Source organism: Pelophylax lessonae, assembly GCF_965119305.1.
Source record: "Pelophylax lessonae genome assembly, chromosome: 7".
NCBI lineage: Eukaryota > Metazoa > Chordata > Amphibia > Anura > Ranidae > Pelophylax > Pelophylax lessonae.
In genome coordinates, this window is record NC_138774.1 from 58,311,087 (window position 1) to 58,383,175 (window position 72,089).

The window sequence follows — 72,089 nt, forward strand, 5'->3', positions numbered from 1 at the left end:
CAATGATACGCCCACCTCCTGGAGAGTGTCCTTCACTTGTCTGCATGTTGTGAATGGGCTTCTCTTTAACATAGAGAGGATCCTGCGATCATCCACAACTGTTGTCTTCCGTGGACGTCCAGGCCCTTTTATGTTGCTGATCTCACCAGTGCGTTCTTCTTTCCTCAGAATGTACCAAACTGGTGATTTGGCCACTCCTAATGTTGCTGCAATCTCTCTGATGGATTTGTTTCCTTTTTGAAGCCTTACAATGGCCTTGCATGGACAGCTCCTTTGAACACATGATGTAGGTTCACAGCAATAGATTCCACACTTAAGCCCCGTACACACGTACCGATCGTCCGCCGACAGAACGTCCTACAAATGTTCGCGGCTGGCGTGTTTGTTGTTTGTCTGTTGAAAAGTGCTCACAACTTGCCCAGGACATTTGTCTGCCGACAGAAAATGACGTCACTACGTTCCACGCACGTTCGCCGCTACAAAAGAGGAAGTGAGTGTTTGGCCGTGACCCTTCTGGGCATCTCGCGCTGATTTCGGTAGCATTTGTTTGGTTGACGACATTTCGCTATTTTCCGAGACATCGTTCGAGAATTTATTATGGCGACCGTGAATTCGTCCGTTGCTGTCGTTAGTGTTGGAGTTTTGGCTCTGAGACAACGTACGAGCAATAGGAAGAAGAAGCGGACCTCCTGGACGAAAAATTGGTTGCTTAACCGTGATCAATTTTCTCATATGTCCTTGCTGAGGGAGCTCCAGGAAAATAATCCTGATGACTTCAGGAATTATTTGAGGATGACGGATCCCATCTTTCACCGTCTTCTTGCCCTGGTGTCCCCCTATATTCTGAAGCAGGATACTTGTATGCGGCTTGCAATTACTCCTGAGCAAAGGTTAATTGCGACGTTGAGGTATCTTGCAACAGGGAGAAGCCTGCAGGATCTGAAGTTCACCACAGGCATCTCCCCCCAAGCACTTTGAGTCATCATCCCTGAGACCTGCTCTGCCATCATCAAGGTCTTGCAGAAGGACTATATCAAGGTATGTTTGATTTTTTACATTACATGTATTAGTAGTTTCACCCGAATTATGATGTTTTTGGATGTACAGCAATTGACACCGGCCATTATTTGTAAACTACCCTCTGTCCGCATGCACATAGTAGTAAAGATGTAGATTATCTTTAACCATTTGTAAAATTACCCACTAACCACCCCACCATTCTCTCCTATGTGTCCCTAAACGCATTGCCTGTTAACAGTATGTCGAATTTTTCAAATTTTATTGCTTTCCCTCAAACAATTATTCCTTGGCCAATGTTTTAGTACCTAGTTTATGATTTATCTAAAATACATCAGTCCATCCATTCCCACCTATGATTGTGTATATTTATGTAATGATGTTAAAACCTTCACTGACCACAAGCCCTTATTGATGTATAAATGCCCAGTTTTACTTACCCATCCCCCACCCACATGCTAAATCTCAAAGTCAGCATATACCAAAGCTCAAGCTCAGAGGTCTTCAAACTATGGCCCTCCAGTTGTTCACGAACTACAATTTCCATCATGCCTAGTCATGTCTGTGAATGTCAGAGAATTTCAAGGCCTCATGGGATGTGTAGTTCTGCAACAGCTGGAGGGCTTTAGTTTGTAAATCTCAGCTCTAGCTGGTGAGTATAATGGGCCATACACACTAGAATATTGTCAGAACAATTTATCCTTCCGATTTACCAAAACCAAATAATATGAGGTCCAACAAACACTTTCAAATCCTATGCAATCTGGTAGGCCCTTGCACTACATAGAAAAGGTAAATCTGCACGAAAAAGTCTTCAGAGAATCTTATAGTGTGTATGTCCCTTTACAATATAAGAACAATAGGAGGTTGAAAATAAATGTATGTAGATGTTACATCCCCAAATCCAAACCTCTGCCTTCCTGTTGTTTATTTTTTTAACAAGTTGCATAAGCATTTAACAGACAACTGTGTGTGTAATTAATAATGTGATGTGCTCAAGCACTAATTATTTTATTTTTATTTTTCCCCCACAGTTTCCTTCAAACGCAGAGCAATGGCTGGAGATTTCTGATCAATTTCTGGAGAAGTGGAATTTTCCCAATTGTGGGGGTGCTATTGATGGGAAGCACGTCCGCATTGTCACCCCTCCGAATTCCGGCACATTTTATTATAATTATAAAGGTTTTTTTAGTATAGTCATGCTAGCCATAGTTAATGCAAACTATGAGTTTCTTTTTTTGGATATTGGCAAAAATGGCCGCAATTCGGATGGGGGAGTTATTGATCAGACGGAGTTCGCTCGTCGTCTAAAGAACGGCACTCTGAACCTGCCATCCAGGGAGCAAACTGTTGAGGGTATGAGCTTTGTGTTTATCGCAGATGAGGCTTTTGCGCTTGGGGAGCATCTCATGAAGCCCTACCCTCAGAGGAACCTCACCCCAGACCAAAGGATTTACAACTACCGGTTGTCCAGAGCTCGCAGAGTTGTGGAGAATGCCTTCGGGATAATGGCCAACCGGTTCCGGATATTCCTGACGTCCATAAACCTGGCACTGTACAAAGTGGATAATGTGGTCTTGTGTTGCTGCATTTTGCACAACTTCCTACGCAGGAATGTACACAATTATGTTTTGCAGCAACTGGATATTGACCCTGCTATGCCAGGTACAAGTGGAGAGGCCCAACCTTCTAACCAAGTGGAGTCCATGACGTCAATGGAAGTTGCACGGTCAGCATTGGCATCACACAGGGCCCGTCAGATCCGCCAGGAATATCTGGACTATTTCGTGGGGAGAGGAGCTGTGTCCTGGCAGCAATCACTGTCACACACACATTAATCTTGTTAAAGATTTGACACACAAGATAAATGTCAGAGATATCTTATTTTTAAACACATTAAACCAAAATTGCAATGATTCTGTATTGTGGATTCTAATCATTTGGGCACATATGCCAAACATATATTATTTGGGTTAATCATGTGTTATATATGTGTGACTTTGGAAGGGTTAATACATTCATCAGTGTGTTTCTTTACTGTAGTCTCTCACCAGCTGATCCAAAGTGATGATGGCCATGTGTTATTTTTGAGCCAGTGGTGTAAATACAAGGGCCTTCTGCACCCCACAAAATTTACACAAACCCTGTCACATTGAGAACTAGGTCACACCCAAGGTTCATCTAATGTCACCTTACATTGGTGGTTCTTGTCCAGAAGTTGCCCATACTATATATTTAATATAATACATTAGGGTATTAACAACGTACCTACACCTGTTATGTTGTGTTCATTTATGACATTCTTCTCACTGCCCACCAATGTTAGGATATGTCAGTGTTATGTGAAACTTGATCATTGTTCATCTCAAAGTGTTATATATATAAGTAATGGAAAGTGAACTAGAGCAACGAACAAGCAATACACTATAGATTACACTGATCTCCCTACACTGATTTCTACTGCCAATATCAATGCCATATTGAATCCTAGGACTGCTAGTACCTTGAGTGTTGAGTCACACTTATGCGATGCGGGAAGTCTGCGACTTTGCATCCTTCCTGCATTGCATAAGGGTGACCCGCCACTTACTTTTTCCACAGGATTGTATTACACAAGTCTGAAGAACTGTGCCATCCAATCCTGATACATCTGAAATAAAGGGTCATGTGCGACTTGTGTGCGTGTTCAGTATGAATGTAGCCATACAAAGTGTATGTCTCAATTCGCACTGCACTCGCACAAAAGTCGCACATGATGCATTTATTCAGCTGCATCAGGATAGGATTGCACATTCGTTCCCACTTGTATGATCCGATCCTGTATGAAATGTCAGATCGCACTGTGATATGCGTATAAACGGTTGGGATCTTTAACATTTCATTGACACCTCCAGCAACTCGCATATGGCAGTGTCCAAAATGCTTTCATTAACATGTAAATATGGGAATAGGACAGCCATCATACATGTAATGCTTCTTTACACAGCTTTAGATCTCGACCCCCCAACGAAAGTCAAATAAAGAATGGAACACACATTGTTGAATGTAAAAACGTTTTAGTATCAAACACTCACAGGGTTAGGGTTAGGGTTAGGGTGTTGGAAAGTGCTTTTCCCAAACTTGGGTACACTCTTTAACATCTGAGTGTCATAAAACTGGCATAAAATATTCTATAAAAATTGGAACATCCCAATACAAACAGTAAAAACTTTAAAACATTTTTTTTTTTAAATTTGGCAAGCATGTCCACAAAATCACGCATTTTTCCTTGCAATGCCGTTGCAGTCTCTTTTATTTGCTCGAGGTCTGAGCAGCATTGAAGAGCCTCACGGGTCAATTTGGCCAATGTGCAAGTATGTAATACATGATCTGGAAAATAAAATACAACGGAGTCAATGTGAATCACCTACATGAGGTCATAATATAGAAACATTTGGTGTGCAGGTAATCTTTAAATTCCTCTCGAGTTAATACCTACCCTGTTCTTATGCTCTTTTGCCCTAGGCTCTTCATCTTCCTCCTGTCCTCCTCCAATGCTGTTGCTGATGATTCTGCCGGTCTCCTGAGCTTACTATATATTCATTAGGGGTGTGAACGCATGATGACGTCATTGTGAGGGCATGGTTGTAATGTATATATATTAAGATGCAGAGACCAGAGACGGGCAGAATGCACGGCAACAGCATCGGAGGAGGACAGGACAGGAGGAAGAAGAAGAGCCTAGGGCAAAAGAGCAGACAACATAAGAGCAGAAGATTGGACAGCAGAAGAGTGGAGAGGAGAAGATCCAAAGAGCAGAGTGGAGAAGACCGGATGAAGATATTTAAGAACATTTCATAAACGTCTCCTGTCGTTATTCACATACACTTCCATTTATGTGGTTAATGTGTAGGGGTACTATGTACCCCATACCCATTCACATAGTGATTGGGGTCTGGGATCTGGGGACCACCCTTTGTTAAAGGTTGCTTCCAAACTCCTAGGAACCCCCTGGACGCATGACCCCCCAAAACCACCAGACAGGGTTGTGGGGATGAGGCTCTTGTCCTCCTCTACATGGGAGTAAGGTGCTTTTGGGTGTGCGGTGCAGAGGCCCCCTGGCCCAAAGCAATAAAACCCCCCCATGTTGAGGGCATGGGTCCTGCTGTGGTCCAGGGGGTGTTTGTTCCGCTTGCTCGTTCTCTTTCCTGGCCTGACAAGCTGCATGCTTGGATAAGGGTCTGGTAGGGGTTTTGGGGGTAACCCACGCTGTCTTTTTGTTGTGGGCCTACCCTCAAACTCAATACCACACACAAAAGGCCTGGTTGTGAACTTGGGGTGGACACCCACGGTGGGTTATTCAATTTGTCTGTGTAGTTCCCCCTCAAAAATCTTCACAGCGCAGGTGGCCCCGCAAGTCAGAGCATCCTGATCCGACTTACGGTGCCACTTCCATTCAAATAAAGAGGCTCCCATAGGGAACTAGTGTTGACAATTGCAGGCTAAAATAATACTGATATAAATCATTATGAAAAAACCTACGTGGGCACACAATTGGCTCTTGGACACTTGGTCCTGGTTCCTCCACAGTTTCGGAAGTGGCTTCCACGCTGCTTGCCAAGTTGCCAGGAGATCGGGGCTCTGACATGGCTGGGGATGCCACATCCTGGCATGACGCAACATCTGCAATGTAAATTTGTAAGGGAATACAAGAATATAAGGTTAAACAATCATTGCAAATACACATATTTCTATGATCCCATTACACAAAAATCTGTGCCTACAAACCTTTATGTTGCTCTGGTGTCTCATCACTTGTTGGCTCCACCAGAATCACCTCAGGAATAATGTCTTCATCTACATAATACAAAAAAGTTGCCATATCATAAAAGTCACAAGAGGTACATTTGTTAGGACATGGTGCCCTGCTTGATAGCTCTTTTAGTAACAAATATGAAGACATGTACATAGTTATCTACGAAAAATATGGTACATTAATGTTTGACAGTGCATAGGAACCAATTACCTTTAGTGGAATCTGTGCCACCTTCTGGGCCCATGTCCTCATCTTCTTCGGCAACTGCCGATGGAGCTGCCAGACCTCTCCTCCTCCTTTCCCATAGTTTGGCACAGAGTTTTCGTTTTTCTCCTATTTAAAGGTTTGAATAATAATCTGTGATTAATAGGAATGTTTGCAGAGAAGATTCGTGCAGGAAAGAACGTTCGTTGCAACACAATACATATATTTTTAACTATGGCTTCCTGACTTTTAAATTCATATACTAAAACATCAACAATAGATCGATCTAATCACGACATGACAACTAAAATGAGTAATCTAACTTTTTACATAGACATTATAATCTAGACATGTTAATACAACATACACCAAATTATAAAAAACATATTGCATGTTTAAAAAAAAAAATAAAAAAAAAAACTTACTTTTTTTCAGAATCCGATGGATTTGGGAAAGCTGATCCTGCTGACGGTGTTTCAGGTCGGACCACCGTTTCCGAATCTGATCTTTCGATCGCTCAACACCGAATTTTTTCAATAAACAGGCCACCACCTTATCCATGATGCCATCTTTCCTGGCATTGGGCCGCTCGTAATTAGCCAACTTGCCATCATAGTCCATTTTTTCTAAAATGGAGACCATCTCCACCATTTCTGGCTTTGTCATGGGTGTAGCCCTTGATTTTCTGGTGGCCCAATCACTTCGGCCCCCACTTGATGAACTCTGAGATCTTTCAGACATTCTTCTTGATTAAAAGATTGTTCCACTGCTTCAGGTGTGAGTGTCGCATGTAGGCCTGATCTTCAGCACGTACACACCCCTGCACAAGCCCGCCACTGGAGGAGGAGTTGACGCCTGTGCTGTATTTAAAGGACGCCAGATCGTTCGGCCGACGATTCGCTAGCGGACATATCGAGGGTTGGAGCACGATCGAGCGGCGAATCACGACTTTTCCCCACAAACAAAGGTACGACTATTTTAATAGAAAGTGTGTGTTTTGGGCCCTATACAGCTTTTATTAGGAATATCTTTATTATGTGCCTAAATACATGCTATTTTAATATGTTTTGTGTTGTGTTGTGTCTTGCAGGCATATACTGTCCTGCAATATGGTGGACAATTACACCACCCACAACTTTCTCATCAGTTTCATTGATGAGTACAGGCAACTGCCGTGTTTGTGGCAAGTCAAGTCGGCTGAATATAAAAATAAAAAACTAAAAAAACAGGCCATGGACCATTTGGTGGCCTTCTACAAGCCCGTCTGTCCTGGGGCAAATGTGGACTATGTAAGGCGAAAAATTAACAGCATTCGCACTGCCTACAGGCGGGAGGTAAAAAAAATAGAAGATTCCACCCAGTCTGGAGCAGGTGCACAGAAGATACATGTACCACGGCTGTGGTACTATGATAACCTGCGATTCCTGTCCGACACCTTGGAATCCAGGCCATCCATATCAACACTGCCTTCTACTTCGGCAGAGGGCTCAGTGTCGGTTGATCCAAGCCAGGATGAGGATTTCCTGGAGGAGAGTTTTACTCAGGTATGGCATTTCACAATATATTGTCTGCTAAAATGTAATCATGTAACAAAATTATAAGCTAAACCATAATTGACCCTTTATGTAAACGGGCATAGCAAGGGGTTGGCATGACAGGCAACCGCCAGGGGCGCAGGCCAAGGGGGGTGGGTCACAAAAACATTGGCATTGGTTTATTGTTTTTTTGAACAATCCACTCAGCCTGCACACCCCAGAACCCCCAGTTTGCAGGCGGATTCATGCAGGTGTAAAACATTGAGAGCTGCTTCATGCAGGTGTAAAACATTGAGAGCAGCTGAGCCAAAAAACCAGGAGACTGAGACTGCCTCTCACTGCATCCCCAGCACACCTCCGGTCTTACAAACAGTGCTGCATCCCCAGCACACCTCCGGTCCTAACAAACACTGCTGTAGCCTCAGCATTCCTCTGGCTCAACCTTTTTTAATACAAAACTAACAGCTCCTGCAAATGATACATCCATCCTTGCTTCCATGTCTCTGGTCTCTCACTCTGGGTCAGCAAGGCAGGTGGCTCCCTTATTCCTGTTTACCTGCACCGCTTCACCCTCAATGCCCTACATCAAAGCCCTCTGCAAGTTCAGGCCCCTCTCTCTCTCTCCAACCCCCCTCCTCTCTCTCTCTCACACCCCCTCTTTCCCTCCCTCTCTCTAGCTCTCAACCCTCTCTTTCTTGTTTTTCACACCTGAGACATTTTTACATTGATCTTGGGGGGGGGGGGGGGTTTGTTGCCAAATACAGCTCCTCAACAAGGGCACTGGAGACCCTAGATACGCCACTGTATGTAAAGTCTGCTATTTGTTCACAATAATATAACAAACATGCATTTTTATATACACTATAACATTCTAATCAATTGTTCATTTCATCAACAGGGAAGTGTCACTGAGGAGGAGCCAGGTTGCAGCCAGGAGCCTGGGGAGCCTGTGGAGCCTGAGGAGCCTGAGGAGCCTGAGGAGCCTGTGGAACTATTTCCACCACCACCTCCTCCTGCCAAACGGAGGCAAAAGAGGAAACACATCGACGACATCACCGATGAATTTATACAGGAGGCCACCATAGCCCTACGTAGGAAACCGGAGGCCAATGAGTCCTTCGGCAACATGACTGACAAAATTTTAGATAAGGTGGACCTCAGGCAGTGTCAGTATGCCAGAAAAATTATTCTGGATGTGCTGCAAAACGCTGAAAACGGCATCCTTAATGAGCACAGCCATGCATGCCAGGAGCACCCGTGCCCTCCACCTCCACCTCCACCTCCACAACAGCCACCACCTCGCCAAATGCCACATGGCCAGTGGCAATATGGCCAGCAGGATCCAAACCTGCCCTCATGGCAACCTGATTTCAGTTACCAGCAACTAATTTTTGTAACCCCCTATTATTTATTTTACCCCTGTTTGCCAGTTTCTATTTTAATTTTGTCCAAATGGACCTTTTTTATGTTTAGTTTTTTATACGGAGAGTATTGATGTTTTCATGTTTTTTTTTCTGAGATACAAAAAATAAAGAAAATTGAAAATAAAAAATGGCCTATCTGAATTTGTTAACATGTTTAATATTGTGCATAACCTGAAAAATATGTTTTAGACATTAATTCAGACAAGAATAAAGGGTCATATCAATAGTTAGATCTTTGCTGTTAAAAAAATAATAATGGTGAAGAGTTCAAATGATTTAATTATAAAATTTGATAGAACAGATAGAATAGACAAACATTATCTTCATCATAACAGAACACATGCCTTTTTATTAGAAAAGTATGGCATTATGAGCAGCATCTTCCTTCTTCTCACATTTATCAAGATGAGCATGTGCTCCGCATTTCACCTATTTCTTGGACTGCCGCGAGCCGAAAGTTCTTTCTGAATAAAATGTTGAGTTTACTAGAGAAAATTCTTCCGGGAACTCATTTGGTTTGATCATGCGTGTTGGGATTTGTAGCTGTGTGTCGGCAGAATTCTGTACTGACTGGCGAACAATCGTCCGTTCTGGTGTCGGCATACAAAAATTTTCATGTTTGCAAGAAAGACTCTTGTCCGCAGAATGTGCGCAGACAGCTGTCGGAGGCACCATACTAACAAGCGTACAATCGGCAGATCTTTCGTCCGCCGACGTTTGTATGACGACGATAGGTACGTGTGTACGGGGCTTTAGAATCAACTCCAGACCTTTTACCTACTTAATTGATAAAGAAATAACTAAGGAGTAGCCCACACATGGCCATGAAACAGTTTTTGATTCAATTGTCCAATTACTTTTGGTCCCTTGAAAAAATGGGGGGGGGTCTATTCTTAAGAGCTGTATTTCCTAAACCCCTTTCTTCGATTTGGATATACATACCCTCAAATTAAACCTGATAGTGTCCACTTTAGCCCATATCCATTATATAACTAAACCTTAATTTATTTTGGTAAACACCTGAAAAAAACGAAAATTGTGCCTGTGTCCAAATATATGTATGGACCTAATTGAATAAATTTAACTCTATGTGTCCATTTACTATATGTTAAGTTTCACTCCATTCAGCCTCGTCTCCCTACCCTATGGTATCTTCTGTATTGATTATTCTTCCTATCTAAAAGGCTTGACCTTAATTGATACCATATATTCTACACTTATAGATATTGTAGACTCAATTCTGAGTACTCACATTGTGGAATATACCAGGGAGAGGATACAGAGAGTCGCCCACTCCCAGAATATAATATCAGAGGAGATATAAGGTGGGCTTATCATCACATATACTACACATATACTACAAGTACATTAGGGAACCCACAGTGGATATTAATACTTCCTACATGATGCTCTACTTTGCAGCCTCTCCTTTTGCGGTATACGAGGGTCCAAGTTTCTGAACTCAGCATTAATAAAGTGTATATGTACGCCAACATTGAATCTATTTCTTAAATACGGAAGCGGCAATCCTTATTCAGTATCTGTGCCGCCACAGTCCTGTCATCTGATCTGAGTCATTATCAACAAGGGTCAGTAAAAAACCAGAACCATTTGCAACATTGTATGATAATAATATTGATGATTCATTAATAGATGTACAATTAAATAACACTCATTTGGTTATGCTTTATGTTATTTAGAGAAATACCGGTCTGTTATGGTCTCTCAGGCCCTGAGGAAGCCTTGAGCGAAACGCGTTGGCTTGCTGGGGACCTATATTGACCGATTCCACCGTGAGACCCACTCTCCATCCTACACAGGCTTTGATCTTGTTTCCCCTACGGGATGTATTTCTATGTTGCTAATGACCCATTTTGCTTGATTTTATTTATTTGTATGTTAATCTAAATTTACTATGCATGGCGGTCCATGCGTTTTATCTCATGTAAAAATAAAATGTTATTTGGTTTTATAAACTGGTTTTCGGTCTGATCCTTCTACTCCCACTGGCCTGCAAAGCCCCATCTTTTTCTTTCAAATATTTTTTGGTCTAATTGAATAAAGTGGTGGGATCCGGTACTGAGTAGTAATTGCATTTAAGACTGTATGTGTTCAGGGATATATGCCCAGAATGGAGGAATTCTGCCTTATGAGTGTACATTTCTGAACGCATACAGCCCTACACATACAGAAAAGTAGCATTGGATGTTGTACTTGCACCTGAAAATGCCAGGATTTGAAGCACAGGAGCCAAAACACTGGTAACAATGTAATGTAATGTAACAATGAAAGTGTTATCATCCACCTACCTGCCTGTACTATGTGATGGGGTTATGTAAATCTCAGGATTCGATAAATAAAAAAATTAAAAAAAACTTTAGCAGGTCTTTTATGTATTCCATATGTGTATTTACCTGCTAGCCTAGAGATCAGTTTCCAGTATGATTTCCAGATGATTTTCTTGCCGGTTGTGCTGCCACAACAGCCTATTATGATTCGAAGTTTGTGTATTTGGTATATTCCTCTGTTTCCCTCTATTGTTTGCTGTTAGTACAGCCTTTAGCTAGGCACTCCCATTCTCACCACGCTGCTTATTTCGACTTGCTTTCTATCTCTGCTGAGTCTGGCGTTAGCATGACATTGTTTTATTTTGCACTTCAAAAAGACTAAGGCAGCCCATACATTAGTCAGTTTTCTTTTCGTTCAACCAGCGGGTTGAAAAAAAAATCAACCCCGTTCCCTCATTCATACAATCAATATAGATGGGAAATCCTCCCACTGAGCCTTTGCATTCTGACAGTGGGGAGACTTTCCTGCCATCGGAAAACACTGATCAGCATGTTCTGGAAGATAGTGGGCAGGGAGAGTCTAATCAGCAGCTGAATATTTATGCAGCCAATCCCTAGGGAGAGTTGCCCAGATGGTGGCTGGGAGTGTGTATAAATACTCTGCACATGAGAGCAGAAGGGTGTTTTTCTCTGAGAAGATCACAGCCTAGGGGGGGGGGGGGCTTTTTGCCCCCTATGCAATTCTGCCATGTGCCTGAAGTTTATTGAGGCCTCAGTTGGGATGGCTTAAGACCTACTTTGCTAAGAATTTCCCGAAGGTGACTGATTGGCAGTCATATGTAGATCTAGACTGGTATCACTGGGAGAAAGTGTCAGATATTGGAAGAAGGCAACCAATTACAGTATCAGACTGGTGTGAGAGATCCTAGAGACTGTGTGCTGGTGCCATTCCTCTTATGCTAGAGTCAGTGTGTTTAAAGGGCACGTTGGGGTTGATTTACTAAAAGTAAATAGAATTTGCACTTTGCAACGTGCAGTTGCACTCTGTAAGTGCTGTTGCTCCAGAGCTTAGTAAATAAGGTAAAGTTTAAGTTTGTCACATGCAAGGAAAATAATAGAACAGCCTTTTTGCTGACTGGATGATGGAAGTCAGCAGAGCTTCCCCTCATTTTCTAAGCTCTGGAGCACCTGCACTTTGCAAAAGTGCACCGTCTATTTGCCTTTAGTAGATCAACCTCACTGTGTCTGGTGTCCTGAAGAGCTCAGTCTATTTTATTCTTAATGTGCTTTGACTGGTCCACTTTGAGTTGCTACTACAAAGCTCAGTCCATCATTTACTTGTGCAAGGACTTGGCTCACAGTTCTAAAGGAGACAATTTAGTGTCCTTAAATTGTAACTAAAGTTTCCCTGAGTTTCCTAAAATTACCCCCTACCTATCCAAGTTCAAGTTTTCATTAAAGCATTTAAAAAGTATCACCCTAGATTGGCTAATGAATCGGAAGAGTGATTGGAATTGTGTGCCTCGCCACGGGGCAGTTATCAGGAAAAGAGCCCTGGGCTACATTTTGTAACAAGGTTACTTGCTGCTAAACCCCAGGCAGATAAAAAATATACAAATTAATGTAGCTACAGTGCATCAGGAAAGTATTTACTGCGCTTCACTTTTTCTACATTTTGTTATGTTACATCCTTATTCCAAAATGGATTGAATTCATTATTTTCCTCAAAATTCTATAACCAATCCCCCATAATTCAACGTGGAAGAAGTTTGTTTGGAATCTTTGCAAATGTATTAAAAACAAAAAAACAAAACAAATCCCATGTACATAAGTATTCACAGGCTACGCTCAATACTTTGTTGAAGCACCTTTGGCACCAATTTCAGCCTCAAGTCTTTTTGAGTATGATGCTACAAGCTTGGCACATCTGTTTTGGGCAATTTCTCCCATTCTTCTTTGCAGGACCTCTCAAGCTCCATCAGGTTGGATTGAGAGCATCGGCGCACAGCCATTTTCAGATCTCTCCAGAGATGTTCAATCGGGTTCAAGTCTGGGCTCTGGCTGGGCCACTCAAGGACATTCACAGAGTTGTCCCGTAGCCACTCCTTTGTTATCTTGGCTGTGTGCTTAGGGTTGTTATCCTGTTGGAAGATGAACCTTCATCCCAGTCTGAGGTCCAGAGCGCTCTGGAGCAGGTTTTCATCAAGAATGTCTCTGTACGTTGCTGCATTAATCTTTCCCTCGATCCTAACTAGTCTCCCAGTTCCTTCCACTGAAAAACATCCCCACAAAAAATGCTGCCACCGCCATGCTTCACTGCAGTGATAGTATTGGCCAGGTGATGAGTAATGCCTGGTTTCCTCCAAACATGACGCTTGCCATTCAGGCCAAAGAGTTCAATCTTTGTTTTATCAGACCAGAGAATTTTTTTTTCTCATGGTCTGAGAGTCCTTCAGATGCCTTTTGGCAAACTCTAGGAAGACTGTTATGTTCCTTTTACTGAGGAGTGGCTTCCATCTGACCACTCTACCATACAGGCCTGATTGGTGGAGTGCTGCAGAGATAGTTGTTCTTCTGGAAAGATCTCCTCTCTCCACAGAGAAACGCTGGAGCTCTGTCAGTGTAACCATCGGGTTCTTGGTCACCTCCCTGACTAAGGCCCTTCTCTCCTGATCGCTCTTCCTAGCCCTGTCTAGGAAGAGCCCTGGTGGTTCCAAACTTCTTCCATTTACAGATGATGAAGGCGACTGTGCTCATTGGGTCCTTCAATGCTGTAGAAATGTTTCTGTACCCTTACCCAGATCTGTGCCTTGATACAATCCTGTTTTGGAGGTCTAGAGACAATTTCTTAGACTTCATGGCTTGGTTTGTGCTCTGACATGCACTGTTACATGTGGGACATTATATAGACAGGTGTGGTCCTTTCCAAATCATGTGCGATCAACTAAATTTACCACAGGTGGACTCCAATCAAGTTGTAGAAGCATCTCAAGGATGATAAGTGGAAACAGAATGCACCTGAGCTAAAATTTGAGTGTCATGGCAAAGGATGTGAATACTTATGTACATGGGATTTTTTCGTCTTTTATTTTTAATACATTTTCAAAATTTTCCAACAAACTTCTTTCACATTGTCATTACAGGGTATTGTTTGTAGAATTTTGAGGAAATTAATGAATTGAATCCATTTTGGAATAAGGCTGTAACGTAAAAAAATGGGGAAAAAGTGAAGCGCTGTGAATACTTTCTGGATTCACTGTAAGTATTCATTATAACATCACAAATTAATTAGTGAATTAGACCTCATATCAGGCTTTTGCAGTCCCTGTACAGCAAAGCTAAGACTGAAGGAGGGAGAGGCAGCACAAGGAGAGGTGTGCTGCTGTGTCCATCTGCTAACAAAGCATGCAATCAGAGGAGGAGAGAGCAGAGTGACAGAGAGATGACTTCATCAGTTTGCTGCTTCTCTTTTTACAGTCCTCCTATGGACTGGAGGAAGAGGGACACCACCCAAAAGTGTTAGCAAACTGCAGCGGAGAAAAATCAAGTCTCTGTCCTGCCAGGCAGGGACTGTGCTGTGTGCCAGAACTGTATACATTTCAGAACTGGATGGACATACATACAACAATCCTTTGGCAGGTAGAAGAACTCCTTTATATGTATTGCATTTGTGCATTTAGCTGTTTGCTTGGAGTTCAACTTTAAGAGCCTCAAGGCCAAACTGGGTCAATATTTGATCTGAACACATCAAACACCCTTCTACCAAGCTGGTTTGGACCTTTGCTCATTAGTACCCTGATGTTGATATAAATGTGTCCTTTTAATCTTTAAAAGAGAAGCTTCTCTGTGGAATACAGTAAGCTGTCCCTTCGTCACACACACAGACATGGAGACAGTCACCCTTTACATCCTATTGTCCTCCCTATCTGTTGGCTTAGTGCATGGTTCAGACTGCAACACCATCATAAAGGGGGATCCTCTAACTGTAGAACAGGTAAGTGAGGAAAATATAGACAGACAAGTCAAAGCAAAGAAAACGAGCTTAATGCTGGCCATAGCCAACGCTTTAAATGGGCTATGACACATGGAGCAAGTAGGCAGGGCTCTTGATCTTGCCACAATGTGGTTGGCAGTACATGGTTGACATGATTGGGAGCAGTGCCTTTAGGCTCCCGATTGTCAGTGGTTAATCGTGAGCTGTTGGTGACAGCTCGGTCACAGTTCTAAGGGAGCCAATGGAGCACACCCTAGAGGAAGACAGTGATGCGTATACAGTATGCTCTGGCTGAGCGATAAGGATCCCCTGCCATGCCACCACATTTCTGTGAAAAGCTGTCATAAAGTGGTTGAAGAATATAACACCAGGTAGCTAGCAAAACATATAATAAAGTTTTTTTTAGCCGTTTATTTGGACATAAGCTGTAAAACTGAATTAAAAGCTGTGGGCGGGGCTTACTGTTGTGTTGTGTGCTGTGGGGGCCCGGCACAAGCTCTCACTAGTGCCCCCTAGAGGTGAGTACCATTAATATCAATGGCACCCTCAGTGTGTTTTCAGATGCATGAAACCACCCTGCAGCTGTGGTTTTGAAAAGGTACAGGGACCTTTTTCCTGAATTTTCTGCAGGCACAGCAGCCCATTTACATTAATGTGTTGCTTTGCCCGCACAGAAGCGGCACACAGGTGTGAACCAAGCCTTATAGAGCGTTGCATGTTAATAAAACCTACACTACAGGTTTGCTGGGGTGTTGTGGGTCAGTCTAAGGTGGGTTATCACTGGGGGAAGACAAAATGGCCCATATATCCAAGGGCTCCTCTGGGGTATTATGAACATATAATGGGCATGGACATTAGGATCTCTATAAGGAAATAACAGAGATATAGATAAAAATACCCCCGAAGTAGCACCATAAAGTCACCATCTCACTGATTTTTTTTTATGCTGTATATAAGGGGAGAGGGAAGGGAGGGGAGGGGAAAAAATTGGGAATGGGGAAAAGTGGGACTTTAGATGAGACTCTTGCCATCGAGTCTATATCCCTATGTATATGATTAAACAATGGAACACATAGTGTTCAAAAATGAGTGGGACTTTATATGAGGTGTGGCCAGTATGCAAATTATTATTAATGATGTAAACATATGCTGGTAAGCACAAAAATATACAATTAATTAACATATTGCATTTATTAATTAACATATCATGGCAGTTAACATCAGTACATATCAAAGTACAAGAACAGTAAATAAACATACAAAGTATGTAGTAAACAAACACATAAAGTATGTATAATAAAAAGATCTGATAGAACCATACACAATGAAAAAAGACAGTAAAAGAATATTACAGGAAAAAATTGTTTAAAATAAATAGAGAATGGTTGGATGCATGATGTAGCTAGCAAATAGAAATTGCCTCATAGGTTCAACGCGTTTCGTGAAAAAAGTATTCACTTCCTCAGGAGCAGGCATAATTCTGATATCTAGAAGGACACATATAAATAAATGATGTTGCATCCAACAAAAGGGTATAATTGGAATGTTAAATAAAGAATGTGACTTACACAAGGGTATTAGCTGTCGATGAGGATGTGAATCACCCAGAAGTATGTCCAAATTGGGAAGAGAGAGTATAATCCCCCGCACAAAGCCATAGCGCATGGTCCATATAGACAGTAAGGATCTCCATAGTGGGTCTTGAAGGGCTTGGCTTGATAAACAAGTAAGGCTGTATAAAAATATCAGATCGATATATTGTATAAAATACCATAAGGTTATATTATTATAGCAAGCAGGCCCAAGACCAAGATACCAGGTTGTGTTAGTAAAGTAAGCAGACCCAAGACCAAGATACCAGGAGAAAATGGCAAAAAATTGCAAAAATGTGTGAAGCTGTACATCAGCCAGCCTAGGTAGAATGATAAAGAAGGTGTGGGTGAAAGGTGTAGAACAATATAGGACGAAAACCTGAACATAAACCAACCAATGGAGTGCTAAAATAATGACCAATAAGGAAAGTGACTATCACCAGTAGGTGTAGAAAGAGAGCATCCTATGAAAAAGTGCTCGGTGGTGTGACCGTAGATACATGCTTAAGGTAGTAGGCAGAGGGAGGTGAATAAAGAAAGAGGACCTACACGATGCCAAGGTAGGGATGGCTCTCAGCATTGCGATGCAATTCAGGATCATGGGAGTCCACCGGGCAGACAAGTGTTGCCCAGGATGGTCTCCCTCAAATGAATGCCGAGGGAATCATGTGTCGGGACGCCGGCATCATATAATGATGCCACGCTCCGCATGTAATGACGTGACGCCGATTTTTTTATGCTGAAATAGGAAGCACACGGCCAGTTAATTGAAGAAATAACATTTCCATATTCTTTTGGGATAACAAATTATATTATGTGGAATTATATTATGTACCGATTAGGCGGTGGAATATAGACATGTATAATCTGCTCAGATTATACAGTTTTTATGTCGATTTTTTTGCTATTTGCTGATGTACGTACATGGTTGTTGCGTTCTGGTTGAATTTATACAGGCACCGGAAGAAATTACCATTGTGGATCACTGTTTGACATCACAGGTGATAGCCAGTTATAAGGACTTTTTTTTTGTGTGTTCTCCCAGCAGGGATGCCCCCCCCCCTCGCCCCAAAAACCACCCTCAGCCAGAAGAACACAATAGCTCCACAGAAGGGATTCATCCTGCCCAAGACTCTTTAAAGTCTCCAAACTCCAGAACCCAATCTGAGAATTGCAAAACATGGAAAAAGCTGTGAAAAAAACTAAAACCGACCATAGATGGTGCAATTTTCTTTCCTGCAACCACGGAGAGAAAATTGCTTGATTCCCCCATCAACACTGTCAGTGTTGATGGGGGAATCAATCGATTTTCTCCCTGTGGGTGCAGGAAAGAAAATCACATCATCTATGGCCAGCTTTAGTAGCCAAGCTTGAACAATACACTGAATAGGCATTATCACCCTAATTAGAAAAACAATGAAAATAGAAAACAACAACTGTGACAATGTGAGGCCCAGCCACTGTTTAAAAGATAGGTCAAAATGACACAGGGTGCTTATGAATGCAGAGTGTGGAGGGTCCAGAGTGTTTGTGCTGAGCGGGAAATGTTGTTTTCACAGCTTTCTCCATGTTTTGCAATTCTAGGATTGGGTTCTGGCTTTTGGAAGCTTTAAAGAGTCTTTGGCAGGATGAAGCCTCTGATTCTGTGTCTGGGTCTTGCAGGAGAGAAGCAGTATGTGTGTGTGCAGGTGTGCACAGCTCTAATAATTTAGTGCATGGCTGCAGTTCAGGGCCCCACCCAGTAGACAAGGGGTCTTTGTCTAGAAGACAAGGGGCTTCACCCAGGTTCTGGGAAGTTCCCTATCAAGCAGTGTTAATTTTGGCAGCAAATTTCAATTTAGTTTTAGTCTTAGGACTAAAATGGCATTTTAGTTTTAGTCCCATTTTAGTCTTCAGCAAGTGTTTTAGTTTTAGTCGTATTTAGTCGACTAAAACTCCAGTACATTTTAGTCGACTAAAACGTCCTACATTTTAGTCGACTAAACCCATTTTAGTCATCTATAATCAAATGGGTGTAGTTCAATTGTAATTTGTAATGCATTATTTAAGCATTTCTCTAAAATTTCCAAACTCATTATATACTACTGCTGGTCCTGGAGTGAAAAATCGAATATGTTATTATTTATGGTATTAAGCTTTGAGCATGCACCAGTGTTAATTTTGGCAGCAAATTTCGATTTAGTTTTAGTTATAGTCTTTTGACTAAAATGCCATTTTAGTTTTAGTCGTATTTTAGTCTTAAGACTAAAATGCCATTTTAGTTTTAGTCGTATTTTAGTCATCTGAATTGTTTTAGTTTTAGTCGTATTTTAGTTGACTAAAGTTGTGTTAATTTAGTCGACAAAAACTTTTTAGTCAGTTTTAGTCGACAAAATTAACACTGCTATCAAGAGTTCAGGATGTGGGTCCATGTAGCAGGGAGCTGTAGTTAAAAAGAGTGGACAAGCTGAGAGAGCTGGAAAAGAGACAGCATTCTAAAAGAGGCACAGAGGTGTACGTGAACACAGCAGAACAGTATGATGGTTAGTATAATGGAGGGACCAGCTAAAGGCCAAAGCTTGAGGCCTGAGCAGTGGTGCTGAGAAAGGAAGCTTGGTGTCATTTTTCCTTTATATTTGAACTAATGGTGGTGTCACCCCCAAATGAGATGCTGGTGAAAACTGATTTCTTTCCCCAAGATTAGTGCACACAGATACACAGCATTTTCTACATTCCCCTGGCTCAAATAGTAAGTAAACATAGATGGGGTGAAGGGAGCATGGGATACCCCAGAATTTGCTGAACTGACTTCCTTAAGGATACGTCTCTTCACGCTGATCTTCACACAAAGTAAAGTTGTCCCACAGAACTCTCAATTGGCTTCAAGGTGCCTATGATTTATTTTAAAGAACTGACGCACACAGTCACTAAGGCACAGCACTTGATGTATTCATTTACTCACAGTGCCACAAGTTGATTAGCTACCACCTTCCGATGTCCACTGTGCACTCTTTAGTGAGGGTGACACAGACCCACAATACCACAGAACAGATGGACACTTGTCCCCCAACTTCAACTTAGTACTCTTCAGTGAGCTTTCTAGATCCAAATGAAAACTCCCAGACCAGACTTTGCGAATAGCCCCCAGCCTAAACTCCTGCTGGAACCTCAACGACTCCTGAACAGCACTTTCAGCAGCCTGCCCTGAAGGGCAGAGCCCCAAGAGAGGGGTCTCCTCTGGCAGGACTGGACCCAGGATACACTTACTCTGCCTCATGCCTCAGACTATTTATGGGCTCTATAGCCACCTACTGGATACACCTCTCCAGGAATTGGCTGGATCCTCATAAACATTCAAGCTGCCTCTATTCTTCTTCCCATTATGATTCTAGAATACTCTAGCATGCAGGGGGAAGTAATCAGATCGGCAGCCTGTGAGATTCTGAGCAAACTACCTGCTCCTCTCACTACAGAGGTGCCAAACTAAATTTAACCAGCAACCTACACTAGCCGAAAACCTCTGTGAGGGCAACTGTCTGTGTTTAGCTTTACTTTTGTTTTTAATAAAAGTGAGCCATCAAGCCCTGAAACACAGTTTCCGGCTGTCGTGGACTCATTGGAAACACACTACACTTGAGAAATACCCCCAAGCATATCACAGAACATAGTAATATTATAAGAAGCAGAGGAGAGGGGCAGTCCTTCTGTGAAAAACAGAGCACCAATTTATAAAGTACTGTATGTTTTAGTCCACAGGAAAATGGAGTCTTGTAGCCACAGCTCACGAAACAACAGAGACTATTACTGCTGATGTTAGGAATGAACATTCCTTAATTGAAGTTCATGTTGAAGATGGTGTTCCTCATATGACCAGTATGATCATGTAAGTATTATATTTAAAAAGGTTTGAAAGTTGAAAGTACTTATGGTATTATTACTAGGGATGATCGAACGGTTTGGGTCGACCATCGGTTCGGCCTGAACATTGGGTGTTCGAGGTTCGTCCGAATTTAGAACTTTTTGCCCAAAAAGTTCGGAATTCGGCAACCAGAACCGACCAAAATGCAATGGTTCAGGAAATGGGCTTTAAAAGCCTGTTATTGGACCAGAACCATTAGCAAAAGCCAATTGAGGGGGTAAAGAATGCTAGGAATGTGATTGGAGTGACTAGGGGGTCCCTAGGCCAATCATTACGCCCCCCAGTATATAAGATAGCCCCCGCCAAAATCCTAGCATTGTAATACAGGACATGGAAGAGAGTGGAAGCAGTTCTGTTAATTTTACTTTAAAAGTGTCATTTAGCACTTATTAGTGTCAGGAAAGGGATACGTAGTGTAGTTAGAGTGCTCCTTTACACTTTAGTTAGCTTCAAAAATTTAGTTTCTGTAGGGAAAGTGTTAAGTGTCAGGGGACTGTAGTGTAGCGTAGGGTTAACTGACAGTGACTGCTATGGCAGGGTGACAAAACCCTTCCATATCAGGGTTAGTGATGTCGCGAACATAAAATTCGCTGTTCGCGAACGGCGAACGCGAACATCGGCGAATGTTCGCGAACCGGCGAACATTGCGAACCGCCATAGACTTCAATAGGCAGGCGAATTTTAAAACCCACAGGGACTCTTTCTGGCCACAATAGTAATGGAAAAGTTGTTTCAAGGGGACAAACACCTGGACTGTGGCATGCCGGAGAGGGATCACACAAAAAAAGTTCTTAAAAATTGTAATTTTTTGATAGAGAGCCAATTATTGGAAAAATTTTAAAAAAATAAAAATAAAAAAATTCTTTGGATTTAGCATCTGGGGGGTCTAAAAAGTGTACCTGTGAAGTTTCAGCTCTGTAGCATGTCCGGAACCAGAAAAAAATACGAATTAGGGTTAGGGCTAGGGTTAGGCTTAGGGCTAGGGTTAGGGTTAGGGTTAGGGTTAGGTTTAGGGTTAGGGTTATTTTTATGGCTAGGCTTAGAGGGTTAGGGTTATTTTTATGGCTAGGCTTAGAGGGTTAGGGTTATGGTTAGAGGGTTAGGGTTAGGTTTAGTGTTAGGGGCTAGGGTTAGGGTTACGGTGAGATACTTAGGGTTAGAGTTAGTAGCCCTACCCCTACCCCTCTAACTCTAACCCTAGGCACTAAAAATAACCCTAACCTTAGCCCTGACCATAACCCTAGCCCTAACCTTAGCCCTGACCCTAACCCTAGCCCTAACCCTAACCCTAGCCCTAACCCTAATTCTATTTTTTTTCTGGTTCTGGACATGCTACAGAGCTGAAACTTCACAGGTACACTTTTTAGACCCCCCAGACAATAAATCCAAAGAAATTTTTTTTTTTTAAGTTTTTTTTTTTTTTTTTTTTCAATAATTGGCTCTCTATCAAAAATTACAATTTTTAAGAACTTTTTTTGTGTGAAGTTTCAGCTCTGTAGCATGTCCAGAACCAGAAAAAAAAGATAATTTTTCAGTAGAGCAGGGACACCTGGACTGTGGCATGCCGGAGGGGGATCCATGGCAAAACGCCCATGGAAAATTACGTAGTTGACGCAGAGTCGGGTTTTGATCCATAAAGGGCATAAATCACCTAACATTCCTAAATTGTTTGGAATAACGTGCTTTAAAACATCCAGTGTGTGAATACGATCAGGTATGATGTTTTATCTGTCAAGTAGTGTAAGGGTTACGCCCGCTTCACAGTGACAGACCAAACTCTGACAGACCAAACTCCCCGTTTAACAACAGTCAGTCAGTCCATTTGCACAACCGCAAACTCCCCATTTGCACAAGGTTGGATACCAAGCTAGCCATGTCCCGTTCCTTGTCCTCACTGACATCATTGAAGGTCTCTTCCTCCACCCAGCCACGTACAACACCAAGGGTCCCCGAAAGGTGACAACAAGCCCCCTGGGACGCCTGCTGTGGCTGGTATTCCACCTCCTCAAAGCCACCTTCCTCCTCTGACTTCTCTTCTTCAGACTCCTCTCTCTGCGTTGCCACAGGTCCAGCAATTGACAACGACAAGGCTGCTTCTGGTGGTGATGGGGACCACAACTCTTCCTCTTCATGCTCATCTACAGCCTGATCCAGTACTCTTCACAGGGCACGCTCCAGAAAAAACCCATATGGGATGAGGTCGATGATGTTGCCTTGGGTTCGACTGACCACCAGGGTTGTCACCTCCGCAAAAGGACGCATGAGCCTACAGCCATTGTTCATGAGCATTCAGTAACGTGGCCAAAAAATACCCAGCTCCGCAGAAAGAATGAAAGAAAATGAATGTTTTTTCTATGAAAAATTATCCTGCGGATCGCTTTTGGTCTGTTCACAATGAAGCAACGACCTTATCATCTGGGGTGTGCCAACACACTCCTAGAGGTGATCGCTTCATTGTGATACGCAAGCCCCTTCACCACGACAAGGTAACGATCACAAAGGGGAATTGACACATGTATGTGCCTTTTTTTTTGTTTTTTTTTGCAGCCACAGTGTAGCACCAGAGGCCAGAAAAATTAGGCATGTACACATGCATGAAAAAGTAGGCATTGTTGCAGCCGCTGCTGTAGCAGCGGCCTGAAAAATTGAGGTTTTCAAGGCAGAAAGTGCACTAAAACATTGCGGCTTGAACCGTAGTTGGTGGCGGAGACGTCACGTAAGTCATCCGGCATGCAGAGAATGATTAAAGACAGCAGCGTGTGGACCATTTTTAGGCCAAGGCATCTCAGTCATCACCAGGCCTTTTTTAGTCAAATGCATCCCCCACTGTCAGTCCCTTCGGGATCCATGCCTCATTCATCTTAATAAACGTGAGGTAATCAAGACTTTTTTGACCTAGGCGACTTCTCTTCTCAGTGACAATACCTCCTGCTGCGCTGAAGGTCCTTTCTGACAGCACACTTGAAGCGGGGCAGGCCAGAAGTTCAATGGCAAATTGGGATAGCTCAAGCCACAGGTCAAGCCTGCACACCCAGTAGTCAAGGGGTTCATCGCTCCTCAGAGTGTCGATATCTGCAGTTAAGGCAAGGTAGTCTGCTACCTGTCGGTCGAGTCGTTCTCTGAGGGTGGACCCCGAAGGGCTGTGGCGATGCGTAGGACTAAAAAAGCTCCGCATGTCCTCCATCAACAAGACGTCTGTAAAGCGTCCTGTCCTTGCCGGCGTGGTTGTGGTGGTAGGAGGAGGATTACTTTCACCTCTTCCCCTGTTGGATTCCCATTGTGCTGTGACATCACCCTTATATGCTGTGTAAAGCATACTTTTCAATTTATTTTGTAGCTGCTGCATCCTTTGCGACTGACGGTAATTGGGTAACATATCAGAGACTTTCTGCTTATACCGGGGGTCTAGTAGTGTGGCCACCCAGTACAGGTCGTTCTCCTTCAGCTTTTTTATACGAGGGTCCCTCAACAGGCATGACAGCATGAAAGACCCCATTTGCACAAGGTTGGATGCCGAGCTACTCATGTCCAATTCCTCGTCCTCACTGATGTCATTGAAGGTGTGTTCTTCCCCCCAGCCACGTACAACACCACGGGTACCAGATAGGTGACAACGAGCACCCTGGGATGCCTGCTGTGGTTGGTGTTCCTCCTCCTCAAAGCCACATTCCTCCTCTGACTCCTCTTCCTCACACTCCTCTTCCAGTGTTGCCGCAGGTCCAGCAAGCGATGGTAAGGCTGTTTCTGGTGGTGGTGATGGTGACCACAACTCTTCCTCTTCCTCTTCACGCTCATCTACGGCCTGATCCAGCACTCTTCGCAGGGCACGCTCCAGGAAAAAAACATATGGGATGATGTCGCTGATGGTGCCTTCTGTGCGACTCACTAGGTTTGTCACCTCCTCAAAAGGACACATGAGCATACAGGCATTGCGCATGAGCGTCCAGTAACGTGGCAAAAAAATACCCAGCTCCGCAGAGGCTGTCCTAGCACCCCGGTCATACAAATACTCATTGACCGCTTTTTCTTGTTGGAGCAGGCGGTCGAACATTAGCAGTGTTGAATTCCAACGTGTCGGGCTGTCGCAAATCAAGCGCCTCACTGGCATGTTGTTTCGCCGCTGAATATCTGCAAAGTGCGCCATGGCCGTGTAGGAACGCCTGAAATGGCCACACACCTTCCTGGCCTGTTTGAGGACGTCCTGTAAGCCTGGGTACTTCTGCACAAAACGTTGCACAATCAGATTCAACACATGTGCCATGCACGGCACATGTGTCAACTTGCCCAAATTCAATGCCGCCAACAAATTGCTGCCGTTGTCACACACCACTTTGCCGATCTCCAGTTGGTGCGGGGTCAGCCACTGATCCACCTGTGCGTTCAGGGCGGACAGTAGTGCTGGTCTGGTGTGACTCTCTGCTTTCAGGCAAGTCAACCCCAAGACAGCGTGACACTGTCGTATCCGGCCTGTGGAATAGCCCCTGGGGAGCTGGGGGGGGGGGGTGCAGTTGGTGTGGAGCAAGACGCAACAGCAGAAGAGGACTCAGCCGAGGAGGTTAGCAAAGAGGATGGAGTAGGAGGAGTAGAGGAGGTGGCAGCAGGCCTGCCTGCAAGTCATGGCGGTGTCACCAACTCCTCTGCAGCAGAGCCACGCATTCCATGCTTGGCAGCCGCCAGCAGGCTTACCCAATGCGCTGTGTAAGTTATATACCTGCCCTGACCGTGCTTTGCAGACCAGCTATCAGTGGTCAGATGGACCCTTGCCCCAACACTGTGTGCCAGACGTGACATGATTTCCTTTTCCACAATAGAGTACAGGTTGGGGATTGCCTTTTGTGAAAAATAATTTCGGCCGGGTACCTTCCACTGCGGTGTCCCAATAGCGACACATTTTTTGAAGGCCTCAGACTCCACCAGCTTGTATGGTAAAAGCTGGCGGGCTAAGAGTTCCGACAAGCCAGCTGTCAGACGCCGGGCAAGGGGGTGAGATTGGCTTCTTACGCTCAAACATTTCCTTGACAGACACCTGACTGTGGGCAGGTGAGCAGGAACTGCTGAAGGTGAGAGGCGGAGGGGCGGGTTGTTGATAGGGGGCATGGAGGACAGCAGTGGTTGACGTGGCTGAAGATGCTGGACCAGGAGGAGGATGGTGGCTTTCAGTTTGTGTGCTGCTTTTACTCATGTGTTGATCCCATAGGCGTTTGTGATGTGAGATCATGTGCCTTCGCAAAGCAGTTGTACCTAGGTGGGTGTTGGACTTCCCACGACTCAGTTTCTTTTGGCACAGGTTACTAATGGCATCGCTGATATCAGAGGCAGACACACAAAAAAAATGCCACACTGCTGAGCTTTGCAAGGACGGCATTCTGGTGGTGGCAACAGCTTGCGTTGATTGGCATGCTGTCTGGCTGACCCCGGGTGCCGAATCTACATGCTGTCTGACTGCGCCACTAGCTCCTTGCGATGACCTCCTCCCCCTGCTTCCAACTCGTCTCCTCCTCCTCTCTGTCTCCCCATCTGAACTTTCCCCCTCTTCTTCTGCTCTTCGAGCAGGCACCCAGGTGACATCCACAGACACATCGTCATCATCACCCGATTCACTTGACAACTCAGCAAAGGCAGCAACAGCAGGTACAACATCATCATCATCATCATCACAATGTACGTCCATGTGTATAATGCTGCCTGACTGAGACATATCCCCGTTATCTACATCCTCTGGCACTAATAGTTGCGCATCACTTATTTTTTCCAACTCATGTGAAAATAACTCCTCTGACGGATCAAGTGAAGCGGCTGTGGTGCTAGTGTTGGTGGTGGTGCCGGCGGGCTGGCGAGTGGTAAATTGAGAGGTGTCCGAAGCTGAGCTGGAGGAGGATGGTGCATTAAGGTTCCGAGCGGAAGCTGTAGACGATTGGGTGTCCTGTGTAAGCCAGTCAACTATGGCCTCAGAATTTTTGAGTTCAGGGTCTGTGGTGGCCTCTGAACACTGGGCATTATTCTAGGGCCTAAGGAAATCACAGCACCACGACCACGACCACGACGGCCCTTGCGGGGTGGCCTGCCTCTGCCTACTTCTTTGGAGTCAGGAAAAACATCTGAACTTGTGTATAGTGGTATATATACCACTATACACCACTATACACAAGTTCAGATGTTTTTCCTGACTTCAAAGAACCCAAAAAATGCCCAAAAAAACGCTTGCTACTAAACCGGCAATGTGTGAAAAGCGAGAAGCCAACAACCTGTGTTCTAAGTGACATAATACAATCACATTTTTTATGGTTCTGGACATGCTACAGAGCTGAAACTTCACAGGTACACCTTTTAGATCCCCCCAGACACAAAATCACACAAAAAAAGTTCTTAAAAATTGTAATTTTTGATAGATTTTTGATAGAGTGCCAATTATTGAAAAAATAAAAAAAATAAAAAATGTCTTTGGATTTAGTATCTGGGGGGTCTAAAAAGTGTACCTGTGAAGTTTCAGCTCTGTAGCATGTCCAGAACCATAAAAAAAAAGATTGTTTGTATTTTGTCACTTAGAACACAGGTTGTTGGCTTCTCGCTTTTCACACCTTGCCGGTTTAGTAGCAAGCGTTTTTTTGGGCATTTTTTGGGTTCTTTGGAGTCAGGAAAAACATCTGAACTTGTGTATAGTGGTATATATACCACTATACACAAGTTCAGATGTTTTGCCTGCCTCCAAAGAACCCCAAAAAATTCCCAAAAAAACGCTAGCGTCCAAAAAAAAACGCCCAGGTGTGTTGTTGCAGGCATTTTTTGGGGGTTTTTGGAGGCAGGCTAAACATCTGAACTTGTGTATACGGGTATATATACACACATACTTATATGTATATACACACCTAGACATATATAGGTGTGATAGTAGCAGAAATATATGCTTGCACTAATGAAATCATTTACACTAATATAGTTACGCTCCTATAACACCTATATATGCCCAGGTGTAAAATACATATAAGTGTGTGTGTACACAAGTTCAGATGTTTAGCCAGCCTTCAAAACCCCCCAAAAAATGCCTGTAACAACACACCTGGGCGTTTTTTTTTTTTGTTTTTTTTTGACGCTAGCGTTTTTTTGGGCATTTTTTTGGGTTCTTTGGAGGCAGGCAAAACATCTGAACTTGTGTATAGTGGTATATATACCACTATACACAAGTTCAGATGTTTTTCCTGACTCCAAAGAACCCAAAAAATGCCCAAAAAAACGCTTGCTACTAAACCAGCAATGTGTGAAAAGCGAGAAGCCAACAACCTGTGTTCTAAGTGACATAATACAAACATTTTTTTTATGGTTCTGGACATGCTACAGAGCTGAAACTTCACAGGTACACTTTTTAGACCCCCCCAGATACTAAATCCAAAGAATTTTTTTTTTTTACTTATTTTTTTTTTTAATAATTGGCTCTCTATCAAAAATCTATCAAAAATGACAATTTGTAAGAACTTTTTTTGTGTTATTTTGTGTTTGGGGGGTCTAAAAGGTGTACCTGTGAAGTTTCAGCTCGGTAGCATGTCCAGAACCCCAAAAAAAAGATCATATAGGTGTAAAAGGAGGGTCCCACCATCCCTGCTCTACTGAAAAATGATCTTTTTTTTCTGGTTCTGGACATGCTACAGAGCTGAAACTTCACAGGTACACTTTTTAGACCCCCCAGATACTAAATCCAAAGAATTATTATTTTTTTTTTTTTTCAATAATTGGCTCTCTATCAAAAATCTATCAAAAATGACAATTTTTAAGAACTTTGTGTGATTTTGTGTCTGGGGGGTCTAAAAGGTGTACCTGTGAAGTTTCAGCTCTGTAGCATGTCCAGAACCATAAAAAAAATGGCTTCGCTCTTTTCACACCTTGCCGGTTTAGTAGCAGGCGGTTTTTTTGGGCATTTTTTTGGGTTCTTTAGAGGCAGGCAAAACATCTGAACTTGTGTATAGTGGTATATATACCCGTATACACAAGTTCAGATGTTTTTCCTGCCTTAAAAGAACCCAAAAATGCCCAAAAAAACGCCTGCTATTAAACCGGCAAGGTGTGAAAAGCGAGAAGCCACTATCCTGTGCTGTAAGTGTTCTAATACAAACAATCTTTTTTTTTTTTATGGTTCTGGACATGCTACAGAGCTGAAACTTCACAGGTACACTTTTTAGACCCCCCAGATACTAAATCCAAATACATTTTTTTTTTCCAATAATTGGCTCTCTATCAAAAATTACAATTTTTTAGAACTTTTTTGTGTGATTAATAGTCCCTGGGGTATGACCCAGAACCCTAGGCACTTTTTAGGGGCATTTATTGGGTTTTGGGGCTTCAAAATGGTGTTTTTTGATTACCGAAGTTCGGGTCCCATTGATTTCAATGGGGTTCTGAAATCCGGGCCGAACTTTCGGGAAGTTCGGATGTTCTGGCCGAACCAAACTTTTGAAAAGTTCTATTATCCCTAATTATTACCAATATCTATTTTTTCTCTGTTTTCTTCCAGAGCTGGAAGGCCAAGACGATCAGAAAGCCAGGATTTAACAGTGAAAGATGGATATCTGACCTATACAAGTAACTCTCTAGTCCAACCTTTCTCAACCTTTTTACCCCAGAAGAACCCTTGGAATAATTTTGAGGTTTTAGAAAACCTGTGTTAAAACCAATTAATTGGGGGTTGGTGGGAAAAAAATGCCCTTTACATTAAAGGCCAGTAGTAAGAATGCCCCTTACAGTGGTGGTCAGAATAGGACTTTTACAGATAAAAAGATCATTGCTGTCATGCAGTTGGTAATGCCAAGTGGCATTGGCCTCAGAATGATGTAGGCACCATGAAATGGAAGGTCAATTAGACACAGCTCAAGAAACCCCTAGCAACCTCTAGAGGAACCCCAAGAGTTCATGGAACCCTTCTTGATAATGGCTCCTCTAGTCTATATCCAGTATATAATTTTTCATGGCTATACAAGTTGTTGCCATACTTTGTCAGCTGTGCTGCACAATCCCAGCTTTTTCATTATGCAACCACCAACCATCTACACTGTATTAGTTGGCAATGCAATGTTTTATCGAACTGTTTTCCACAAACTTCCCCTTTGTTCTCAACCCAAGGTGGTGGCACTCTTGACAGATACAATGTCCAGCCAGAAAACTGACTCGTCCACAATGGGCAATATAAACAAGTATCTCCTGCCAACACGTTCCCTATAAGGGAGGAGGAAGGCCAATATGACACCTAGTTTAGAGGAAATGTCTGCTTTAGGTATGCAGAGCAGAATAGTGTGAGGATTTACACTTTGACCTCTTCTGTTTTCTGCTTCCAATTGGCCATAGTGATGAGCAGCATTACTGACCAACAGGGCACTCAGAAGGAATAAGGGGTGGGACCACGTTTCACTTTTTCAGTAAAAGGTGCTTTTATCTCTGGATTTATTATCATGTGGACAGCAGGTTTTTTTTTTTTTTTTTTTTTTTCATTTCTATTTATGCAGTTTTCCCTATTCAGTTCAGTTTAAATTGGGCAGATTTTTAACAAGTTTATTTTAGAATTGCATTGTGACTTAGGGCCAATTCACACTATGTGTAGTGACAGACGTTTTACCACATGGTAAAACATCTGTCAATGCAGGGACAAACAGGAAAGTATTGTCTCCTGTTTGTCCTATTCACAACGCAGCCTAGCTCACCAGGCTGAATTGCATTACAATGTTGGGCAGTGCAACTCTTGCTGCCTGACATTGCAGTGAATGAAGTTTACATTTTAGACACTTACAATAAAGCCTGTACAAAACAAAAAACAGGGAGCCGTGTGATGCCATAAATAGCGCATCACCCTGCACCCTAGTGCAGCTGGCAATGCACAGCGGTAAATCGATGTGGCTGCTCTACATTGTGGTGTGAATTCACCCTTATGGATTGGCTTTGTGGGTTCCAGAGTGTTTTATTAAAATGAATTCAAGGAAAAACGTTAAATCTTTTTAGGTGTTAAATATAATCATTAGATTATTTTTACATAGCATTTGTAAGTACTGTACCAGGTTCCGTCCTAACATGTTTAGTAATCTCCTACTTTGAAAAATGAAAGGGCCATCACAGAAGGCCAGACAGGGCTCTGTCACTTTGTCGATTAAACATGCTTACAAAAGGGGAGAGCACATAATGACCTCCTTGATGTGCTGCTGCTGGTTGTGGTTCTTGACCATGTTGTGTTGGAATGGAAATCAAGGACTCGCCTGTGTTACTTGGCAGGGGTGCCTTAACCACAAGCCTAAAGTTCAGATTTATTTTATGTCCACCTTTGATAAATAATAATATAAATATTATGAAAGACACACTTTTCAACCTGTTTACTTTATCTTTATCCACACAGATGAGTTTTTTGGTGGCAAGCCAATATTTCGATATGTGACTGAGGACTGCACTTTGTTTAACTTTAACTCCCAAACTGATGCTCATTTCCTCTACTGTAAGTACAAGTCTCCTTTTCTGTCTCAGGGTGTACAATAATTATTTAGTGGGAACAGATTCTCTAGTTGCAGATTCACAGCTAAGGATAAACAGTTTAGAATCAATGTCATACACTGCCTGGCCAAAAAAAAGTTGCCACCTGGAATTAACCAAGCAACTAACTAAACTAAACATGCAGTAATCATCCTATTGGATAGTTACTGCATGTGCCCAAAGAATGAGGTCAGTAGACTACCTGAATATACTGAATGACCAGGTTATTCCATCAATGGATTTTTTCTTCCTTGATGGAACAGGCATATTCCAAGAAGACAATGCCTGGATTAATCGGGCTCAAATTGTGAAAGAGTGGTTCAAGGAGCATGAGACATCATTTTCACACATGGATTGGCCACCACAGAGTCCAGAACTTAATCCCATTGAGAATCTTTGGGATGTGCTTGAGAAGGCTTTGCGCCGTGGTCCAACTCTCCCATCATCAATACAAGATCTTGGTGAAAAATGAATGCAACAATGGACGGAAATAAATCTTGTGACATTGTAGAAGCTTATCAAAATAGTGCCACAGCAAACGCGTGCCGTAATCAAAGCCAACAAAATATTAGAGTGTGTGACCTTTTTTTTTTGGTGGCGACTTTTTTTTGGCCAGGCAATGTAGATTGTCAATGGGTAGGCTACCCAAAAGCATAATGCATCTCAAATCATACCATATATTAAAAAAATAAAACTTTCCTCTAAAATAGACTTTAAAGGTCTCAAAGTAGGGAATAAATATGGCTTTATGACATACATAAAACATCAAAAAGAATTTTATTAGTCCTACAAATCTTTAAAAAGTAAAAAAAAAAAAAGTAAAAAAAAAAACCAAGACAAAAATGCAACAAGCCCATGGGCCCCAGGGTCCTCTTTTGTAATCAATGCCCCCCCACACAACAGAAAAAGAGGTGCCTCTTAGCTCCCCATTATTGTCTTGTCATCACATAACATCAAACGGTTGATACAAGCTCATGTAGGCCTTATGTAATTTCTTTAAACTGCCCCCACCCCAACAACCTCTTTCTAGTACTTGGAAGTGTCAACTGGAACAATATTGTCTTTGATCTTACTATAATTACACTATATTACCAAAAGTATTGGGACACCTGCTTTTACACGCACATGAACTTTAATGACGTAGGGTTCAATAATGAGTTGGCCCACCCTTTGCGGCTATAACAAATTCAACTCTTCTGGGTAGGTTGTCCACAAGTTTTAGAATTGTGTCTATGGAAATGTTTGACCATTCTTCAAGAAGCGCACTTGTGAGGTCAGGCACTGATGTGGATGAGAAGGCCTGGCTCGCAGTCTCCACTATGATTTATCCCAAAGGTTTTCTTTCAGATTGAGGTCAGGACTCTGTGCATGCCAGTCAAGTTCCTCCACCCAAATTTGCTCATCCATGTCTTTATAGACCTTGTTTGTACACTGGTGTGCAGTCATGTTGGAACAGCAAGGGTCCATCCTTGTCTTAGTATACTGATGTCTTAGGAGTTCCATTCACTGGAACTACGGGGCCAAGCCCAATACAACCAGCCTGTTGGATTTTTTGTATGTGATTACTGCCGGCAGCTAAGGCCCTAGCAGTGAGCATTGTGTTCTTCTAGCAGAGAAGACTTCCTGATAGCAGAACACTAGGGATGGTCTGAACGGCCCCCTGTTCGGTTTGCACCAGAACTTTAGAACATCGCGAAAGTTCAGAACCGAATAATGAACCCCATTGAAGTCTATGGGACCCGAACTGAAAAAATCTAAAGTGCCCATTTTGAAGGCTTATATGCAAGTAATTGGACATACAATGGTTATGGTTGTCCAGGTACTGCCCTGAGGGACATGTATCAATGAAAAAAAAAGTTTGTAAAAAACATTTTTAAATGAGCAGTGGTTTACTGATGCTTAAAGCGGAGTTCCGGGCACAAAATCGACCGAATCGATTTTGTGGCCATCCGCTTGCTCTTCTTCACCTGAAAAGGAATTGGATAGTTAGGATTATTTTTGTTTTTTACTTACCTTGTAATTGTAGAAAGAAATACTCACCTATTTTCCACTTCCTCCCTCTGTGGTCGCGGCCCGCGCCATCACTTCCGATTTGCAATGATTCCTGGGAGCTGAACGTCATCGCTCCCAGGAATCAATGCGACGGCACCGGCCCCTCTCGTCACTTCCGATGCGATGCCGCATTCCCTGCTAAACAGCTTCTGGGCATGCCCAGAAGATGTGAAGGAATGCGGCGCCGCACCGGAAGTGACGAGAGGGGCCGGGGAAGGCGCATTCTGGGAGAAGAAGACGCGGAAGAGGACGCAGAAGAGGATCGCGCTGGCTTCAGCTGCCCACAACAGAGATGGCAACGCTGTAGAAGAAATTTTATAAGTGAGTATTTCTTCTTGCAGGTAAGTGCGAACCGGGACAGATCAGAGGCTAGCCATTGTGGAATGTACTAGCCCTGACTGTCCCGGGGGTATGTTCATTGAAAAAATGTTTTTGTGCCCGGAACTCCGCTTTAAAGTAAAAGCATCAAAATGAGAAGTAACAATAAAAAGGAAAAATTCCTTTCAATATAGTGCTGGGGGGTAAAGTGGCACATCTGTACTGTGTAAAAGAAGCTGCTGCAGAAATAATTGCATTTATACAGCCCAAATAAATGACCTTTGCCCTGAAAGCTTTCTTTATTTTGTAAACAACGGTTTGGGGAGCCAGTCTGTATAATGAGGCCACAATGTAGTGCACTGGGAACAAGATTCGAGATTTTTTGAAAATTCTGGTGTCTCTTCCGCAGACTTTGGATAGAAGTAACAGGTGCGGAAAAATTGGTCTTTAGGTGTCGAAGGTGCCTTTACACCGTAACTCTATAGAGGTACTCTTGGGGAAAGCAAGAATTGGCTTGCTGTCAAGAATTGAAATGATATGCACCTGTCAAACAGGTGCAGAAAAATTGGTCTTTGGGTGTCTGTGGCACCTTCACAATGTAACCCTATAGAGGTACTCTTGATGAAAGGAAGGATTTGCCTTACTGTCAAAAATTGAAATGATATGCACCTATTAAACAGGTGTGGAAAAATTGGTCTTTGGGTGTCTATGGCCCCTTCACACCATAATCCTATAGAGGTACTCTTGATGAAAGCAAGAACTGGCCTTGCTGTCAAAAATTGATATGATATGCACCTGTCAAACAGGTGTGGAAAAATTGGTCTTTGGGTGTCTGTGGCACCTTCACACCGTAACCCTATAGAGGTACTCTTAATGAAAGCAAGAATTAGCCTTGCTGTCAAAAATGTAAGTGATACGCACCTGTCAAACAGGTGCGGAAAAATTGGTCTTTGGTTTGTTAATTGTGCCCATGAAACCTACACCTAAAAGATTTCTTTCAGATGAAATCAACACCCACAACACTAAGCAGCCTATAAGTCTTGCAGAGATTTCACATCCCAAAAAACACTTAATCAATGACATCGGCATCAGGGGCTTCATAGCTGCTGGTAATCCAGGACTGATTCATTTTGATAAATGTCAGATGATCCACGGAGTCTGTGGACAGATGTGTTCTATTATCAGTAGCAAAACCTCCAGAAACACTGAATGCCTGTTCGGTAAGCACACTGGATGCAGGGCAGCCCAGCAGCTCTATTGCATACTGGGCAAGTTCTGACCAATGGTCAATTCTCATGACCCAGTAACCCAGTGGATCATCAACTGGAAAGCTCTCCATCTCTGTTTTCGCCCCTAGATAATAGTCCAAAAAACACTTAATCAGTGACATCGGCATCAGGTGCTTCATAGCTGCTGGTAATCCAGGACTAGGGTTGAGCGAACACGGACTGTATTATTCGTGTTCGTACCGAATAATTGTTTTTTTGTTACCCGAACACGGACCCGAAAACTTTACTGTATGTTCGGGTAAAAATCTGTGTTCGGTCGTTTTATTTCCGGGTTTTGCATGCATTGGCGCGCTTTTCATGGCGGGCTTTCAACAGCCAATCAACAAGCGTTTAACTGGTGTGCCTTAAGCCATCCCAGCCATGCCTACAAATGTATAAGTAGCTGTGATTGGCCATCTGAAGCATGTGACCAAATCTTTATAAGTTCCAGCCAGCGCCGTGCGGCGTCATTCTGCTGTGCACTAGTTCAGGGACAGAGCACACATACGTGCTGGCTGCTGATTAGGGACAGACAGGCAGGCAAAACTCATTTGTGTCCGCATAGAATTAAGGGACAGGTAGGAGTGTGTTAGGCAGGGCGAGTTGTAGGCATTTTAGGGCGAGGCTGCTGCTGATTTTTAGGGTCAGTTTTCTACGATCGATTTTGCTGTGTGGGAGGAGTTTTCAGTGACCGATCTACGATCTTATCAATCCTTTTAGGGTGGTCCACATCGATTTTGCTGTGTGTGGGGTGCAGTGAACAGCTGTGCTGTGCTGACTGATCATACACTGCTGTGTTCAGTGTTCAGTTCACATGTGCTATTATTGAGTGGTTTCAAAAATCATACACTTTTTTCTATTCCACTATTCAATATACAGCCTTGGGTTAAAAAAAATTAAATTGTGGCCTGCAGCAGAGCTGAATGATATTTGGGGTTTTTGGGGTTCATCTCATACTTCTGAAGATTTGAGGGTGCTGCCTGTTCCAAACTCCTCCTACTCCTCATCCAGCCTTTTAGGGGTACAAACAATAGTAATTGGGGCCTAGTGTGGTTTTGTATGTGTGAGATACATACACTTTTTTTGATCATATTTTCTATTCCGCTATTCAATAAAAACCTTTGGGGATCAATTAAATTGCGGGATAGTCTGTGTTGGTACGTGTGAGATCCACCTTTCCAAGTTTTTGGGGTTCATCTCATACTTCTGAAGATTTGAGGGTGCTGCCTGTTCCAAGCTCCTCCTACTCCTCATCCAGCCTTTTAGGGGTACAAACGATAGTAATTGGGGCCTAGTGTGGTTTTGTACGTGTGAGATACATACACTTTTTTTGATCATATTTTCTATTCCGCTATTCAATAAAAACCTTTGGGGATCAATTAAATTGCGGGATAGTCTGTGTTGGTACGTGTGAGATCCACCTTTCCAAGTTTTTGGGGTTCATCTCATACTTCTGAAGATTTGAGGGTGCTTCCTGTTCCAAACTCCTCCTACTCCTCATCCAGCCTTTTAGGGGTACAAACAATAGTAATTGGGGCCTAGTGTGGTTTTGTACGTGTGAGATACATACACTTTTTTTGATCATATTTTCTATTCTGCTATTAAATAAAAACCTTTGGGGATCAATTAAATTGCGGGATAGTTTGTGTTGGTACGTGTGAGATCCACCTTTCCAAGTTTTTGGGGTTCATCTCATACTTCTGAAGATTTGAGGGTGCTGCCTGTTCCAAACTCCTCCTACTCCTCATCCAGCCTTTTAGGGGTACAAACAATAGTAATTGGGGCCTAGTGTGGTTTTGTACTTGTGAGATACATACACTTTTTTTGATCATATTTTCTATTCCGCTATTCAATAAAAACCTTTGGGGATCAATTAAATTGCGGGATAGTCTGTGTTGGTACGTGTGAGATCCACCTTTCCAAGTTTTTGGGGTTCATCTCATACTTCTGAAGATTTGAGGGTGCTGCCTGTTCCAAACTCCTCCTACTCCTCATCCAGCCTTTTAGGGGTACAAACAATAGTAATTGGGGCCTAGTGTGGTTTTGTACGTGTGAGATACATACACTTTTTTTGATCATATTTTCTATTCCGCTATTCAATAAAAACCTTTGGGGATCAATTAAATTGCGGGATAGTCTGTGTTGGTACGTGTGAGATCCACCTTTCCAAGTTTTTGGGGTTCAACTCATACTTCTGAAGATTTGAGGGTGCTGCCTGTTCCAAACTCCTCCTACTCCTCATCCAGCCTTTTAGGAGTACAAACAATAGTAATTGGGGCCTAGTGTGGTTTTGTACGTGTGAGATACATACACTTTTTTTGATCATATTTTCTATTCCGCTATTCAATAAAAACCTTTGGGGATCAATTAAATTGCGGGATAGTGTGTGTTTGTACGTGTGAGATCCACCTTTCCAAGTTTTTGGGGTTCATCTCATACTTCTGAAGATTTGAGGGTGCTGCCTGTTCCAAACTCCTCCTACTCCTCATCCAGCCTTTTAGGGGTACAAACAATAGTAATTGGGGCCTAGTGTGGTTTTGTACATGTGAGATACATACACTTTTTTTGATCATATTTTCTATTCCGCTATTCAATAAAAACCTTTGGGGATCAATTAAATTGCGGGATAGTCTGTGTTGGTACGTGTGAGATACACCTTTCCAATTTTTTGGGCGCATCTCATACTGCCGAGGATTTGAGGGTGCTTCAGTCTGCCTCCTGCCTGTTCCGAACTCCTCCTACTCCTCATCCTGCCTTTAGGGTAGAAAAAATTGTAATCAGGGCCTAGTTTGTGTTTGTACGTGTGAGATACACAGTTTTGTAAAATTTGTCCTATTCCGCTATTCAATATACACCCTGTTTGAGTGTAAAAAATTAAATTGCGGGATAGTCTGTATCGGTACATGTGAGATACACCTTTTTAAATTTGTTTGGCGCATCTCCTTCTACCTCCGAGGATTGCAGGGCGCTTCAGTTTGCCTCCTGTTCCCAACTCCTCCTACTCCTCTTCCTCATCCTGCCTTTAGGGTACAAAAAATTGTAATCGGGCCTAGTCTGTGTTTGTACGTGTGAGATACACCGTATTATAAAATTTTTCCTATTCCGCTATTCAATATACACCCTTTTGGAGTGTAAAAAATTTAATTACAGCATAGTCTGTATCGGTACGTGTGAGATACACCTTTTTAATTTGTTTGGCGCATCTCCTTCCCCCGCCAAGGATTGCAGGGCGCTTCAGTTTGCCTCCTGTTCCCAACTCCTCTTACTCCTCTTCCTCATCCTGCCTTTAGGGTACCAAAAATTGTAATCGGGGCCTAGTCTGTGTTTGTACGTGTGAGATACACCGTATTATAAAATTTTTCCTATTCCGCTATTCAATATACACCCTTTTGGAGTGTAAAAAAATTAAATTACGGCATAGTCTGTATCGGTACGTGTGAGATACACCTTTTAAATTTGTTTGGCGCATCTCCTTCCCCCGCCAAGGATTGCAGGGCGCTTCAGTTTTCCTCCTGTTCCCAACTCCTCCTACTCCTCTTCCTCATCCTCCCTTTAGGGTACAAAAAAATTTAATCGGGGCCTAGTCTGTGTTTGTACGTGTGAGATACACCATTTTTTATCCTATTCCGCTATTCAATATACACCATTTTGGGGTAAAAAACATTAAATTGCGGCATAGTTTGCATATTTGACTGTGAGATACACCGTGCGATACTGTTGTTGTTTTGTTCCGCTATTCAATAAACACCTTTCTAGGGCAAGATCTTAAATTACAGAAATATGAGGAGACCGTCAAATAGGGGTCGTGGCCTGGGTCGTGGTGCTGCTGGTAGAGCTCCTGTTGCAAGGAGAGGACGTGGTCGATCTGTGCCAGCTACACGCACAAGTGAAACACCTTCCTCAAGTGTTAGTAGGCGACAGAACCTGCATCAGTATTTGGTAGGGCATCATACGCCTCTAGAAGTGATGATGAGGCCAGAACACAGAGAGGCGATAGTAGATTGGTTTGCTGCTGACAGTGCCTCCAGTTCCACATTGTCTCCCACCCAGTCTACTGCAGAAAGGTCAGAGTTGGCACCTGCAGCCGATGTCCAACCGTCTTTCACCTCACCCCCTTGCAAATCAGGCAAGCAGTCTGAGCCCCAAGCCATACAGCAGTCTCTTGTTCTTTTTGAGGACTCTGTCAGCAGGGTTTCCCAGGGCCATCCACCTAGCCCTGCCCCAGAAGTGGAAGAGATTGAGTGCAGCGATGCCCAACCACTTATTTCTCAAGATGAGTACATGCAAGGACCATCGCAGCACGTCTCCGATGATGACGAAACGCAGGTGCCAACTGCTGCGGCGTTCACAATTGTGGAGACCGACAAGGAGGGCAGGGGTGAAGACTGGGTGGAAGGTGATGTGGAGGACGATGAGGTCCTCGACCCCACATGGAATGAACGTCATGCAGGTGACCTGAGTAGTTTGGAGGAAGAGGCGGTGGTCGCACAGAGCCACCAGCACAGCAGAAGAGGGAGCAGGGTGCAGAAGCGGAGCGCCCGTGCCCTAGACACTACGCCTGCTACTGCCCAACGCAGCAAGGGAACGAGCGCACCAAAGTCAGCTCAAAGGAGTTCTCTAGCGTGGAAGTTCTTTAGAAAATGTGCTGATGACAGGACACGAGTGGTTTGCACCCTGTGCAATCAGAGCCTGAAGCGAGGCATAAACCTTCTCAACCTGAGCACAACCTGCATGATCAGGCATCTAAGTGCAAAGCACGAGCTGCAGTGGAGTAGACACCTTCAAAACCAAGAAACGTCTCTGGCTCATCCTGCTTCCTCTTCTGCTGCAGTCTCGGCCGCTCCAGCCACATCTGTAGTGATACCGGCACCTGCCACCCCGCAAACAGAGGATCTGTCAGCAACACCACCACCTGGGTCACCAACCATCTCCACAATGTCTTGTCGAAGCGTTCAGCTTTCCATCTCCCAAACACTTGAGAGGAAGAGGAAGTACCTCCCTACCCACCCGCGATCCCTGGCCCTGAATGCCAGCATTTCAAAATTCTTGGCCTTTGAAATGCTGTCATTCCGTCTGGTGGAGACACACAGTTTTAAAAAACCTTATGTCGGTGGCTGTCCCACAGTACGTCGTGCCCAGCCGGCACTACTTTTCCAGGCAAGCCATCCCTTCCCTGCACAACCAAGTGGGGGAAAAAATCAGGTGTGCACTGCGCAACGCCATCTGTGCCAAGGTCCACCTAACTACCGATAAGTGGACCAGTAAGCACGGTCAGGGGCGTTATATCTCCCTAACGGCACACTGGGTAAATGCAGTGGCAGATGGGCCTGAGGCGGATAGCAATTTGGCGCATGTCCTTCCACCACCGAGGATTGCAGGGCGCTTCAGTTTGCCTCCTGTTCCTAACTCCTCCTACTCTGCTTCCTCATCCTCTACCGCCTCCTCATCCGGACAGCGTAACACCTTCACCACCAACTTCAGCACGACCAGGGGTAAACAACAGCAGTTTTAAAACTTGCCTGTTTGGGGGAAAAACCACACACCACGCAGGAGTTGTGGAGGAGCATGAAACAGCAGACCGATGAGTGGTTGCTGCCAGCGAGCCTCAAGCCCGGCCTGGTGGTGTGCGATAACGGGCAAAATCTCATAGCAGCTCTGGGCCTAGCCGGTTTGACGCACATCCCTTGCCTGGCGCATGTGCTGAATTTGGTGGTGCAGAGGTTCCTTAAAAACTACCCCGATATGTCAGAGCTGCTGCAGAAAGTGCGGGCCATCTGTGCGCACTTTTGGCGTTCTCACCCTGCTGCTGCTCGCCTGTCAGCGCTGCAGCGTAACTTCGGCCTTCCCGCTCACCGCCTCATATGCGCCTCATAGCCTCAATTCCCGCTGAATTTCAGCCAACCGAGCACTGGCTGTGTATGACCACCTGAAATGGCTACAGACTCTTCTGGCCTGCTTTAGCAGATCTTCCAACCCTGGGTACCTATTCCACCTACACCGCCCATAGGTGTGCGCAGCCTATTGCATTAGGGTGTGCACCCCAAAGTTTAAATACACATGCATGTGTTTGCCTACATGTACATGGCCCCGATACATTACTCTCCCTGCTGGCAAAGAGAAATAGAGCAGAGCAGGTCAGAGGGAGATCTTTCCCATCTCCTCACTGGCAAACAGAGCGATAATGCTATGTGCCCTAGGTGATTAGGGTGTGCCCAGGCACATCCGGCACACCCTGTGCGCACGCCTATGAGACCGCCACATCCACCACCACCTCAACCTCCCTCCTACTCCATATGGGCCTCATCCTTCAGAGATGAAGAACATTGTTTTATTTTTCTGTTTTTTTTGTTGTTTTAAGTTATTTCCCTATCCACATTTGTTTGCAGAGCACTTGCCATGCTCTTAACTACGTTTTGCTGCCATTTGCAGCACTCTAGCCCTTTCCATTGGTGTTTTAGAGCCATTTTAGTGCCTGAAAGTTCGGGTCCCCATTGACTTCAATGGGGTTCGGTGTCCGGGAAAAGTTCGGCAAAAGTCCGGGACACGGACCTGGACTTTTTTTTAAAGTTCGGCCGAACCCGCCGAACATGGACATCCAGGTGTCTGCTCAACTCTATCCAGAACTGATTCATAAATGTCAGATGCTCCACAGAATCTATGGACAGATGTGTTCTACTATCAGTAGCAAAACCTCCAGCAACACTGAATGCCTGTTCGGTAAGCACGCTGGATGCAGGGCTCTATTGCATACTGGGCAAGTTCTGACCAGTGGTCAATTCTCATGACCCAGTAACCCAGTGGATCGTCAACTGGAAAGCTCTCCATCTCTGTTGTGAAAAGCATCACTTAGGCGGCCCCTTCTCCACCGCTCCTTTCTTGACCAACAGAAGGCTCAAAACTATGTTTTCCATGACACTGTAACCTACAGGAGTAAGGAAAAGCATTAACCACTTGCCTACTGTGCACTTAAACCCCTTTCCCATTCAGACCAATTTTTAGCTTGCAGCGCTCTCACACTTTGAATGAAAATTGCGTGGTCATGCTACACTATACCCATATGAAATTGTTATCATTTTTTTCACACAAATATAGCTTTCTTTTGGTGGTATTTAATCAACTCTGGGTTTTTTATTTCTTACCAAAAAAAAAGAAAAAAGACAGAAAATTTTGAAAAAAAAAAGTTTTTCTTATTTTCTGCGAGTAAATTTTGAAAATAAATATATTTTCTCCTTCACTGATGTGCGCTGATGAGGCGGCACTGATGGACACTGATAGGCTGCACTGATGGGCACTGATGAGGTGGCACTTATGGGCACTGATGAGGTGGCACTTATGGGCACTGATGAGGAGGTACTAATATGCCGCACTGATGAGCACTGATAGGCAGCACTGATGAGCACTGATAGGTGGCACTGCTGGGCACTGATAGGCGGCACTGCTGGGCACTGAGAGGTGGCACTGCTGGGCACTGAGAGGTGGCACTGAGAGGTGGCACTGCTGGGCACTGAGAGGCGGCACTGACTGACGGCACTGATGGGCACTGATAGGCGGCACTGATTGGCACTGGCGGATGGCACTGATGGACACTGACGGATGGCACTGATGAGCACTGATGGGTGGCACTGATGAGCACTGATGGGCGTCACCATTAGTGCCCACACTCAGTGCCCATAGTGCTGCCAGTCAGTGCTCATCAGTGTCTAGATGAGCAGGCACTGATGGGCACTGACTGGCAGCACTATGGGCACTGATTGTGGGCACTGATGGGGCGCTGATGGCGGGCACTGTGGGCACTGATGGTGGGCACTTTGTGTATGTTTTTTACCTTGTGTAATCAGGGCACTGGTGATCAGTGCCCTGATTACATTCTTCTGTGTCCCCGGCGGCTGATCGGCTCTCCTCCTTCCTCACACTGCAGTCTCCGTGTGAGGAAGGAGCGCTGGCGATGCGAGATGATCTCATATGTTTACATATGAGATCATCTCTCATTGGATGGGCCGATCACGTGGTAAATGGCCGCTGTGATTGGCCATTTACCACGATCTGTGATTGGCTGTGTCCAAGGGACACGGCCGACACAGATTTTCCCCGATGCACGCTCGCGGGAGCGCGCGGGGAGCCTGTGTCTGGGAGGCCGTTTAAAAACGGCCTCCCGAAAATTAGAGTCCGTGCTGCAGCCGTCTTTCGGCTATAGCGTGGACCGGAAGTAGTTAAATAAACTCCTCTTCAAAGTTTCCTCAAGAGATTTCATCTTCTACACCCTCTGTGGGGATGGGATGAGTTCTGAGACTTTCCCCTTGTAACAGTGGTCAAGGAGGGTTGGCAGCCAATAGTGATCCTTCTCCTTGATGCTACGTATTCTTGGGTCCTTTTGCAGGCTTTGAAGCATTAGGGAGCCCATGCACTGCAAATTTGCAGAGGCATTAGAAACAGACTCCTTGGGGTCACTGAGGATTATAGTATCTGGAACTGCCTCCTCCCAGCCACGTACAACTCCCAACAGTTCTGGGGATGGTAAACCATTTGTTGAGGGTTGATGTATGTCTTTCTCTGCATCAATGCCTCTAAAACTGCTTGAATCCTCCTCCTCCCTCTTTTCTTGTGCATTCTGTGGTGTAGGAAGAATGGTGTCTGCATAAAGCGGGCCTTGAGAGGAAAGGAAGTCCTCCTTTTCCTCCGGCTGCTCTGCCTCGAATACCCTGTCCATAATGCCATGCAGAGTCAGCTCCAGCAGGAACACAACAGTGATTGTGTCACTGATGCACACATTGTCACGACTCACCATCCTTGTGGCCTCCTCAAATGGTGACAGTACAGTACATGCATCTTTTATCTGCAGCCATGGCGTGGGGAAACAAAGCCGAGCCGGACTGAGGCTGTCGCTGTGCCATTCTCACACAGGTACTCGTTGACAGCTTTCTGCATGTGCAGCCGCTGCAGCATTACCAAAGTCGAGTTCTACCTGGTGGGCATGTCACATATTAGGTGGTTTACGGGCAGGTGCAATTCCCGCTGAATTTCAGCCAACCGAGCACTGGCTGTGTATGACCACCTGAAATGGCTACAGACTCTTCTGGCCTGCTTTAGCAGATCTTCCAACCCTGGGTACCTATTTAGGAAATGCTGCACCACCAAATTGAGGACATGTGACAGGTATGGCACATGTGTCAACTTTCCCTGTCTAAGGGCGGACAGGAGGTTTGTGCCATTATCGCACACCACCATTCCTGGCTCCAGCTGGCATGGCGTGAACCACCTCTTGGCCTGCCCCTGCCCCTGTGCTCCGGTGTGGTTTCTGTACCCTAGACACACCAACTGAAGCACTGCATGGCACCTTTTAACCTCACTCATTGAATAACCCCTTTAACACTTAAGGTGTACTTGTGGTTCGTAGGACAAATCAGGCAGAGGAGGGCATGCAGGAGGAGGGGGTAGAGCTGACAAATCTTGCATCATCACCATTAGTTGTATGGAGATGTGGTGGCACAACAAGCTGCAGCACCGAGCCCTGTCCTGCTTCCTTCTGACTTGCAAGCAGAGTTACCCAGTGTGCTGTAAACAAAATATAGCGTCCCTGACCATGCGGCTGACTGCCTTGCCCAATTATGCCACAACATTGCCTTCCAAGTGAAGGTACAGAGCTGGAATGGCCTTACATGAAAAGACATACTGACTGGGAACCTGCCATTATGGTACAGCACATTCTGCAAATTCACGGAAGGGGGCAGAATCAACCAGACAGAAAGGCAGAAGTTTTAAAGCCAGCAGCTTTGACAAGCTTGCATCTAGATGTTGGGCATGTGGTTGGCAGTGACTGTATTTCTTTTTTTCACTGCAGCAAATGGGGAAGAGAAATTTACTGGCTATAGACTACAGGCAGTGGTTTGCTACTGGCAGATGTGCTGTAAGGAGCTGGGACACCCTGCGCTATACCATCATCCCTGTCAGTGGAGGCTGCTGAGAGTTCATGAGGTATAGCAGAAGTGGACTGAGATGAGTAAGGAGGAGGAACAGAATTGCATCCCTTTTGTGTGGTTTTCAGGTGCTCTTGCCAACGGGCTGAGTGGTGTTAGGTAAATTCCTTGTCAAGCATGTGGTACCAAAATGGCTGGTGTTTTTGCCACGCTTGATGTGCTTGAGACAAAGTTTGTAAATTGCAACAGCTGCACAACTGCACATGTGCTAAAAAAAGTCCCAGACAGCTGAGCTGTGGGAAGGGTGCCGGGAGAAAACAGCTCCACAATGTGATGGAATAGGGTGGCTGTTCTCTACTCTTCCATGATGGCTGCCTCGTTTGGGGTTGTGCCTCACCCTCAATTTCCTCCTTTGCTCTATCCGCCACCTAAGTCTCGTCAGTGACCTCATCATCATCATCTCCTTCATCCTCATTACCACTGGAGACAACTTGGCAATATGCTGCGGCTGGGGGAACATGACTGCCAATTTGAGTACCAGTGTTCTCCCCTCTCTGTAGGCTCATGTTCCTACCTTCTTCAACCTCAGAACCAACATCTGAATAAAGTAATGCCTGTGCATCGTCAAGGAGCAAGTGGCTGATGCTGTGTTTAAATAACTCAGCTGACTCGTTCATACCTGATGCTGGGGCTATTGCAGGAATGGCTGTGGACAAGGAGGCAGATTTAGCCACTCTGGCAGCTGAAGTGGGCTGCGCACTAGTCTCTGCTTGAGTGACAGAGGATGAGGAGGATTTAGTAAAACAACTTCCTTTGCATGCTGTGTCTGGATAGCATGGGCAACATCACTAAACAGAGGAAATGATGCCCTGCCTGAGGACTGACCATGTCCACCTTTACCTGTGGACAAATACGCTGCTAGCCCCCGCACAGTGCCATGGGAATGCCTGCCTCTCCTTGTTGGCCTCCCAGACATAATGGGAAGGGGCTTATTAACAAAATGTAATAAAGATGTGCAAATGTGTACATGGATGCACTTTAATCAATGGAAAGTGGTCTTTGGTGCACTTTAACGCACAGATATACACTGTGTTAAACGACATGTAATGCACTGAAATATACTGCGTTAAACGTGCAGTAAGGCACAGAAATGTATTGTGTTAAACGTGCACTAAGGTACTGAAATATGCTGCAGTAAATCGCACTGAAATCTACTGCGTTAAATGTGCAATAAAGCACAGAAATATACTGCATTAAATGTACACTAACGCACAAAAATATACTGCATTAAACAGCACATAATGCACTGAAATATACTTCGTCAAACGTGCAGTAAGGCACAGAAATATACTGTGTTAAACGTGCACTAACACACTGAAATATACTGCGGTAAATGTGCACAAATGCACAGAAAGATACTGTGTTAAACGTGCACTAACATACTGAAATGTACTATGGTAAATGGCACGTAACACACTGGAATATACTGCGTTAAACGTGCAATAATGCACAGAAATGTACTGTGTTAAATGTGCACTAATGCACAGAAATACACTGTGTTAAACAGCATGTTACGCACTGAAATATACTGCGTTAAACGTGCAATCAGGCACAGAAATGTATTGTATTAAATGTGCACTAAGGCACTGAAATATGCTGCAGTAAATTGCACTGAAATATACTGCGTTAAACGTGCAATAAAGCACAGAAATATACTGCATTAAATGTGCACTAACGCACAAAATATACTGCGGTAAATGTGCACAAACGCACAGAAAGATACTGTGTTAAACGTGCACTAACACACTGAAATATACTATGGTAAATGTCACGTAACACACTGAAATATACTGCGTTAAACGTGCAATAACGCACAGAAATATACTGCATTAAACGTGCAGTAACGCACTGAAATATACTGCGGTAAATGTGCACAAACGCACAGAAAGATACTGTGTTAAATGTGCACTAACACACTGAAATATACTATGGTAAATGGCACGTAACACACTGAAATATACTGCGTTAAACGTGCAATAACGCACAGAAATATACTGCGTTAAACGTGCAGTAACGCACTGAAATATACTGCGTTAATTGGCACATAACGCACAGAAATATACTGCGTTAAACGGCATGTAATGCACAGAAATATACTGCGTTAAATGTGCAATAACACACTGAACTATAATGCAGTAAACCTGCCCTGACAAAACAAACTACACTAAAGTAAAAATTAATGGTCACTCACTACACTCACTGAACTATCACTAGGTTCACACATAAATAAAAATTAATGTTCACTACAATCACACTGACTGAACTATCACTAGATTCATACTAAACTGATATTCTACACTGACAATAGAATCAGAATAGCACACTATAGCACACGGGAACTCTCTAGTAGCACTGAACAGAGCCCTGTTCTATCTCTCTCCACGCCAATATCACACTGCAAATGGCCATTTTTGAAAGAATACTTTTAAAGTGTGGGATGGGACTAAGAGCAATGAGCCATGATTCGATAGTCATCATTACTTTCTCCATTCATGGCTCTGTTAAAGCTCTATGCCCTGATTGGGCAAAACTTTCATTGCTTCAGCCAATCAGGGCTTCCAATGCATTGTCCGGCAGTGCAGTGCATTGTGGTCATTCAGCGGGCTGAACAAACGGTCAAACCGTTTGCCCATCCCTACAGAACACAATAGATCCATAGGAGGCCTTTCCCCATCAACACTAACTGGGTTGCTGGGGTAATCAAGTGATTTTCTTTCCTTCCACCATTGGTGGATAGAAAGAAAAACGTATCGTCTATGGCCTGCTTAAGTCAAGAACAGGTGAGTTGTCAGAAGTCAGAACACTACTCTAGTGACCAGTGTTGGGGATAGAAGTTGCCATAAAATAGGGGGACAGCTGTACAGGGTAATAACTTTTAACCCTCATTTTCCAGCTTATTATATTAGTTCACCAGTCTTTTTCAGCACAAACTGATCTTTTAGGAGTATAGGATCTCCACATTTTTATGTCAGTTCTAAGCCTTCCCACAGCTTCCAGTGCCACAACAAGTTCTGAATTAGGTGGTCTAGGAAAAAAAATTGTAGTAGCAATAATAATAAAATTAAAACTATGATGGTATTTTTTATTATTATATATTGTAATTGTAAGTGCTCCTGCTAACATCTTTTATATAACAATATTACAAATGTGTGTGGCTTTTTTTTTTTTAAAAACCTCAACTGTCTTATTAAGTTTTAGCTAAGGAGACACTCTGAATTTTTTTTTAAGGTATACAGGGATTATTTCAGTGTGTTGCCTAGGTTATATCAAGAAGTTCAGAGGGGCAGCTCTACTACTAGATGGTCAGGAGTAGTCAAGGAGAATATGTGCCTGTGGACAATCCTGAACATTCCTCCTGTGTGTTTGGCACCAGCTTTGGACGAGTGACTTCATAGGGCAAGGATGTCAAACTTGATTTCATCGTGGGCCACATCAGCATTATGGTTACCCTCAACCGGCCAGTTGTATCTGTGAGACTAGATGTCTAGCGCATATCTATAGTGGGAGAGAAGTCCAGACTGTGTGTGCTATATGTCCACATCCTAGCAAATCATGTACAACTATGAGCAGAAGATGTAGTCATGGACTTTGTGTGGACATATAGAAGATTAACTGAGTACCATAAAAACCACTGTATTATGTACCATTAAAAACCTATTATAGAACATTAAAAATTACTCCAGAGTCTTCAGAATGCTAAGCCTAGGGGGTGCTGTGGCTACACAGAGACATACACAGAGACTAAGTTCTGTCCTCCTCTCTGCTGCCAACTGCTAGTATGGGGGCAGAGACAGGCCTCTCTGTGGCTGGACAGAGAAAAGCAGCTGTCTGCTGTGACAAGGTTGGGGTTAAAGGGGGTCAAAGGCAACTTCTCCAACCCCTAATATTTATTTTTAATTTACCTGAACAGCCACCCTAAAGGGGCCCCCTCTCATCCCTAGGCCTCATAGCAGCCACGTGGGCTACTCTGTCTATACTTACTCTACTGATAGGAAAGCAGGTGGCAATTAAAGCCTGACAAAGGTTCTAATCCTTCTAATCATTTTAAAGCAAAAAAAAAAAAAACTTTGGTTGCAGTTGGGGTTTAATATTGCAATTTTCACCAAATTATTTGTGAAAATATGTAATCATAACTTGCTTGATTTCTGCCTCTGGCCTGCTGGTGGTGATGTTGTTCTCACTGTAGACTGTTAGAATTCCTTGTTTGCTGTGGAGATCGTAATGCTCACAAAATACTTTTCAATATTATAGGCCGCTCCAAGGTACCTTCAACTCATGATATCAACAAATTTGTAGAATATGCAATTTGTTGCAACTACCAGCATATCATTGTCAGGAGAGAATCTGGTAAGTGCCAGCACAGCTCAGGGCTTAGATATCCTTGTACTATCAGAAAATGAGCATACCAAGAGTTAGTGTTCTTGGGTTAGTGTTAGGGTTACAGAGAGGGTCTGTATGAGAGTTGAAGTATGGTTTAGTGTGGCAGGTACAGATAGCAGGCTTATAGGGAAAGTTGATATTAAGGTCACAAGGTCAAGCACGAGGGTAGCAAGGAGGGGTAGTGGTAATGTTACAGGGAAGAGTAGCATAAGCGTTTACAGGGATTGTTACTGTTAGGGTTATATCAAGAGTTAGTGTTGGGATTAACAGAAGGGTTAGTATGGGTGTAAGAAGGAGGGGTAGTGTTAATGTTACCGGGAGGGGTAGTGTGAGGGTTGCCCAGAGGGTCTGTGTGATGGATTTCAATGGTCACTCTGTGCTTTAAAGGTATCTAGGTATGCAGCCTGTATGGTGCCACATAGCTGGTTGGAGGTCAAAGTGACGAGAGGGCTTCCCTTGCGGCTAAGCACCAAGTACCCCTGGGGGTGAGAACAGAGAGTGTAGGACTCAAAGAAGCACAGATGCCATTTAGGTAGATCCACTGAGGATTGCTTGTAGAGGCATCCAGTTGAGTGGTTATCAGATGATTCATCAAGGCTAATGGCAGGAACACTGGAACCTTTTGAGGTGTAGCAGGGCCAGGGCAATGGCCACAAGCAGGATGGCAGCTGAGGCAAGAGGGTGGTTAGACTGGTAGATCTGGACTCAAGAGATGTCATCAGGAATAGAGCCAAGGGCATGCATAATCATGAGCCGAACACCCCCCTGTTTGGTTCGCACCAGAACATCTCAAACAGGGGAAATGCAAACTCCATTAAAGTCTATGGGACACGAACATGAAAAATCAAAAGTCTTAATTTTAAAGGCTTAAATGCAAGTTATTGGGCCAAAAAGTGTATGGCCTGGGTACTGCCCTGGGGGACCTGAATCAATGCAAAAAAAAAAAAAATTTAAAGGATAGTTTTTACAGGAGCAGTGATTTTAATAATGCTTAAAGTGAAACAAAAAAAATGAAAAATCCCTTTAAATATCGTGCCTGGGTGGCCCCCTTAATGTGCCTGTAAAGTGGCGCATTTGTGCGATGTATGTAGCCTGCTGCAGCAATACTGACATTTCTAAAGGAAAAAAAATGTCATTTAAACTTCCTCGCAGCTGTAATGTATTGTCGGCTCTCGGCAATACAGATAAAAAAATGAAAAAAAAAAAACGGTGTGGGGTTCCCCCTAAAATCCATACCAGACCCTTATCCGAGCACACAGCCGTGCTGGCCAGGATGGGGGTGGGGGTGAGCGGGCGCCCCCCCTCCTGAACCATACCAGGCCACATGCCCTCAAAATAGGGGGGTGGGTGCTTTGGGGCGGGGGGGGCTCTGCCCCCCCACCCCAAAGCACCTTGCCCCCATGTTGATGGGGACAGGGGTCTCTTCCCAACAACCGTGGGCTGTGGTTGTGGGGGTCTGTGGGGAGGAGGCTTATCGGAATCTGGAAGCCCCCTTTGACAAGTAGGCCCCCAGATCCAGCCCCCCCTATGTGAATGGATATCGGGTACATCGTACCCCTACCCATTCACCCAAAAAGTGTACAAAAAATAAAGACAAAAGCCAGTTTTGGACAAGTCCTTTATTAAAAAATAAAAAAATAGTGTCCCCCCTATGATCAGTCGCTCGCCCGCCCACAACTGAAAAATAGAAAAAAAAAAAAAAAAAAAGAAGCTCCTGCTTCTCAAGATGCCTCCTGCGCTAATGAGCTGTTTGAGTTTGACAGCTCTTTTATAGGGATCTGACGTCACGAGCGCCCCAAAATCCACTGCTCAGGTGCAGGGAATAAATTACATGAATACATTTTTTGTTCTATTTTTCAGTTGCGGGCGGGCGACGTGATCATCGGGAGACACTATTTTGTTATTCTTATTTTTTAATAAAGTACTTGTCCAAAACTGGCTTTTGTCTTTTTTGTACACTTTTTTGGTGAATGGGTAGGGGTACAATGTACCCGATATCCATTCACATAGGGGGGGCGGACTCTGGGGGCCCCCTTGTTAAAGGGGACTTCCAGATTCTGATAAGCCTCCCCCCCCACAGACCCCCACAAACACAGCCCACGGTTGTCAGGAAGGTGCTTTGGGGTGGGGGGGCAGAGCCTCCCCCATCCCATCTTAAGGGCATGTGGCCTGATATGGTTCAGGAGGGGGGCGCTCGCTCGCCCCCACCCCTATCCTGACCAGCCAGGCTGTGTGCTCCGATAAGGGTCTGGTATGGATTTTAGGGGGAACCCCACGCCGTTTTTTTTACATTTTGGCGCCTGATATGGACTGGGGGGGGGACCCCACGCCATTTTTTTCAGCAATACTGAAAAAACATATATAAAATAAAGTGCCTATATATATATATAAAATATAATTTTGTGGTATACACTGCATCTCATCTCAACAAACTGTAAAAAGTAAAAAACTCTCTCCCTGCCAGCAATGTTTTATTAACTATACTACACTATCTGTTAAACTCAATACACTATCCCTGAAGGAATTCCACTTCTAAATCACCTGCTGGCCAAGGGATTCAAACCCACCACCTCTCAAATTGCAAGCCTAGTATTCTACCACCTACGCCACCGTCAAGCCTGCTTAGGCTGAACACACTCTTCTGCCTAACTAACTTCTATCTCTAGAAGTTAGTTAGTTAGTTAGTTAGTTAGTTAGTTAGTTAGTTAGTTAGTTAGTTAGGCAGGGAGAGTGTGTTCAGCCTAAGCAGGCTTGACAGTGGCGACGGTGATGTAGCTGGTAGAATGCCAGGCTTGCAATCGAGAGGTTGTGGGTTCAAATCCCTTGGCCAGCGGGTGATTTATAAGTGGAATTCCTTTAGGGAGAGTGTAATGAGTTTAACAGCCGCCCCTGAGCAATGATTGGTTAAAGTCATCTGCCTTTGGCCAATCATGGCACAGATCATTTGATTGGCCAAAGCATGGAGTGCAGAGTCCATGCTTTGGCCAATCACATAATGCACTACCAGTGCGCAGTGCATTGTGTATGCGGGAACTCGAAAAAACCCATTTGTTCGCCATGGGCGAACGGGCTGTGTTCGAGTCGAACTTAGGTTAGACTCGAACACGAAGCCCATCCCTAGTCATGTATAGAGAAACAAGAAGGAGGTGTGGCAGAAGCGTAGTCAGAAACTGAGCCAAGGTTATACACAGGAATCAAGAAAAGCAGGCAGAAGAGTAGTCAGGGAAACAGGCCAGAGTCATGCACTGTCACAAGAGGCAAAGTCCTAGAAACCAAGAGTCAGGTAGCAGGGAGGTCTAGAGGCAGCAGGGTTAATAATGAGGAGAAGTCCAGGGAATACCAGATACAAATGAGCAAGGAGTGCGGATGAGCAGAAGATCATCTAGCAATCTCATGTCACTGCTACCATCATTATATAGGGCACTTGGCGTCAGTTGTGGCAGAGCGCATGCGTAGGTGTGCGCGCACCTGCGCCAGCACGCACAAGCATGCACACTGGTGCAATACCAAAGCACCTGTGGACATTGTTGCGCAAACAAGCAGATTATTGACAACCATGTCAGGTCTTCTTTTCAGCACATGAGCATCTTTATTCTAAATGGCTCTCTGACAGATGGCCGGTAGAGGGAGAAAGCCCCCCTTTCCTTTTTTCTTTACTATGCAGACCACATGTCTTTCAAAATTGGTGAGGTACTATGCAAGTGAGGTGGGGGGGGTAGAGTCTCTCAAAAAGGGTGTGGGGGGTTAGTGGGACTTACAGTAATCTAGAAGTTTCCTCTTTAATAACAGGACCCCTTGATATCTTCCTGTTTGCAAGGGAATGAGTACAGGGGTACAAAGGTGAAATGTAAATAGACACACACACCTTAAAAAATTCCTTTCATAAAATTACAGAAAAAAGTACAATTTAACGAAATGTATCTAATGTCCTTCAATGGAAATCCATCATCAATTAAAGTAAATCAATAGCCAATTAAGGTGTCAAGCAATGTAAATCCTCGCCAATCAAGGCAAATCTCTTTGAGCCATATACTTCAGCAATATTGCACAGTATCCCCTTCATGAATTAACATATTTTATAGCCAGCCGAGATCAGTAGTTGGGACCAAAGCAGTCTGTGTAGGGTATATCTACCTACCACCATTTACTTTCAAACATGTCTAGGCAATTGATGGAATAAGGATATTGTGAAGATATTCTGTGTTCTAATTGCTTAATACCATTATTTTGCAGAACCATCTTGTTTAGACATACCACATGAACTGAAAAAACTTGATTTGGAAAAGGTAAAATAACATTATGATTATTATTATTTTTTATAGCACTCAATTTATATACGTAGCACCAGTTTGTCCCATGGTGCTGTAGAAAGTGACATATATAACGAAGGTGGGTAGTACAAGTAACGAATTACGTCATATGTTCCAGTGACAAGTAGAGTTGTACAGCAAAATGCAGACATAGTGGAAACAATAGGAGAGATGGACCTATCCTTACAAGCTTCCAGTTTTGTATGATAAATCTAGCACAAGGTTAGGGACTTTGGGAACTCAACACTGGTAAGGAGTGTTAGTACGAGGGGTACAAGGAGGGTTATTGTGAAGGTTAGCAATAGGGTAACCAGCATCAATTTAAGAGTAGGGATGAGCCAAACTGCCCTGGGTTGAGTGAACATCAAAGGAGTTTGGATGCCAAACCCGAACCACAATAAAATTAACCAGAGCCAAAGCTGTCAAATCAAAAAAGACCCCTTTCTTAGCTTACAGGCAAAGGGTTGTCAAAACAAAAGCTTGGGGAGGGAGGGGGGCACTTTTCTGAGGATCATGTACCAGTGCAAAAAATAAATAAAAATGACATGTGATTGGGAGCAGTGATTTTTTAACATTTTAACATTTACAAAGGAAAACTGGTTTTAAATTGATGGCAAACTGCATTTTCCTTCTGACTTCGGATCGGGCGAATCCGGGGGGGGGGGGGTTGGGGGGGAGATCAACAGGGCAATCCCCCCCTCCCCGATAAAATATTATAAAATATTGCTTACTCTGAGACATAGCCACCCTTCTAAACTAAATTGCAGGGATGCAGGGCCGTTTGAAGGAATTTGGGGGCCCCAAGCAAAATGGACATGGAGGCCCCCCCGCACACACGCAAAGCCTACAGGAGCCACAGCATAGCTATACAGATTCATCCACACTTTATAAAAATAAAAAATGAGTACAGTGCAAATACTGCTAGAAGAAATATTTGAAATTTGAACATTTTCAACAATTGAACATTTGCCAAAAACACCACTGTACCATAAAATCAAATATACATTAAAAAGTCCACAATAACAGGACAGTGCACAGGAGATGTCAGGGGCTGTGTGGACATGGTACAGGAGATGTAAGAGGCTGTGCGGACATGGTACAGGAGATGTAAGAGGCTGTGCAGACATGGTACAGGAGATGTCAGGGGCTGTGCGGGCATGGTACAGGAGATGTAAGAGGCTGTGCAGACATGGTACAGGAGACGTAAGAGGCTGTGCGGACATGGTACAGGAGATGTCAGGGGCTGTGCGGACATGGTACAGGAGATGTAAGAGGCTGTGCGGACATGGTTCAGGAGATGTCAGAGGCTGTGTGGACATGGTACAGGAGATGTAAGAGGCTGTGCAGACATGGTACAGGAGATGTCAGGGGCTGTGCGGGCATGGTACAGGAGATGTAAGAGGCTGTGCAGGCATGGTACAGGAGACGTAAGAGGCTGTGCGGACATGGTACAGGAGATGTCAGGGGCTGTGCGGACATGGTACAGGAGATGTAAGAGGCTGTGCGGACATGGTTCAGGAGATGTCAGAGGCTGTGCGGACATGGTACAGGAGATGTAAGAGGCTGTGCAGACATGGTACAGGAGATGTCAGGGGCTGTGCGGGCATGGTACAGGAGATGTCAGGGGCTGTGCGGGCATGGTACAGGAGTTGTAAGAGGCTGTGCAGACATGGTACAGGAGATGTAAGAGGCTGTGTGGACATGGTACAGGAGATGTCAGGGGCTGTGCGGGCATGGTACAGGAGATGTCAGAGGCTGTGTGGACATGGTACAGGAGATGTAAGAGGCTGTGCGGACATGGTACAGGAGATGTAAGAGGCTGTGCGGACATGGTACAGGAGATGTCAGGGGCTGTGCGGACATGGTACAGGAGATGTCAGAGGCTGTGCACAGATGGTACAGGAGATGTCAGAGGCTGTGTGGACATGGTACAGGAGATGTCAGAGGCTGTGCGGACATGGTACATGAGATGTCAGAGGATGTGCGGACATGGTACAGGAGATGTCAGAGGCTGTGTGGACATGGTACAGGAGATGTCAGAGGCTGTGCGAACATGGTACAGGAGATGTCAGGGGCTGTGCGGACATGGTACCGGAGATGTCAGAGGCTGTGCGGACATGGTACAGGAGATGTCAGAGGCTGTGCGGACATGGTACAGGAGATGTCAGAGGCTGTGTGACAATGGTACAGGAGATGTCAGAGGCTGTGCGGACATGGTACAGGAGATGTCAGGGGCTGTGTGGACATGGTACAGGAGATGTCAGAGGCTGTGCGGACATGGTACAGGAGATGTAAGGGGCTGTGTGGACAGGGTACAGGAGATGTCAGGGGCTGTGTGGACATGGTACAGAAGATGGCAGAATTATTAGGGGCCCTAATACAATGCTGATCCCCCTCCCCCTAATACAATGCTGCTCCCCTCCTCCCAATACAATGCTAACCCCCCTCCCCCTAATAAATTGATGACCTCCCCCTAATACAATGCTGTTTCCCCTCCCTGCCCCTAAAATTTGGGGGGGGGATCAGCATTGTATTAGGGGGAGGGGGCCCCAGGGGGGGATGGCATGGCAGATAAGCATTGTATGAGGGGGGGGGCGGGTCAGCATTGTTTTAGGGGGAGGGGGTAGGTTAGCATTGTAGAGTACTAGTAGGGGCCCTAAAATATGCTGATTTCCCCCCCCCCCCCCCAATGCAAGAGGTCCAGGTCCCCCAGGCCCCAGCCCATTTACTCTTGCCTGGCTCAGCTGGCTGTCTCAGGCTCTGCTCCGCCTCTGCTCCTTCAGTCAGTCTCAGTCAGACTCCTGCGATCATGCTGCTGCTGCTGCTGGCGTCTGTGTGCTGTAGGAGGGATCGGCGCCGTGACCCCCGTGACCATCTTGCAGAGTTGCAGTCAGATGAATGAACCACCGCCGCGCAGCCGCTCCCGCCGGATGTGACGTCATGCCGCTTTTAGCGGCTGAGGTAGGAAAGATCCGTCACCGTCCCAATGCTTAAAGCGGCCGCATCTTAAAGCGGTAGGCCAGTCCAGCCCTGATGATAATGTCAGTCTGTGTCGGGTCTTGGGGCCCCAGGCCAGCTCGGGGCCCCAAGCAATTGCTTGGTTTGCCTGCCTTGACGCGACGGCCCTGCAGGGATGGTAATTAAGAAGAAGGTGCCACAAGCGGGGGACAGTAATGAAGAAGAATAAGGTGACACAAGTGGGGGACAATAATAAACACGAAGAAGGTGACACAAGTGGGGGACAGTAACAAAGGAGAAAAAGGTGACACAAGTGGGGGACAGTAATGAAGAAGAAGGTGACACAAGTGGGGGACAGTAATAAAGAAGATGGTGGCACAAGTGGGGGACAGTAATAAAGAAGAAGAAGGTGACACAAGTGGGGGACAGTAATGAAGAAGAAGGTGACACAAGTGGGGAACAGTAATGAAGAAGAAAAAGGTGACACAAGTGGGGAATAGTAATGAAGAAGAAGAAGGTGATACAAATGGGGACAGTAATGAAGAAGGTGACACAAGTGGGGGACAGTAACGAAAAAGAAAGGTGACACAAGTGGGGGACAGTAATCAAGCTGACAAGTGAGGCGATATGAAGGAGACACAGGGGAACAACGGAGGGAATAGTAATAAAGAAGAAGGTGACACAAGTCATCATCATCTTTTTTTTGGCGGACAATAATATCTAATGTGTAATGATAAATATCTGATATTTAATAATCTAATCTAGAATGAAACGTGCCACTGTTTAAACAAGTTTAGGACTGTATGATACGTTAAATACAGTTCTGTAAGCAACACCTTATTTTCTGGCAGTGCCCCTCCCGAGATTAGACTCTGGATCCGCCCTTGTTCTGACTTCTATTTAAAAAGGCACACAGACCCCACCAAAGATCCCCTGAACATTTGGGGTACCTCGGAAGGGTCTGTGTGCATTTTTTTTTATTTTAAAAGCCAACAATGAAATCTCATGTGCCAGAAAAGTAAACTAAATTATTTATTTTTCTTTGTAAATTTCATTTTTGCTGTGGCCCATCCTACAACAAGAATAAAAAAATGCACCTCCCCCCCTTCAGAATGCCTACCAGACCCCTTTGAGTCTTGTATGGATTTTAAAAGGGTACCCCATACAAAAAAATATGTGAAGTCTTCCTAAAAATCTATACCAGGCCCTTAATCCAAGCATGCAGCCTGGCTGGCCAGGAAAGGGGAGGAACAAACATGAGCTCCCTCCTCCTAAACCATACCTAGCTGCATGGCCTCAACTTGGGAAAGGGGTACCTTGCAGGTAATAAGGACAAGGCCCTTTTTCCTACAATCCTACAGGCCCAGTGATTGTGAGGATCTGCAGGTGAGGGGGTTATTGTGGTCTGGAAGGTCCCCCCAGATAAAAGAATAAGGGGTACTATCCTACTTATTCGTAAAAAAAAAATGTAACCTAGAAATAACAACACCCGTTTTATTAAAGGAGTTTCAAAAACTAATTATTAGAACCTTGTGAACTTTACTGGTACCAAAGAAGAACAGTGAAACTACATTTCATAAAAGAATATCTTTATTACAAAAAAAATTTAAAAAGTCAGAAATAACTTATATTCATAAAACCATTAATTGGGTGCTTTTTTGGCCATATAGAGGATCTTTGTTTTGCGCTGATATATGTATTCTGGGGACTTAAGACTATAGCAATTGCATTATGTATATTGGGTCTCGTTGTTCTGCTCCAGGCAGCATGCCACATCTTTGAGCAACACAGCACACCATCAACATCTTTTGGGCTTCAATTGGCACATGCAAATTTTCTTTGCACTCAAAATATTGAGAAATGTATGTGAAACGCTTTGACCTCTTGAATCACTAGCAAAGAAATACTGATGAAAAGTGACATAACAATTAATCTACTAGTCACCTGCATAAAAAAAGGTGTTTCTCCCCAAACGGGGATACAAACTGCTAACAGGGCCTATAACTGCCCTACTGCGTACACAAAAAAGGCTTTAGATATGTTTTATGGTTTCAACGCTTGTACAATATTGAATTGTATTATGTAGGGAATGCCAGTGCAGTGTGCACGCCTCATCCCTGACTATATGACAACGGTCTGGAAGTCTGGGTATCCTTTTGCTGAGTGTCCTGGTCATCCTGGCTATACCATCTGGCGATTTTGTGGCTTTATGGAGAGACCTGTTATCATAACCTGCTTTACATGACCCATTTTCTATTAGGAAATTTGGGTCTATGTCCTCTGGTGAGCGCATTCATATTACTCTATTGGTGTGGGGTCACTGTCACCACGTTTAATTTGGATGCCAACTTTCACTTGGGATTTTTTCTTCAGTATTGCGGACTCTGTTCCCCCTTGTTTTATTATTGTGGACTGTGTTTCCCATATTAATTATTATTTTTGTATCATTTATGAGTTTATCACTGTATTTGATTTACACTGTGTTTACATGTACTATTAGCGCTGCACTTATATATTTTTATTTACAATATATATGTGATTGTTATCTTTAGATGAACGGCAAATGGAAAATGGTTGCAGCTGCTGTTTCAAAATGTGATTGTGAAATTGTAAGAGAGATTACACTCACTGTGGATGGGAATATGGTGAATGTTTCTTTGGAAGAAGGGTAAGAAGCCTAAATTCCAACAGAGCGCCTTGTCTACTATTATATAGTGAACATAAAACTAATGGATGCAATGTTTCCAGTAAAGGGTTAGAAGATGAAATGGCCTAAAGTGGTAGTAAAAAGAAAACCCCAAAAAACCTGCAAGACAATAGAATACCAGAAAATTCTCTTTAAATAGAACCCCCAGCTATGCCACAGTTGGGACCTTGTTGAACACATGGCAGAATCCCAGTGACTTGCCCATAGGGGCATAGCACCCAAGACTAGGGACTCCTCATGTAGGACTTGACTCAGGACCAACAACTCCAAATGGTCCAGGCCCCTGACTATTTATGGACCCGCATGCCACCTATCATGCATCCCTCCCAAAGGATTGGCTGAAACTCCATAAATATTCAGACTGCCAATCTGACTTTCTACCAATTCTGATTGAACAGTCTAAAGCAATTAACAACTGCTCCACTGGTTACAGAAGAGCCAAACTACATTTGTCTAACATTCCAATAATTTAACTAGGATGGTACTACAGCAACTTTATTTTGTAATCATTTGTTCTATTTACTTTTTTTTTCCTTGAAGTGCACTCAGCTATTTTCCTGGTGGCAGTTCCTCCTTGGGTTCAGCCTGTTGACATAGGCTGAACATGTAGGTGTTAGCTTCCAGTTCAGAACAGCAACAGACACCTTACGGTGAAAATAATGCTCCTCCATAGATGTTTGCAGCATAGCCAATAGATATTGAAGGGTGTACATGGGCATTGTGTAACAAGACAGTCTTGAGGCTTAATGTGGTTGTAAAGGCATTCTATGCGCTATACCACATGTGTTACACTCCCCAAACACTGGAACGAACCCACCAGAAGAAAGAACAAATTAGCAGCGCTACATACAGTCCTTATTATCTCCAAGGAGATTTCTTGTAAGTTTTTAGTTCGGGGAAATTCCTTTTTACACAATACTTAGTACACAGTCCTTGTCCTTCACCGATGTATTAATCTGTCACAGCATGCGCCTTCACCACACCTCTCGTGCTATCCTCTCTAGGCAATGCACACTCACCAGCAGAACCTTATACACTGCGCCTTTAAGGAAACTCTGTTCACTGATTCCACTGCTCCTCATACCTCCAGAGAAAGGCTACACTCCCTCCTGATTAGTTCCACTCGGTCTCCGGTTTGTTCAAATAGAAAATCCAGAACTCCTATTCATAGTGATAACCATAAAAAGATAGAAGGGGGACTCATAGAGCAGTATTATCAAAACATCTCCTTTTTTTGTTAAACCCCCCCTTTTCTCCCTTCACACATTGCACATACACAAAGCAATATATTATAAGTATATTCATCCATATACATCCAGCAATGAGCAGAAGGTAAACCTGTTCGCTCTGGGTCCCGCTGCACCATTCCCACCATCTGTCGCTCTTGAACAGCTGATCGGAGGCTCCCGGGTGGCGTGTGCAGCGTCCTGTTACTTTGGTGACCACGTGCTCACGCTCTGACACATTTTGTAATCACGATTCACGACTTCAACTGAGGGCATGGGCATGCGGCACGGTCACTCGTATTTATAAGCCTCCTCCCCGAACACTTAACCTGTTCAGCCACCCCTGATACCAGCTGACAGCTCGGGAACAAGTGCCGAAAAGGACTTCACATTATTGACTGGAAAACCTTTCCAATACATCGTACATAATTGTCCTTTCATAAAGAATGGAATATCACTCCTCACCTTTAATCTGATCAAATACAGTATATTAGCCAAATTCTTTGTGGCATTTCTTTCAATATACTAGGATGTGCACCCACAATCCTATATATACTTAGTTAATATTAGTCAGAAGACAATTTAATAAATAAACGAAAACTGAGTGTATTTGCATATTTAATATTAATTAGAGATATTCCTCATTCAGGAAATCATTCTAACCGCATTATAAAGGTAGTACAATTCTACAGACTGGAGACACACATCTGATCAGATTTATGGTACGTAAAAAACACTGTTATACATCTTAAAACAGCATATATTAAAAACAGCATATATTAAAAAACAGGCTCATATTACTTACAATGAGGTATAAAATGTGCATAAATAAGTTAACCTTTTATAGGGATTATAATACAGTACTTCTATTTTATATATATATATATATATATATATATATATATGTATATATATATATATATATATATATATATATATATATATATATATATATATATATATATATATATATATATATATATATATATATATATATATATATATATATATATATATATATATTTATTGGGCAATTTCTCATTTCCAATAGTTGTTATCTGAGCTTTCACTCACATACTCTTAATGTACTTTCTACTCTATTAGTCTATAATATACCGTAAAGGTCAAACAAAGTGACTGAAGAGGTTCAATTTACTCAAGGGATATTCTGATAACTCTGAGGTATGATAAATAATCTCCATAGATAAACTATATAGATATAAATCTTATGCATTCAAGCAATAAATTAATCTACTGTAAAATTATTAAAAAATTTATATTAAAAAGGACATCGCCACCCGACATATTCAATAATCACTTATAAAACAATTGACGTCTAATTATATGTTCATACCATTTGGATACAGGGCATTAGTTATATAAATCCACTGCGTTTCCCGTTTGGATAATTCTCTAACTTGATTGGACCCTCGCCATACCTATTGCATTTTCTCTATGCTCCAGAACATGAGACCAGACGGATCCTTATTATGTTTCCGTCTGAAATGTAGTGATACACTGTGATCCTTAAAGCGGAGTTCCGGGCACAAAATCGACCTAATCGATTTTGTGCCCATCCACTTGCTTTGCTTCACCTGAAAAGGAATTGGATAGTTAGGATTATTTTTTTTTTTTACTTACCTTGTAATTGTAGAAAGAAATACTCACCTTTCGTCACTTCCTCCCTTTGTGGCCTCGGCCCGAGCCGTCTCTTCCGGTTTGCAATGATTCCTGGAAGCAGAACGTCATCGCTCCCAGGAATCAATGCGACGGCACCGGACCCGCTCGTCACTTCCGGTGCGACGCCGCATTCCCTGCTAAACAGCTTCTGTGTAGGAATGCGGCGCCATGCCGGAAGTGACGAGAGGGGCCGGTGAAGGCGCATTCTGGGAGAAGAAGACGCGGAAGAGGACGCAGAAGAGGATCGCGCTGGCTTCAGCTGCCCACAACAGAGATGGCAACGCTGTGGAAGAAATTTTATAAGTGAGTATTTCTTCTTGCAGGTAAGTGCGAACCGGGACAGATCAGAGGCTAGCCATTGTGGAATGTACTAGCCCTGACTGTCCCGGGGGTATGTTCATTGAAAAAATGTTTTTGTGCCCGGAATTCCGCTTTAGAATATTGTGTATATGTTTGGACACACCCTCTTACCCAGAGTTCTCTTGGTACATCCTATATAGATGAGGCCACAGGGGCACTTCAACCCATATACCACATAGGTAGAATTACAAGATATAAAACCCTAATATCAAAAATTCTCCCATTAGCATTTGATGTTAAGGTTGTCAACCCCCTCAAATGTGTGTTGACCTGCCTGCACGCCTTACATCTTCTATATGCATAGAATCCTGCCCTGTCCCAAAACATCTTAGGTCTCATAGGGGGATCTAAAACCTTTTTAATTATTTTGTCCCCCGCCTTTTCTATATATAAAAACTGGTTCCTCCAGAAGCATTTTTCCTAAAATGTTATACATGCGTAAAATGCTCCAATATATATATACTGTATATATATATATATATATATATATATATATATATTTATTTTTTTTTTTTATTGGAGATAATAAGGACTGTGTGTAGCACTGTGTTCTCTCTTCTGGTGGATTTGTTCCAGTGTTTGGGGAGTGCAACACATGTGGTATAGAGTGTTCATTTTGGTTCATAGCAGCAGCTTTTTAAATATTATTTTATCATTAATCTATTAATCATGCACATGATTTGTTTTTGAGCACTGGGTGAGTGGTTAGAAGCATCAATACTTTTATATCACTCCTTTTTAGAAAGGCATTCTATGCTCGAAGGTAAAAAAAAAACCTTCTGAGTGCCGCTTCCCCTCCAGCCCACCCTCATACTCACCTGAGCCATATCCTGCTCCAGCAATGTGCACGAGAGCCAAGACTCTCTTGGCTCTCTCACTTCTCATTGGCTTAGAGACAGCAGTCTCACAATCACAGCCAATGAGAAGACACACATAGACACACAGACGCAACTTGGGAGAGAGCTGGCACGAGTGGCCCCATAGCAAGCAGCTTGTTGTGGTGGGCAATCAGTGGAGGGAGCAGCCAGGAGTGGCAGCAGGGACCCAAAAATAGGAAAATCAGGGCTGCAAAATAATTACACAGAGCAGGTAAGTATGACATACTTGTTATTTAAAAAAAAATGAACCTTTAGAAACACTTTAATACTGATAAATCAATAGAGAGGCGCCATTCTAATGGGTCATGCTCACAATCCAAAGCTGTGAACAGACAATCAATGTCAGTACAGAAAATGAGCTTGTCAACCTGTGAAAAGACATTTTTTAATGATTTTGATGGCTCTGAAAGGCACCTGGTGATAGCACTATCCCTGCAGTCTTGAACCCTATAATTCTACTTTATAATTTGACAAGCCTTGACCCGTCTGCTTAATTCTGAGTTATGAGATGAGGCTCAACAGACATGCAAAATTCTAAATCCTGATTATTGTCACTATCCGTGCTTGGCTGGTGCTAGCTGCCATAATAACCCCAGTTTTGTTTTATCCCTTAGGCGGCCGGCTAAGTTGTCCCAGCGGCGGATTTGCCACAGGATCACTTTTATAGGCGGCGGGAGAGGTGCGTGCAGGTGCCTCCTTACTGTCGCTTCCCAGTGGTTTCTGAGCTTGCCGGAGCTTACCGGAGCCATCGGTAAGCTCAGAACCGATTCGATACAGCCGATGACTAGGCAGGAAGCCAGGTGAGGGCAAGATAGCCCCCACTCGGCTCTATGACTGTGGAGGACCAGAGCGACCTCCAACATCACTTCTGGTTCACGGCAGATAGACAGGATTTTTTTTTTTCTTAAAGTCAAAATGTAATTTTGTTTTTGTTTTTTCTTTTAAAGGTAAATGAGATATCAGGGGTCTTTTTGACCCCAGATCTCTCAATAAAGAGGACCTGTCATGCTTATTTCTATTACAAGGGATGTTTACATTCCTTGTAATGTGAATAAAAGTGATACAAAAATTAAAAACAAAGAGACAGTGTAAAAATAAATAAGAAAAAAATAAATTAAAAAAGTGCCCCATCCCTCCGTTTTTTAGCGCAGAAGCAAACTCATACATAACTTGTGCCTGCATAGGTAAATGGTGTTCAAATCACACATGTGAGGTATCGCCACAATCGTTAAAGCCAGAGCAATAATTCTATTGCAGGACCTCCTCTGTAACTCTAAACAGGTAACCTGTAAAAAATGTTAAAGCGTTGCCAATGGATATTTTAAAGTATCGTAGTTTGTCGCCATTCCACAAGCGTGCCCATTTTAAAGCATGCCATGTTAGGTATCTATTTACTATTGTAACATCATCTTTCCCATTACACAAAAAATGGGCTAACTTTACTGTTTTGTTTTTTGTTTTTTTAAATCATTGAAGTGTATTTTTTTCTTTAAAAAAAATTGCGTTTGAAATACCGTTGCGCAAATACAGTATGACACAAAATATTGCAACAACCGTCATTTTATTCTCTAGGGTGTCTGCTAAAAAAATATATAATTTTTTAGGGTTAAGGTTAGCAACAAAATACAGATTTTTACTTGTAAACAACAAATTGTAAAGTCGTAAGATGCTCATTGATTTGGAATGTAACGAATATAAAAGTAGGGGTTATCCCTATTTGTCTGCAATAGTAAAATTACACTTTAATGTTCGGTCAGATACAGTATATATGTTCCAGGTCAGGATGATCACTTATGCTATATAAAATCTACAACAGGCCATGTATGATGATTCTGCAAAAATCTCGGGATGAACTCCACTTTAAATCAGGTACATAATATAACAATTTCAAGATTATTTCTATTTCGTCTCCTTCCAATGACTATTCTCTCCCTTGTGTTACCAGTCAGTTGTTTTTTACCACCAGACGTACTTTGTATGCCTATCTCCTGTACCAGTGGCGGAACTACCAGAGTTGCAAAGATCGCACTTGCGACCAAGCACTGGCATTCCGCCACCATGGGGGGTGGGGGGGTGCATGACGGCAGGAATGGAGCCCACTGCAGAACATGTGAAAAGGTCCCGCTGCAGGACCGTAAGACTCAGTTTACACTGCTGTGACTTGCTTTAGATTTCCTTTGCGACTTCCAAGAGACTTGCTTGCTACTTTTGTGATTTATCATTGCAGTCTTTGCCACCCAAATCGCACCAAAGTCTCAGAAAAGTAGTGCAGAAACCTTTTACTTTTATTTTTTGTCGCAGTTGCATTGATAAAGATGACACCCCCTAAAATGAACGTGTGTTTTTTTTATTTTGTTTTGTTTTTTAAATGAATAAACAAAAAAAAATAATAATTACATAAAAATAAATTAATTAATTTGTTTTGATATGTCTGGTGAATTTATGTGTGGCAAGTCGCATGATAAGTTGCAGCAGTATAAACTGGCTCTTATAAAAGGCCAATGGCAGTAAAGGGCCTGGGGATCAGTGGGAAGGGCCCTGGGAAAGATGGAAAGGGACCTGGTGATCAGGGGAGCTGTTCATGGTTTCTTGCACCACGGCCCTAAAGGTTCTATTTGCCTCCGACCTGCACCACTTAAACCATTAAAATGTATGAGATTTCAAATTTGTTTTTGGCTTAGTTTTGGAAAGAGCAGGAACCCATGACAGGTTTTTTATTGCTGTGCACCTGCTTGAGAGATTTAGACTATTTGTCCTGCTGACCATTCCCAGAAGGATTGAAAGTAAGGAGAAATCAAAAATGTTAATTTGTCACTGGAAAGGGAATGGAGGAAAAATTATATTAATGGGAAGAACTGCTTCAGTGACAACTGTCTAAGAGGGCATTTCCAAGGCTTTGGAGACAGTCTCCCCCACCCTATAAAAAGTGATCTACGGTGAAACGCTTTTCAGAGAGCAGTAGAGCAGCCACTTCCAGGCACTCAGGCCTCCTGAGGATGTGGGTTTATTTTTGCTTTTTTTCCAGTCCCAAGGGAGAATTTGTGTTTAAAGGGATTGTAAAGGTAGAAGTTTTTTTTTTTTTTTATCTTAATCAATGCATTAGGATAAAAAACCTTCTGTATGCAGCAGCCCCCATCAGCCCCCCTAATACTTACCTGAGCCCATCTCTATCCAGCTGTCGGGGACTCTCCTCCTCATTGGCTGAGGCTTGGATTGGCTCCCGTTGATGTCAATCAAAGTCAGTCAGCCAATCAGGAGAGAGAGGGGGTGGGGCGGGGCAGGGTAGTGGCTCCGTGTCTAAACAGACACAGGGAGCTGTGACTTGACTCAGGTGCCCCCCATAGCAAGCTGCTTGCTGTGGGGGCGCTCAACAGGAGGGATGGGGCCAGGAGCACAGAAGAGGGACCTGAGAAGAGGAGGATCTGGGCTGCTCTGTGCAAAACCAACTGCACAGAGCAGGTAAGTATAACATGTTTGTTATTTTAAAAAAAAAACAAGACTTTACAATCACCACGCCGCAACTGCCAGCCAAGCATTTTTGTTGGCAGTTGCCGCATGGTCCCAAACCACTGAGTTTATTTGCAGTTGCTGCAAAGCAAGGCATCATGGCTGCGGCATGTGTAGAACCCCTCTATTTGCTATAGTAGGCTTTAGGGGTTGGGAAAAATGTGGATGATCCACCTGTTTTAACTGCTCCTTCGGCACACATGTGAAAAGAGCCCAAGTGTGCTTGTTCTTGAAGATTGCTAATCTAATTTTATTATTCACAAAGAATAGTGCACCTCTTATGATAAGCCCAATGTGATTATGAGTGCTAAATGTGTACACATTAAATATACAACTTTTGAAAAATGTGGTTCATTCAAACATAGCCAGTCCCTATATCAAATACATAAATATGATATCATTTTGTGAAGATAAAGATACTTCTTCTTACAGGAATTCCACCAGGTATTGAGCCACGTGAGGAAATCGGGAAGTGCACCATACACGCGAGCCCACCATCACCATTGAAGAGATACTAGAGCAGCCCAGATCCTCCTCTTCTTGGGTCCCTCGCTGACACTCCTCACAAACAGCTTTCTATGGGGGCACCCGAGCTGATCTGCATCTCTGTGTGTCCATTAAGACATGGAGTCGCAGTTCAGCCTGCCCCCTCTCTTTCCTGATTGGCTAACTGACATTGATTGACAGCAGCATGAGCCAATGGAACCGCTGCTGTGTCTCAACCAATCAGGAGGGAGAGTCGTGGGCGACTGAGGCACTCTTGCACATCGCTGGATAGAGACGGGCTCAGGTTAGTATTGGGGGGCCTGAGGGGGGCTGCTGCACACAGAAGTTTTTTTTTTTTTTCATCTTAATACAAAGAATTCATTAAGATAAAAAAACCTTCTGCCTTTACAACCACTTTAAGCCTCTTACCAGATGGGCATGATTCCAATTACAGAGATCAACAACACATAGGAAGCCTCAAAACCTCTCCTGAAGTCTCCAATTCTGGTAAGTATGCTCAACATGGTTCCAAAATGAAAGGATCATATTCAACCAATAGGAAAGTAATTGCCACACTTCCAAAGTAGAATTAGATAGACATCATACAGGGAAGAAAGAAGAAAGGACACACATGACGTCAATACTGCCAGCACATATTTATTTAAAAAAAAAAAAAAAAGAACATAATCACATTACTCAGGGTATTAAAAGGCAATCAAATAACGGATGCCTCGCCTACAGTCGGCATCGGTGGGCATGCTGATGTCGCAGGTTCGTGGCCCCGCCCAATGCGTTTTGCGTCACAGCACTTTGTTAGGGTAACAGGAGCAAGAATGCCTTTAGCACTGATAATCACATTGATTTTATCATAAGAGGTGCAATATTCTTTGTGTATTTTTATATGTTTATATCACTTTCGATATTCAGGTGACGTATAGTTGCAGCTCTTGTGTTTCTTGTTTACAATTCAGCACAGGAACAATTTTTGTATTTTTAAATCTATTTTGAATACAGTTTACAGTGGAGGCTATAACATCTACCTGTATGAATCCCCTGAAGATTCTTTGCTCGTTTGGATGGGAACAGAGTGGAATGAACTTGAATCTTTGCTGTTATTATGTAAGTGATTAATTTTACATGCAGAAGGACCGAGTAGACCTGTATGTTTTATAGGCTTTGCAAATGATGATTATGAAGATATTAAATGGCAGGAAATGCTCGAAGCACAGGTGCATACACCCCAAAGAAGAATATGTCAGATGATCACCCATGACGTGTAGATGAATTAAATTACAGAGAGTGACTATATTTTCCTGAACCTGAAGTTATTCCCAGGGAGTATTCACATATAACATATGGTTTTCTTTATAGAGGTACATTATGGCATATTCAGAATATGCAATAAAAATGTAGGTCCTGCTGCATTTTTTCTGCATTGCACTGCATTCTGGGCTTGCATTGTTGTGCCGTTCAAAATGAATGGAACTCAAAAATGTTAACCATTACAAGGTGTGCTACTTTTCCTTGCAGTAACACAGTGGCGTGTTGTCAGGTGCAATATGCTTGCTTTTGATTAGATGGCTCAGTTCCCACTGTAGTATAGTAAAGGGAAAGTTGTAATTGGGTGTTAGGTCCCCTTATAGAAAAGTCCCTCCTTAAAGATGTCATGGGTGTAGTTAGTGCCCATCAAATGCCAGTTGTGGGAGGGACCATAGAGTTATTATTATACAGGATTTATAAAGCGCCAACAGTTTGCGCAGCGCTTTACAGCATGAGGGCATACAATACAGTTACAATACAATTAAATACAATCCAATACAGGAGGAATCAGAGGGCCAAGCTCATTAGAGCTTACAATCTAGAAGGGAGGGCCAAGTGAAACAAAAGGCAATAACTGCGAGGGATGAGCTGATGGAGAAAATGAAAATACAGTCCTTAGGTGTGGGTAGGGAAAGCTTCCCTGAAAAGTAGGGTTTTTAGGGATCGTCTAAAAGCTAAGTTAGCAGAAGTAGATAATCAGACAGATTGGGGTAAGGAGTTCCATAGGATTGGAGAGGCTCTGGAAAAATCCTGGAGGCGAGCATGGGAGGAGGTGACGTGGGAGCTAGAGAGCAGGAGGTCTTCAGAGGAACAAAGAGAATGATTAGATTGCCGTTTTTTGACTAGGCTAGTGATGTAGCTGGGGTCTAAGTTGTGGATAACTTTGTAAGTTATTGTTAGTATTTTGAATTGAATTTGTTGGGTGAGCGGAAGCCAGTGGAGGGCTTGACAGAGAGGAGTGGCAGATACTGAGCAATTGGTAAGGTGGACGAGTCTGGCAGCAGCATGCATGATAGATTGAAGGCAGGATAGCCTATCTAGAGGTACGCCAATGAGACGGAAGTTGCGAGAGATGACCAGGGAGAGAACTAGGAGCTTTGTTGAGTCATTGGTTAGAAAGGGGCGTATTTTGGAGATGTTGCAGAGGTTGAGGCGGCAAGATTTGGACAGTGATTGGACGTGGGGCTTAAAGGAGAGTTCAGAGTCCAGGACTACACCTAGGACCTTGGCAAGCATGGATGGGCTGATAATTGTGCCATCCATTTTGACAGAGAGATCAGGGGAAGGGACATGTGGTGGAGGAAAAATTTGGTTTTGGATAGATTGCATTTGGGAAAATTGTGTGACATCCAGACTGATGTATCTGCTAGTAATATAATGATAATGAGGAGACTGAGGGAGTGAGCTGAGTGGTAGGGAAATAGATTTGCATGTCATCAGCGTAGAGATGGTATTGGAAGCCATGGGAGGCTACCAGCTGACCCAGAGAGGAGGTGTAGATTGAAAATAGGAGAGGTCCAAGAACGGAACCTTGGGGGACCCCAACAGAGAAAGAAAGAGAGGAGGAGGAAGTAGAATTGTACTATAAGTAACACTAAAGGTGTGGTTGCATAAGTAGGAAGAGAGCCAGCAAAGAGTACAATCATGGAGACCAAATGCATGGAGTTTTTTGATGAGGAGGGGTGGTCGATCATATTTAAAGGCAGTAGAAAGGTCCAGGAGTAGGAGTACAGAATAGTGTCCATTGGTTATTGCCATTAGTAGATCGTTAGTTTTAGGAAAGCAGTTTTTGTGGATTGTTGAGGACGAAATCCAGACTGAAGGGGAACAAGAAGGCTATTCTCGGCAAGGTGGTTGCTTAGTCGGTTGTAGACCAGAAGTTCAAGGAGTTTGGATAAAAAAAATAGTTTGGGCAGGGGATCCAAACTTTGCAGGGCTCCTAAGATATAGTCCCCTTCAGAATTGAATAAAAGGGCCTTGTGCAGGGCTGAAGTTCCAAGCAAGGTGCAAAAGCAATAGTGAGCAGAGAGAGTGCCAGACCTCTGCCAAGAGTTCTCTGCTTTCACACAGAGAATACAAGATTATTTTCTGCAGGAACCAGCCAGGGGACAAGCTTTTACACTCAGGACTAGGGTTGAGCGGACACCTAGATGTCCGTGTTCGACGGGTTCGGCCGAACTTTAAAAAAAAGTCCGGGTCCGTGTCCCGGACTTTTACCGAACTTTTCCCGGACACCGAACCCCATTGAAGTCAATGGGGACCCGAACTTTAAGGCACTAAAATGGCTCTAAAACACCAAAGGAAAGGGCTAGAGTGCTGCAAATGGCAGCAAAACGTAATTAAGAGCATGGCAAGTGCTCTGCAAACAAATGTGGATAGGGAAATAACTTAAAACAACAAAAAAAAAACAGAAAAATAAAACAATGTTCTTCTTCATCTCTGAAGGACGAGGCCCATATGGAGTAGGAGGGAGGTTGAGGTGGTGGTGGATGTGGCGGTGACATAGGCGTGCGCACAGGGTGTGCTGGGTGTGCCTGGGCACACCCTAATCACCTAGGGCACATAGCATTGCCAGTGAGGAGATGGGAAAGATCTCCCTGGGACCTGCTCTGCTCTATTTCTCCTTGCCTACAGGTACATGGCCCCGATACATTACTCTCCCTGCTGGCAAACACATGCATGTGTATTTCAACTTTGGGGTGCACACCTTAATGCAATAGGCTGCGCACACCTATGGGCGGTGTAGGTGGAAGCGGCGGTGGAGGAGGACCAGGGCCGGATTAACAGCATCATGGGCTTGGTGCTGAGGATTTTGAAGGGCCTTAAGGGCCGTGCCTTGCCATGCACCCAGAGGAGGAAGGGTGCAGCCATGCATGCCTAATTCAACATGGGATGCTGTCTCTGAAGCCCATAAACACATCCATGCATCGCCAACTGTCCCTCCTTGTCCGGCCTTCACGCTGTGTGGGGAGGTTCTGAGGGTGCTGCCTGGGGAAGCGAGCATAGAAGCCAGACTTCTGTGTTTACAAGTGACAGAAGAGCGGTAACAGTGAATATGGCCAACCCGGGGCCTATATAAAAGGTAGGGGCCTGGAGCTGCAGCTCCAATAGCCCCTACATTAATCTGGCCCTGAGGAGGAGGACGAGGTAGCCAACACTGCTTCTTTTCAAAAATTTTAAATGAGGGTACACCCCAAAAGAGTGAGAAAGAGCAAAAATGGAACAATGGGTGGGTAAGGTCGGTATCCATTGCTATTCTGCATAAGGTACGGAAAAGTCCCGTGGGATCCATGCCTGGTTCATTTTAATGAACGTGAGCTTGTCCACATTGTCTCTGGACAGGCGGCTGCGCTTGTCTGTTATAACGCCCCCAGCCGTGCTAAATACCCGTTCAGATAATACACTGGCTGCAGGGCACGCC